The following is a 72,089-nucleotide window of genomic DNA, read 5'->3' as shown; positions in this document are numbered from 1 at the left end:
TGTGTGTGTGTGTGTGTGTGTGTGTGTGTGTGTGTGTGTGTGTGTGTGTGTGTGTGTGTGTGTGTGTGTGTGTGTGTGTGTGTGTGTGTGTGTGTGTGTGTGTGTGTGTGTGTGTGTGTGTAGTGAACTCAGGGCCACAGTGAGAATCAGGGCACCAGATAGCAGAACTCAGGGCACCAGATAAAGCAGAACTCAGGGCACCAGGCAGAATTCAGACCAGATAAAGCAGAACTCAGGGCACCAGATATAGCAGAACTCAGGGCACCAGATAAAGCAGAACTCAGGGCACCAGATATAGCAGAATTCAGGGCACCAGATATAGCAGAACTCAGGGCACCAGATATAGCAGAACTCAGGGCACCAGATAAAGCAGAACTCAGGGCACCAGATATAGCAGAATTCAGGGCACCAGATATAGCAGAATTCAGGGCACCAGATATAGCAGAACTCATATTAAAGTTTGTGTAGGCAGTTCTCGGTTCTAGAACCAGGCAACATTGGAATTGTTCTCTCTCAATGAGACAAACAAGAGTACACGCGTGGCCAAAAGTTTTGAGAATGACACAAACATTAATTTTCACCAAGTCTGCTGCCTCAGTTTGTATGATGGAAATTTGCATTTTCTCCAGAATGTTATGAAGAGTGATCAGATGAATTGCAATTAATTGCAAAGTCCCTCTTTGCCATGCAAATGAACTGAATCCCCCAAAAAACATTTCCACTGCATTTCAGCCCTGCCACAAAAGGACCAGCTGACATCATGTCAGTGATTCTCTCGTTAACACAGTGTGAGTGTTGATGAGGACAAGGCTGGAGATCACTCCACTCTGTCATGCTGATTGAGTTCGAATAACAGACTGGAAGCTTCAAAAGGAGGGTGGTGCTTGGAATCATTGTTCTTCCTCTGTCAACCGTGGTTACCTGCAAGAAAAGCCATCATCATTGCTTTGCACAAAAAGGGCTTCACAGGCAAGGATATTGCTGCCAGTAAGATTGCACATAAATAAACCATTTATCGGAACATCAATAACTTTAAGGAGATCGGTTCATTTGTTGTGAAGAAGGCTTCAGGGCACCCTTGAAAGTCCAGCAAGCGCCAGGACGTCTCCTAAAGTTGATTCAGCTGCGGGATCAGGGCACCACCATTACAGAGCTTGCATCTGCACACACAGTGAGGCGAAGACTTTTGGAAGATGACCTGGTGTCAAGATGGGCAGCAAAGAAGCTACTTCTCTCCTGGAAAAACATAAGGGACAGACTGATATTCTGCAAAAGGTACAGGGATTGGACTGCTGAGGACTGGGGTAAAGTAATTTTCTCTGACGAATCCCCTTTCTGATTGTTTGGGGCATCCGGAAAAAAAGCTTTTCCGGAGAAGGCAAGGTGAGCGCTACCATCAGTCCTGTGTCATGCCAACAGTAAAGCATCCTGAGACCATTCATGTGTGGGGTTGCTTCTCAGCCAAGGGAGTGAGCTCACTCACAATTTTGCCTAAGAACACAGCCATGAATAAAGAATGGTACCAACACATCCTCCGAGAGCAACTTTTTCCAACAATCCAGGAACAGTATGGTGAGGAACAATGCCTTTTCCAGCATGATGGAGCACCTTGCCATGAGGCTAAAGTGATAACTAAGTGGCTCTGGGAACAAAACATCGATATTTTGGGTCCATGGCCAGGAAACTCCCCAGACCTTGATCCCATTGAGAACTTGTGGTTAATCCTCAAGTGGCGGGTGGACAAACAAAAACCCACAAATTCTGACAAACTCCAAGCATTGGTTATGCAAGAATGGGCTGCCATCAGTCAGGATGTGGCCCAGAAGTTAATTGACAGCATGCCAGGGCGGATTGCAGAGGTCTTGAAAAAGAACGGTCAACACTGAAAATATTGACTCTTTGCATCAACTTCATGTAATTGTCAATAAAAGCCTTTGACACTTATGAAATGCTTGTAATTATACTTCAGTATTCCAGAGTAACATCTGACAAAAATATCTAAAGACACTGAGGCAGCAGACTTTGTGAAAATTTATATTTGTGTCATTCTCAAAACTTTTGGCCACGACTCTATAACCACAGAAATATAATTGCATAATAGAGACAAAAAAAGACCAAATGCTCTGTTGAAAACTGTAGTTTTGTAACTGATCAAATAGAGTTATCATTGAAAACTCAATTAGGCAAACAACATAACATTACAAGTTGTTAGGCTTGAGTCATGGAAATGGGTTCAGTGGGGAGTAGAGGACTGGACAGCGTTCCTTCTCTCCCACAGGAAAAACAGACATTCCCTCGGAAGGGAGAGGACCGGACGCTATATTGTCATCCACCAACACTCCTCTTCTCATGACCCAGGATCTCTGGATCTTGTTGGATTTGGAAGGTCTAGGCTCGGGAGTGTGACCCTTCAGTGCAAATAGGCGAGTTTTAAACAAAACAAGAACTGGGAGGTGGGAGAGTTGAGCTGAGCAACGGCCCCATTTATATATTATTAACCAATAAATCTTAGATAATAATCCCATTATTAGTAACTCTTGTGGTATATTTACATACGTTCATTGTATTACCGTTAACTTGCTGCTTAAACACTGTTAGTGGAAACTAGTTAGTCCTCACATTGACCCAGGAGTTACACAGACTCATATGGAGGAGCTCCGAGATCCAGTTGGTTGGACACGTGCTGCTAACTCTGTTGGAAAACACACACGTACTGTATGTACAGGACACAAAGAGTGTGTAGTACTTAGTACATGATATAATACAGTGTGTGGTTATTAGTACAGACATAATACAGTGTGTAGTTATTAGTACATGACATAATACAGTGTGTAGTTATTAGTACAGGACATAATACAGTGTGTAATTATTAGTACAGGACACAATACAGTGTGTAGTTATTAGTATATGACATAATACAGTGTGTAGTTATTAGTATATGACATAATACAGTGTGTAGTTATTAGTACAGGACATAATACAGTGTGTAGTTATTAGTATATGACACAATACAGTGTGTAGTTATTAGTACAGGACATAATACAGTGTGTAGTTATTAGTACAGGACACAATACAGTGTGTAGTTATTAGTATATGACATAATACAGTGTGTAGTTATTAGTACAGGACACAATACAGTGTGTAGTTATTAGTAAATTACATAATACAGTGTGTAGTTATTAGTACAGGACACAATACAGTGTGTAGTTATTAGTACAGGACATAATACAGTGTGTAGTTATTAGTACAGGACATAATACAGTGTGTAGTTATTAGTATATGACATAATACAGTGTGTAGTTATTAGTACAGGACACAATACAGTGTGTAGTTATTAGTACATGACATAATACAGTGTGTAGTTATTAGTACAGGACACAATACAGTGTGTAGTTATTAGTATATGACATAATACAGTGTGTAGTTATTAGTACAGGACACAATACAGTGTGTAGTTATTAGTACATGACATAATACAGTGTGTAGTTATTAGTACAGGACACAATACAGTGTGTAGTTATTAGTACAGGACATAATACAGTGTGTAGTTATTAGTACAGGACACAATACAGTGTGTAGTTATTAGTACATGACATAATATAGTGTGTAGTTATTAGTACAGGACACAATACTGTGTGTAGTTATTAGTATATGACATAATACAGTGTGTAGTTATTAGTACAGGACACAATACAGTGTGTAGTTATTAGTATATGACATAATACAGTGTGTAGTTATTAGTACAGGACATAATACAGTGTGTAGTTATTAGTATATGACATAATACAGTGTGTAGTTATTAGTACAGGACACAATACAGTGTGTAGTTATTAGTAAATTACATAATACAGTGTGTAGTTATTAGTACAGGACACAATACAGTGTGTAGTTATTAGTACAGGACATAATACAGTGTGTAGTTATTAGTACAGGACATAATACAGTGTGTAGTTATTAGTATATGACATAATACAGTGTGTAGTTATTAGTACAGGACACAATACAGTGTGTAGTTATTAGTATATGACATAATACAGTGTGTAGTTATTAGTACAGGACACAATACAGTGTGTAGTTATTAGTACATGACATAATACAGTGTGTAGTTATTAGTACAGGACACAATACAGTGTGTAGTTATTAGTACAGGACATAATACAGTGTGTAGTTATTAGTACAGGACACAATACAGTGTGTAGTTATTAGTACATGACATAATACAGTGTGTACTTATTAGTACATGACACAATACAGTGTGTAGTTATTAGTACAGGACATAATACAGTGTGTAGTTATTAGTATATGACATAATACAGTGTGTAGTTATTAGTATATGACATAATACAGTGTGTAATTATTAGTACAGGACACAATACAGTGTGTAGTACATAGTATATGACATAATACAGTGTGTAGTTATTAGTACAGGACACAATACAGTGTGTAGTTATTAGTACATGACATAATACAGTGTGTAGTTATTAGTACATGACACAATACAGTGTGTAGTTATTAGTACAGGACATAATACAGTGTGTAGTTATTAGTACAGGACATAATACAGTGTGTAGTTATTAGTACAGGACACAATACAGTGTGTAGTTATTAGTACATGACATAATACAGTGTGTAGTTATTAGTACATGACACAATACAGTGTGTAGTTATTAGTACAGGACATAATACAGTGTGTAGTTATTAGTATATGACATAATACAGTGTGTAGTTATTAGTACAGGACATAATACAGTGTGTAGTTATTAGTACATGACATAATACAGTGTGTAATTATTAGTACATGACATAATACAGTGTGTAATTATTAGTACAGGACACAATACAGTGTGTAGTACATAGTATATGACATAATACAGTGTGTAGTTATTAGTACAGGACATAATACAGTGTGTAGTTATTAGTACAGGACATAATACAGTGTGTAGTTATTAGTACATGACACAATACAGTGTGTAGTTATTAGTACAGGACACAATACAGTGTGTAGTTATTAGTACATGACATAATACAGTGTGTAGTTATTAGTACAGGACACAATACAGTGTGTAGTTATTAGTATATGACATAATACAGTGTGTAGTTATTAGTACATGACATAATACAGTGTGTAGTTATTAGTACAGGACACAATACAGTGTGTAGTAAATAGTATATGACATAATACAGTGTGTAGTTATTAGTACAGGACATAATACAGTGTGTAGTTATTAGTACAGGACATAATACAGTGTGTAGTTATTAGTACATGACACAATACAGTGTGTAGTTATTAGTACAGGACATAATACAGTGTGTAGTTATTAGTACAGGACACAATACAGTGTGTAGTTATTAGTACATGACATAATACAGTGTGTAGTTATTAGTACAGGACACAATACAGTGTGTAGTTATTAGTACAGGACATAATACAGTGTGTAGTTATTAGTACAGGACATAATACAGTGTGTAGTTATTAGTAAATTACATAATACAGTGTGTAGTACTTAGTATATGACATAATACAGTGTGTAGTACTAGGTGCCTTTGTTATACATTTGAACATCATCAAGCACAGTGTTTTGATTCCCATGTGTAAGAATGAAAGGAAAACATGGCAATAGAATCTCCATTCCATTCTGTTGACCATGTACACTACACAGCACCACCTACTTTCTTTACCCCCTTATTCTCCCCAATTTGGTGGTATCCAATTGTTAGTAGTTACTGTCTTGCCTCATCGCTACAACTCCCATATGGGTTCAGGAGAGACAAAGGTCAAGAGTCATGCGTCCTCCGAAACACAACCCAACCAAGCCGCACTGCTTCTAAAACAGTGCGTATCCAACCCGGAAGCCAGCCGCACCAATGTGTCGGAGGAAACACAGCATGCACTGTGCCCTGCCCGCCACAGGAGTTGCTGGTGTGCAATGAGACAAGGATATCCCATACCGGCCAAACCCTCCCTAACCCGGACGGCGCTAGGCCAATTGTGCGTCGCCCCATGGACCTCCCAGTCGCGGCCGGCTGCGACAGAGCCTGGGCTCAAACCTAGAGTCTCTGGTGGCACAGCGAGCACTGCAATGCAGTGCCTTAGACCACTGCACCAACCGGGAGGCCTATACAGCTCTGTTCAAAAGTAGTGTACTGTTATGAGATCTGGATTTAAGATAATATATATATAGTGCAATATGCCAGTTACCAGAGGCCTTTATCCTACTCAATTTACAGTAAGGACAAAAGCATTTTAGCATGTGTGTGATCTCTGAAGAAATTAAACCCATAACCTTGGTGTTGCTAGATCCCATGCTTTAGCCCTAGATCAACACACTGTGATAACGGATGGCAGTGGGAGAAGGCTGGGAAGTAAAAGCTTGATTAGCATTCATACAATGTGCCTAAAAATACATCACTGAGACAGAGAGTACTACTGTCGGGTGGGGCTTGCATCGAGTTAAGTGAAAGATAATCCAATAGAATAGAGATGGATGAGTGGTCTGAAAAGCAGAACCCATACTGCAGCACAAAACCAAGAGGATGTACAATGCCTTCAGAAAGTATTCAAACCCCTTGACTCTTTCCCCATTTTGTTACAGTCTTCATCTAACAGGGTTTACATTGAGATGTTGTATCACAGGCCTACAACACAATACCCTATAATGTCAAAGTAGAAAAATGTTACATTTTATTTATTTCTTATAAAAAAATGAAAAGCTGAAATGTCAACCCCTTTGTTACGGTAAACCTAAATAAATTCAGGAGTAAAAATGTGCTTAACAAGTCACATAATAAGTTGCATGGATTCACTCTGTGTGAAATAGTGTTTAACATGATTTTTGAATGACTACCTCATCTCTGTACCCCACAAACATACAATTATCTGTAAGGGAATACCCCCTGTATTGGACAAAAATGAATGGCATGTCATTGGCATCGGACAAACCATATACACATTGGCCAATACCACCCAATTCGGCGTTGATTCATCCAAAGTGTATTGCAAATGCCATATGGTAATTGCCAGTTGTAACACTTTAAAAATTCAACAGGGGGCAAATGCGCTCCACCGGGGTTTTTCATATTGGATATGTAACCCAAATTAATGTCCAAAAGTAAAATTTTGAAAAAATGAACTTTTTTCAAAAACTTATCACCCCTTAAAAAAGTGCTTTCTGGACCGTTTTTCGAAATTCTTTCGATTTTTTTGTCAATTACACATGTGTAAGAACTGTATGAATATACTTTTGTCCAATTTTATTATCATAATTTTTTAAATTTTTTTATATGCGCATAAGGAATATGTTTTGTCCAATTCCAATATGATTTCATAGGAAGTCAAAGTCAAAAGTCAAAAATGTCAAAATTTTGTAAAAACTTCACACACCCATAAAAAGTGCTTTCTGGACCGTTTTTCGAAATTCTTTCGATTTTTTGTCAATTACACATGTGTAAGAACTGTATGAATATACTTTTGTCCAATTTTATTATCATAATTTTTTTTTTTTTTTTACATGCGCATAAGGAATATGTTTTGTCCAATTCCAATATGATTTCATAGGAAGTCAAAAGTCAAAAGTCAAAAATGTCAAAATTTTGTAAAAACTTCACACACCCTTAAAAAGTGCTTTCTGGACCGTTTTTTGAAATTCTTTCAATTTTTTGTCAATTACACATGTGTAAGAACTGTATGAATATACTTTTGTCCAATTTTATTATCATATTTTTTTATATATTTTTTTAATTGTGCATAAGGATTTTTTTGTGGGCCAAATGACGTAAGAAATTTGACATGCTCAAAAATCCTGCAGAAATGCAAAATTGACTGGCCTGATGAACTCGGGATGGCCGGGCAGTGATAGTTGTTCCTTTCCATCACTCGTTGTGTTGACTTCATCATGTCCATTTTGTGATGTTTTTCACTATATAATCATATTGCAAGTGCACGTGCATTTGCAATATGTTTCAATGTGCATTTACCATATGAAATTTGACCTTGCTCAAAAATGCAAAATTGACTGGTCTGATGAACACAGGATGGCCGAGCAGTGATAGTTGTACATTTCCATCACTCGTTGTGTTGATTTCATCATCTCCGTTAGGTGATGTTTTTACACTATAGAATCATATTGCAAATGCACGTGCATTGTTGTGCAACTGGTAACCCAAAAATAAAAATATGGTTGTAAATGCATTTACCGGTCATTCTGATATTAATGCTCGCTATGGGAACACAGGATGGCCGGGCAGTGATAGTTGTACATTTCCATCACTCGTTGTGTTGATTTCATCATGTCCATTAGGTGATGTTTTTTCACTATAGAATCATATTGCAAATGCACGTGCATTGTTGTGCAACTGGTAACCCAAAAATAAAAATATGGTTGTAAATGCATTTACCGGTCATTCTGATATTAATGCTCGCTATGGGAACACAGGATGGCCGGGCAGTGATAGTTGTACATTTCCATCACTCGTTGTGTTGATTTCATCATGTCCATTAGGTGATGTTTTTACACTATAGAATCATATTGCAAGTGCGCGCGCATTTGCAATATGTTTCAATGTGCATTTACCATATGAAATTTGACATGCTCAAAAATGCAAAATTGACTGGTCTGATGGACACAGGATGGCCGAGCAGTGATAGTTGTACATTTCCATCACTCGTTGTGTTGATTTCATCATGTCCATTAGGTGATGTTTTTTCACTATAGAATCATATTGCAAGTGCACGCGCATTTGCAATATGTTTCAATGTGCATTTACCATATGAAATTTGACATGCTCAAAAATGCAAAATTGACTGGTCTGATGAACACAGGATGGCTGAGCAGTGATAGTTGTACATTTCCATCACCTGTTGTGTTGATTTCATCATGTCCATTTGTTTATGTTTTCTCACTTTTGCAAAGTCACTGTGCATTTGCAATATGGTTCAATGGGCAGGTACCATCACGAATTTGTCATGCTATAAAAATCCTGCAGGAATGTGAAATTGACTGGTCTGATGAACACAGGATGGCCGAGCAGTGATAGTTGTACATTTCCATCACTTGTTGTGTTGATTTCATCATGTCCATTAGGTGATGTTTTTCACTATAGAATCATATTGCAAATGCACGTGCATTGTTGTGCAACTGGTAACCCAAAAATTAAAATATGGTTGTAAATGCATTTACCGGGACTCCTATTATCCATGCCCGCTATGGGAGTACCCTACTACGGCCCTCTATCTATGGGGGCAGTCCTGAGTGCTTTATGGACTGTTTAAAATATTCTGATGGATACGCATGTTGTGCAACTGGTGATTGAAAATAGGCACCTGGTAACCCAAAAATGAAAATATGGTTGTGAATGCATTTACCGGTCATTCTGATATTAATGCCCGCTATGGGAACACAGGATGGCCGAGCAGTGATAGTTGTACATTTCCATCACTCGTTGTGTTGATTTCATCATGTCCATTAGGTGATGTTTTTACACTATAGAATCATATTGCAAGTGCGCGCGCATTTGCAATATGTTTCAATGTGCATTTACCATATGAAATTTGAAATGCTCAAAAATGCAAAATTGACTGGTCTGATGGACACAGGATGGCCGAGCAGTGATAGTTGTACATTTCCATCACTCGTTGTGTTGATTTCATCATGTCCATTAGGTGATGTTTTTACACTATAGAATCATATTGCAAGTGCGCGCGCATTTGCAATATGTTTCAATGTGCATTTACCATATGAAATTTGAAATGCTCAAAAATGCAAAATTGACTGGTCTGATGGACACAGGATGGCCGAGCAGTGATAGTTGTACATTTCCATCACTCGTTGTGTTGATTTCATCATGTCCATTAGGTGATGTTTTTCACTATAGAATCATATTGCAAATGCACGTGCATTGTTGTGCAACTGGTAACCAAAAATAAAAATATGGTTGTAAATGCATTTGCCGGTCAATATTGAATGGTCTGATGGGAACACAGGATGGCCGGGCAGTGATAGTTGTACATTTCCATCACTCGTTGTGTTGATTTCATCATGTCCATTAGGTGATGTTTTTACACTATAGAATCATATTGCAAGTGCGCGCGCATTTGCAATATGTTTCAATGTGCATTTACCATATGAAATTTGACATGCTCAAAAATGCAAAATTGACTGGTCTGATGGACACAGGATGGCCGAGCAGTGATAGTTGTACATTTCCATCACTCGTTGTGTTGATTTCATCATGTCCATTAGGTGATGTTTTTCACTATAGAATCATATTGCAAGTGCGCGCGCATTTGCAATATGTTTCAATGTGCATTTACCATATGAAATTTGACATGCTCAAAAATGCAAAATTGACTGGTCTGATGAACACAGGATGGCTGAGCAGTGATAGTTGTACATTTCCATCACCTGTTGTGTTGATTTCATCATGTCCATTTGTTTATGTTTTTCACTTTTGAATCAAAGTCACTGTGCATTTGCAATATGGTTCAATGGGCAGGTACCATCATGAAATTTGTCATGCTATAAAAATCCTGCAGGAATGTGAAATTGACTGGTCTGATGAACACAGGATGGCCGAGCAGTGATAGTTGTACATTTCCATCACTTGTTGTGTTGATTTCATCATGTCCATTAGGTGATGTTTTTCACTATAGAATCATATTGCAAATGCACGTGCATTGTTGTGCAACTGGTAACCCAAAAATTAAAATATGGTTGTAAATGCATTTACCGGTCATTCTGATATTAATGCTCGCTATGGGAACACAGGATGGCCGGGCAGTGATAGTTGTACATTTCCATCACTCGTTGTGTTGATTTCATCATGTCCATTAGGTGATGTTTTTACACTATAGAATCATATTGCAAGTGCGCGCGCATTTGCAATATGTTTCAATGTGCATTTACCATATGAAATTTGACATGCTCAAAAATGCAAAATTGACTGGTCTGATGGACACAGGATGGCCGAGCAGTGATAGTTGTACATTTCCATCACTCGTTGTGTTGATTTCATCATGTCCATTAGGTGATGTTTTTTCACTATAGAATCATATTGCAAATGCACGTGCATTGTTGTGCAACTGGTATTTACCCAAAAATAAAAATATGAAATGCATTCAAAACCGGTCATGCTGATAAAATGACTGGTCTGATGGACACAGGATGGCCGAGCAGTGATAGTTGTACATTTCCATCACTCGTTGTGTTGATTTCATCATGTCCATTAGGTGATGTTTTTACACTATAGAATCATATTGCAAGTGCGCGCGCATTTGCAATATGTTTCAATGTGCATTTACCATATGAAATTTGACATGCTCAAAAATGCAAAATTGACTGGTCTGATGGACACAGGATGGCCGAGCAGTGATAGTTGTACATTTCCATCACTCGTTGTGTTGATTTCATCATGTCCATTAGGTGATGTTTTTACACTATAGAATCATATTGCAAGTGCGCGCGCATTTGCAATATGTTTCAATGTGCATTTACCATATGAAATTTGACATGCTCAAAAATGCAAAATTGACTGGTCTGATGGACACAGGATGGCCGAGCAGTGATAGTTGTACATTTCCATCACTCGTTGTGTTGATTTCATCATGTCCATTAGGTGATGTTTTTACACTATAGAATCATATTGCAAGTGCGCGCGCATTTGCAATATGTTTCAATGTGCATTTACCATATGAAATTTGACATGCTCAAAAATGCAAAATTGACTGGTCTGATGAACACAGGATGGCTGAGCAGTGATAGTTGTACATTTCCATCACTCGTTGTGTTGATTTCATCATGTCCATTTGTTTATGTTTTCTCACTTTTGCAAAGTCACTGTGCATTTGCAATATGGTTCAATGGGCAGGTACCATCACGAATTTGTCATGCTATAAAAATCCTGCAGGAATGTGAAATTGACTGGCCCGATGAACTCGGGATAGCTGGGCAGTGATTCTGGTTCATCTCCATGGCTCGTTAGGGTTGATTTCAGAATGTCACTTTTGGTGATGGTCCCTCTCCGTTTAAACATATTGCTAATGTACAAAAGTCAACTAGCAAGTCAGTGTCCATCAGTCAATTAGATGTCATTTTGACACCAAACTGATACCAATTGACACCAAACCCACTTTTTCCAACTCATTTAGAAGCCAACTATCATATATGTCAGAGCAGGCCCATAATTCACAGCGCCTTTAGTTTAAAACATAATAAAAACGTAAAACACATAGTTACGTTCTAGCTGCGGGTCCAGGTCAGACATTATGTGAAGGCCTATGTGAGGCGACCCCGAATCCCGAGTTTCGGCTCGATAGGTCCTTCGGTGCCCGAGTAAAACCCTAATTGGTGCTGAAAATCCACTTTTTCCATGCCTTGCTATGGGGTCCTTGAATGAGCTATCGGACCGAAACGTTGGGGTCCGTCTCTATGGGCCGAGCCGGTTCCAATGCACCTAGTCTTGTGTCTCTGAGACTTTTCTAAATGTCGCCATTTTCGTAATGGTCAAAATGAATTGAAATCATTGCAAATGTACGAGGCTATTTCTCGGTCCGAGAACCTTCTAGAGCCACCTAACTCACCACGCACTATCGACCCGAGGTCTAGAACAGGTTTCTAAAGTTTCGGAACTCTAGGTCTGACGGTTCTTTTTAGCTCGAACAAAGCTAACTATTGGAGGCACTGTCTGTCTCTACAACCCCCAATACGTCCCTCCTTCCAAGTTGTGTGTCTGTGTGATTTAGTTTTCCTTTGAAATTTTATGGGAAAAATGACTGATTTACAGTTCATGGGGGTTGCCTAATCACACATATGAAGTTTTGGACAGATCTGACTTTTTTAACCCCTCGAAACAGCCCCTGAGACACCAATTAAGGCACTTCCGGTTGGCACAGGAAGCTATAAGTCAACACATATCCTCACTGGGCTATGCTTTTACAGAATCCTGTGTTTTAAGTCCTTACGTTAAGAATTGACTGATTTACACAGGGTTGAATGCACTATGTCTATCAAACTGCAGGCAGGTAATGGAAAAACACTTTTAGGGTGATTTTAACCACTTCCGGTTGGTCCAGGAAGCCTAGAATCAACACAGGTAGACCTCATACTGGCCTGATGGACTGTTATCAAAGACAGGTTCATACGGCATTCATAACCCATATAGACTTCAGGTTGAATTTAGGGGTGCAGGCAATGTATTCCTATGGGGAGAGAAGTCAATGCAAACTATTTGAAGTAAACACCTTCTTTTAACTATTAAGGGTTAATGCCACACGGTCAACGTTAGGCTTGCACGGATCGGAAGGACCTTAGGAACGTACCTGAGGTCGAATTGTGCTTCTCACCCTAACGGTTCTCTCACTGTCACCCAAAAGCAAATGACGTTGTGGGGCAGGCTTCATTTTGGGCCTACTTTTCTAATGGTCGCTGCGCTCAGACCGAGCGAGCTACGGTCAAGCGGGATATCTCGTTGAACTCGGCACGGCCTAGAGATTATGTTTATGCCATTGCCTGCTCTCTGTGTCTTTGAGAACCGCACTTTTTCACTCCAGCCTTGCTGTGTGTGCGTGTGAGAGCTTTTCTTTGACATCTGTTGGGAGAAATGACTGATTTACAGTTCATGAGGGTTACCTAGTCACACATATGAAGTTTTGAAAAGATCTGACCTTTTTAACCCTTGGAAACTGCCACTGTGACATCATTAAAGGCACTTCCGGTTGGCACAGGAAGCTATAAGTAAACCCATGTCTTGATTGACATAGAAACTTACAGAATCCTGAGTTTTAAGTCCTTACGTTAAGAATTGACTGATTTACACAGGGTTGAATGCACTATGTCTATCAAACTGCAGGCAGGTAATGGAAAAACAATTTTAGGGTGATTTTAACCACTTCCGGTTGGTCCAGGAAGCCTAGAATCAACACAGGTAGACCTCATACTGGCCTGATGGACTGTTACCAAAGACAGGTTCATACGGCATTCATAACCCATATAGACTTCAGGTTGAATTTAGGGGTGCAGGCAATGTATTCCTATGGGGAGAGAAGTCAATGCAAACTATTTGAAGTAAACACCTTCTTTTAACTATTAAGGGTTAATGCCACACGGTCAAGGTTAGGCTTGCACGGATCGGAAGGACCTTAGGAACGTACCTGAGGTCGAATTGTGCTTCTCACCCTAACGGTTCTCTCACTGTCACCCAAAAGCAAATGACATTGAGGGCCAGGCTTCCTTTTGCGCCTTCTTTTTTTCAAGGTCGCTGCACTCAGAGCGAGCTACGGTCAAGCGGGGCGTCTCGTTGAACTCTGCACAGCCTGGAGACTATGGTGATGCCATTTTTTGTGTTGATTTCAGAATGCCATTTTGGTGATGGTCCCTCTCCGTTTAAACATATTGCTAATGTACAAAAGTCAACTAGCAAGTCAGTGTCCACCAGTCAATTAGATGTCATTCTGACACCAAACTGATACCAATTGACACCAAACCCACTTTTTCCAACTCATTTAGAAGCCAACTATCACATATGTCAGAGCAGGCCCATAATTCACAGCGCCATTAGTTTAAAACATAATAAAAACGTAAAACACATAGTTACGTTCTAGCTGCGGGTCCAGGTCAGACATTATGTGAAGGCCTATGTGAGGCGACCCCGAATCCCGAGTTTCGGCTCGATAGGTCCTTCGGTGCCCGAGTAAAACCCTAATTGGTGCTGAAAATCCACTTTTTCCATGCCTTGCTATGGGGTCCTTGAATGAGCTATCGGACCGAAACGTTGGGGTCCGTCTCTATGGGCCGAGCCGGTTCCAATGCACCTAGTCTTGTGTCTCTGAGACTTTTCTAAATGTCGCCATTTTCGTAATGGTCAAAATGAATTGAAATCATTGCAAATGTACGAGGCTATTTCTCGGTCCGAGAACCTTCTAGAGCCACCTAACTCACCACGCACTATCGACCCGAGGTCTAGAACAGGTTTCTAAAGTTTCGGAACTCTAGGTCTGACGGTTCTTTTAGCTCGAACAAAGCTAACTATTGGAGGCACTGTCTGTCTCTACAAACCCCAATACGTCCCTCCTTCCAAGTTGTGTGTCTGTGTGATTTAGTTTTCCTTTGAAATTTTATGGGAAAAATGACTGATTTACAGTTCATGGGGGTTGCCTAATCACACATATGAAGTTTTGGACAGATCTGACTTTTTTAACCCCTCGAAACAGCCCCTGAGACACCAATTAAGGCACTTCCGGTTGTCACAGGAAGCTATAAGTCAACACATATCCTCACTGGGCTATGCTTTTACAGAATCCTGAGTTTTAAGTCCTTACGTTAAGAATTGACTGATTTACACAGGGTTGAATGCACTATGTCTATCAAACTGCAGGCAGGTAATGGAAAAACACTTTTAGGGTGATTTTAACCACTTCCGGTTGGTCCAGGAAGCTTAGAATCAACACAGGTAGACCTCATACTGGCCTGATGGACTGTTACCAAAGACAGGTTCATACGGCATTCATAACCCATATAGACTTCAGGTTGAATTTAGGGGTAAAGGCAATGTATTCCTATGGGGAGAGAAATCAATGCAAACTTTTTGAAGTAAACACCATCTTTTAACTATTAAGGGTTAATGCCACACTGTCAACGTTAGGCTTGCACGGATCGGAAGGACCTTAGGAACATACCTGAGGTCGAATTGTGCTTCTCACCCTAACGGTTCTCTCACTGTCACCCAAAAGCAAATGACGTTGTGGGGCAGGCTTCATTTTGGGCCTACTTTTCTAATGGTCGCTGCGCTCAGACCGAGCGAGCTACGGTCAAGCGGGATATCTCGTTGAACTCGGCACGGCCTAGACATTATGTTTATGCCATTGCCTGCTCTCTGTGTCTTTAAGAACCACACTTTTTCACTCCATCCTTGCTGTGTGTGCGTGTGAGAGCTTTTCTTTGACATCTGCTGGGAGAAATGACTGATTTACAGTTCATGAGGGTTACCTAGTCACACATATGAAGTTTTGAAAAGATCTGACCTTTTTAACCCATGGAAACTGCCACTGTGACACCATTAAAGGCACTTCCGGTTGGCACAGGAAGCTATAAATAAACTCATATCATGATTGGGGTATGCCTTTACAGAATCCTGAGTTTTAAGTCTTTACGTTAAGAACTGAGTTATTTACGGAGGGTTTAGTGAGTGTGTGTTATTTCAGAAAATCATAGAAAATCACAGAAATCTCGCAGAGCTCCGCAGCACACTTTAAAAAGATTCGTAAGAACAACCTGCAACTGGATCTGTAACCGTTGAAAAAAAAAACACCTATCCGTGAACATCACCAAGGTGTCGTTGTACGATTTCTCTTAAATGACGATAGATAAATGGCTGGTTCTTTTTTTATTGACACCGGAGGCTCCTTGACTTTGACGTGAAGTGGAAAAATAATTTCTCTATTTTCATTTTGGACCTTTAATCCCAGATAAATGGCCATAACTCAAAAACCGTTGAGGCCTAGACGCCATCTTGTTCGGGGCCAACTGCCCATTATGCCGCCCCTACGCTCACCGAGTTTCGGCTTCTAAATATTTTCAGTTTTCGAGATAAGGCCCCGTCGTGAATCGTGATGTTTTGTAGCAATAGCCATATGATTGCTTATGCCCTCTTGTGGGAATTTCCGGGACATGGGAAAAATGACATAAATCTTATTATTTTTGTAAACGGAAACCGAATGTCCGACAACGTTCATTTGATGACTTCCTGGTAGGTCCGGCCCTGCCGCTCGGCCCGACGCCGTCCGCGAATTTTACAAACGATTTCGGACGTCTAGTAAGGGACCGTACATTTGCAATATGGACTTTCTCACTAACCATACAGGTACTGCCGAATTCTTCCCTTAAGGTAGTGTATCAATATACCCAGTCATACAAAGATACAGGTGTCTTTCCTTACTCAGTTGCCGGGAGGAAGGAAACCGCTCAGGGATTTCACCATGAGGTCAACGGTGACTTTAAAACAGTTACTGAGTTTAATGACTGATAGGAGAAAATTGAGGATAGATCAACAACATTGCAGTAACAACATTGTAGTAACTCCACAATGCTAACCTAATTGACAGAGTGAAAAGAAGGAAGCCTATAAAGAATAAAAATATTCCAAAATGTGCATCCTGTTTGCAACAAACAAGTTATAAGCATGGTTGGTTCCTGTATTATTTTACCTTTATTTAACTAGGCAAGTCAGTTAAGATCCAATTCTTAAATTCTGGGTTAACTGCCTGTTCAGGGGCAGAACAACAGATTTGTACCTTGTCAGCTCAGGGATTTGAACTTGAAACCTTCCGGTTACTAGTCCAATGCTCTAACCACTACGCTACCCTAACTGATACCACTCCAGGCTTCTTACCTTGAAGCTGAGATATTGTGTCACTCGTAATTCCCAGAGCAATGTTCTGCCAAATTGCTTATGAGTGATTGTGTGAACCCAACCAAGACAGGTTATTACAAAAGTAGCATTGTGATAAACATACGATCACATACACAAAAATAACATTTCTATCACAATTTCTAAAAACACACACGACCGAGTTCCAAACGGCCTCTGGAAGCAACGTCAGCACAAGAACTGTGTTTCCATGGCCGAGCAGCCGCACACAAGCCTAAGATCACCATGTGCAATGCCAAGCGTTGGCTGGAGTGGTGTAAAGCTCGCCGCCATTGGACTCTGGAGCAGAGGAAATGCGTTCTCTGTAGTGATGAATCACGCTTCGCCATCTGGCAGTAAAACGGACGAAGGCCCTAAAATTGTCAAAGACTCCAGCCACCCTAGTCATAGACTCTCTCTGCTACTGCATGGCAAGCGGTACCGGAGCACCAAGTCTAGGTCCAAGAGGCTTCTAAACAGCTTCTACCCCCAAGACATAAGACTCCTGAACATCTAATCAAATGGCTACCCAATTAGCATTTTTTTAACGTGTAAAATAGTGTAATGTGACGTGTATCTTTTGACACGCAAAGACCCAAACGGTGTTCAATGTGCCTCACCCTAATCATTTGGTCTATTTTCACCTCTTAATGTCGCCTACTGTTTTAACTTGGTGGTGCACATGTAGCCTATAATCTGTTCAGAGAAATGTAATCATTGAATACTGTAAGAGCTGTCATTGTCTGTGTATATGCCCCCTTAATTTATCCTACGGTTCTGACTTGGTGTACAGGGAGAACACTGTAAGAACGGCCCACGTTCTGAATTCTGTCGCTGTACATTTCAAAAGTGCTGAACAAATAGTTATATTGACTACGTCCGTCGTCGCTCGCTCATTAATGTCTTAAAATTACGGATTGCCTCTTGTTCGCTTATCATCACCTTAATCCATACTCAATTTGTACTCAATTGTCAGTAGATACCACATTTGTTTAAGCAAGTCTGCTATATCAGCTATGTTTTTTTAAAGGCAGTAAATTATGCTCAGTGAACTGTTTCGCTGCCAGGCAAGGCTCCGCTGAAAGCCAGGTGTAACAGTGGGGGCTGCTGTTGGAACTCTGCTGTTGGGACAGCTTTATGTAGGCCCTAACAGTTTGTGGGCACCTTTTGTCACCCTTATAGTGCAATTAATGTATTGTTTAGTGTTGTCTTGTGTAGTGGCTTTGCTGGCATGCATCCCACTTTCTTACTTTTTGCTCCAAGATGTACAAAATCGTCACTGATAATTATACATTTCTGTGTAGTACAGATCAGGGACCCGTGATGTAATTTCATTACCGTAATCCCTTACCGGGTGTAAATCCACTTCCTGCAGTTAAATAACCAAAAGAGATGTTTTTGACCTCAATGTGTCATGTCATAGCTGAAACCCCATTCTTTCAGCAGATTCATTTCATCTTAATTCAGAGCAGATATTTAACAGAGTTTTTGGAAAACGTGTTTTCATAAAAACCTGAGGGAGATGTTACCGTAATTCCGTTACCAAAGTTTGCATCTGCACAGTTCTTCCACTAAATTAGTTTGGTAACTTTTTCAGTGGAAATGGTTAAAAGTAGTCCTTGTGCATAGAGTTGTATGGTTTGTTAAACATTGAAATAAAATAAATTTGTAACGCTCGTCGTTGGAATGAGGTGAGGACCAATGCGCAGCGTGGTAAGTGTCCATATTTTTCTCAATCAGAGACAACGAACGACACCTGCCTCTGATTGAGAATCATACCATGCCAAACACAAAACCACAACTTAGAAAAAGAACAGACTACCCACCCAACTCACGCTCTGACCATAGTAAAACAAAACTTAACAAAATAACTAAGTTCAGAACGTGACAGTACCCCCTCCCCTCCAGTACCCCCCTCCCCTCCCCCAAAGGTGCGGCCGCAAAACGTGAACCTATAAGGGAGGGTCTGGGTGGGCGTCTGTCCGCGGTGGCAGATCTGGCGTGGGACGTGGACCTCACTCCATCATAGTCTCTTAAGTAGCGCATTGGGAGCGGCGACCCTCGCCGCCGACCTCCGGACTGGGGACCCTGCAGTGGGCCCTAAATGGACAGGAGATTCCGGCAGCACCGGACAGGAGGGAGACTCCGGCAGCGCCGGCATGATTGGCGATTCCGGCAGCGCCTGACAGAAGGGCGGCCCGGCAGCTCAGGACAGACGGGCGGCTCCGGCAGCTCAGGACAGACGGGCGGCCCGGAAGCTCAGGACAGACGGGCGGCTCCGGAAGCTCAGGACAGACGGGCGGCTCCGGAAGCTCAGGACAGACGGGCGGCTCCGGAAGCTCAGGACAGACGGGCGGCCCGGAAGCTCAGGACAGACGGGCGGCTCCGGAAGCTCAGGACAGACGGGCGGCTCCGGAAGCTCAGGACAGACGGGCGGCTCCGGGAAGCTCAGGACAGACGGGCGGATCCGGAAGCTCAGGACAGACGGGCGGATCCGGAAGCTCAGGACAGACGGGCGGATCCGGAAGCTCAGGACAGACGGGCGGATCCGGAAGCTCAGGACACACGGGCGGCTCCGGAAGCTCAGGACACACGGGCGGCTCCGGAAGCTCAGGACACACGGGCGGCCCGGGAAGCTCAGGACAGACGGGCGGCTCCGGAAGCTCAGGACAGACGGGCGGCTCCGGAAGCTCAGGACAGACGGGCGGCTCCGGAAGCTCAGGACAGACGGGCGGCTCCGGAAGCTCAGGACAGACGGGCGGCCCGGAAGCTCAGGACAGACGGGCGGCTCCGGGAAGCTCAGGACAGACGGGCGGCTCCGGAAGCTCAGGACAGACGGGCGGCCCGGAAGCTCAGGACAGACGGGCGGCTCCGGAAGCTCAGGACAGACGGGCGGCTCTGGCAGCTCAGGACAGACGGGAGACTCTGGCTCTAGGTGATTCTGTAACACTCGTCGTTGGAATGAGGTGAGGACCAATGCGCAGCGTCGTAAGTGTCCATATTGTTTTAATAAGAATACTGAACACTGAACAAAAACAATTAAACGACAAAACGAACAGTCCTGAACAGTAAAGCAAAACACAGAACAGAAAATAATCACCCACAAAACACAGGTGGGAAAAGGCTACCTAAGTATGATTCTCAATCAGAGACAACGAACGACACCGCCTCTGAGAACCATACATTACATTTACATTTAAGTCATTTAGCAGACGCTCTTATCCAGAGCGACTTACAAATTGGTGCATACACCTTATGACAACCAGTGGAACAGCCACTTGCATCTAAATCTTGTTGGGGGAGAAGGGGGGTGAGAAGGATTACTTACCCTTACTTACCCTATCCTAGGTATTCCTTGAAGAGGTGGGGTTTCAGGTGTCTCCGGAAGGTGGTGATTGACTCCGCTGTCCTGGCGTCGTGAGGGAGTTTGTTCCACCATTGGGGGCCAGAGCAGCGAACAGTTTTGACTGGGCTGAGCGGGAACTGTACTTCCTCAGTGGTAGGGAGGCGAGCAGGCCAGAGGTGGATGAACGCAGTGCCCTTGTTTGGGTGTAGGGCCTGATCAGAGCCTGGAGGTACTGAGGTGCCGTTCCCCTCACAGCTCCGTAGGCGAGCACCATGGTCTTGTAGCGGATGCGAGCTTCAACTGGAAGCCAGTGGAGAGAGCGGAGGAGCGGGGTGACGTGAGAGAACTTGGGAAGGTTGAACACCAGACGGGCTGCGGCGTTCTGGATGAGTTGTAGGGGTTTAATGGCACAGGCAGGGAGCCCAGCCAACAGCGAGTTGCAGTAATCAAGACGGGAGATGACAAGTGCCTGGATTAGGACCTGCGCCGCTTCCTGTGTGAGGCAGGGTCGTACTCTGCGGATGTTGTAGAGCATGAACCTACAGGAACGGGACACCGCCTTGATGTTAGTTGAGAACGTCAGGGTGTTGTCCAGGATCACGCCAAGGTTCTTAGCGCTCTGGGAGGAGGACACAATGGAGTTGTCAACCGTGATGGCGAGATCGTGGAACGGGCAGTCCTTCCCCGGGAGGAAGAGGAGCTCCGTCTTGCTGAGGTTCAGCTTGAGGTGGTGATCCGTCATCCACACTGATATGTCTGCCAGACATGCAGAGATGCGATTCGCCACCTGGTCATCAGAAGGGGGAAAGGAGAAGATTAATTGTGTGTCGTCTGCATAGCAATGATAGGAGAGACCATGTGAGGTTATGACAGAGCCAAGTGACTTGGTGTATAGCGAGAATAAGAGAGGGCCTAGAACAGAGCCCTGGGGGACACCAGTGGTGAGAGCGCGTGGTGAGGAGACAGATTCTCGCCACGCCACCTGGTAGGAGCGACCTGTCAGGTAGGACGCAATCCAAGCATGGGCCGCGCCGGAGATGCCCAACTCGGAGAGGGTGGAGAGGAGGATCTGATGGTTCACAGTATCGAAGGCAGCCGATAGGTCTAGAAGGATGAGAGCAGAGGAGAGAGAGTTAGCTTTAGCAGTGCGGAGCGCCTCCGTGATACAGAGAAGAGCAGTCTCAGTTGAATGACTAGTCTTGAAACCTGACTGATTTGGATCAAGAAGGTCATTCTGAGAGAGATAGCGGTAGAGCTGGCCAAGGACGGCACGCTCAAGAGTTTTGGAGAGAAAAGAGAGAAGGGATACTGGTCTGTAGTTGTTGACATCGGAGGGATCGAGTGTAGGTTTTTTCAGAAGGGGTGCAACTCTCGCTCTCTTGAAGACGGGAGGGACGTAGCCAGTGGTCAGGGATGAGTTGATGAGCGAGGTGAGGTAAGGGAGAAGGTCTCCGGAAATGGTCTGGAGAAGAGAGGAGGGGATAGGGTCAAGCGGGCAGGTTGTTGGGCGGCCGGCCGTCACAAGACGCGAGATTTCATCTGGAGAGAGAGGGAGAAAGAGGTCAGAGCATAGGGTAGGGCAGTGTGAGCAGAACCAGCGGTGTCGTTTGACTTAGCAAATACCATACCATACCATGCCAAACACAAAACCACAACATAGACTACCCACCCAACTCACGCCCTGACCATAATAAAACAAAGACATAACAAAATAACTAAGGTCAGAACGTGACAGTTTGTTTGGTATACATTTTAAATGGAATAAACTGAGTCAAAGAGTAATATCTTTACCTTGGAATTGTCCATATCAGTAACACTGTAAACGTCAATAAATGAATCACAGGCCTAATGGGAGAATACTAATTGCACAGGGATATTCCATTTAGGCTGCTCCAATCCCCATCATTACAGATTAAATGGTGACTCACATCCATAGATAGACAGATGCTGGACCGACAGGCAGGGTGTTCCTGGCCCATCGTTGTCTAACAGACTGAATTAGTTTTTTTTCATTAAGAAATTAAAATGAATTAAATTGCAACATAGACCCAACCAGGCAGCCATTGAGTTGAGATAAAGAGACTCCCACTCTCAATGGAGGCCAAGGGGGGGCATATTATGAGTCCCAATTATTAACTAATTGGTTGAACATCTTGGTGCGATTTAAGAAGGATTGGCTTTCTCAAGAAGTATTCCAGTGTGCTGCAGATAATTTCCTGTTAAACCGACTTGGTATACCTGACTTAAAACACTGGACCTTCAGCTTTTACCATTAAAATAATAGAAACAGTCTAGCCTGCAAGTGTCACGGCTGTTGAAAGGAGCGGACCAAGGAGCGGACCAAGGAGCGGACCAAGGAGCGGACCAAGGAGCGGCGTGGTGCGCGTACATGTTCTTTAATAAAGAAAAGACACCGAACAAAACAAAACAAAACCTATATGGCTAAGTGCCATAAAGAAATTTCCCACAAACACAGGTGGGAAAAAGGGTACCTGAGTATGGTTCCCAATCAGAGACAACGTTAGACAGCTGTCCCTGATTGAGAACCATACCGGCCAAAACATAGAAAATCATAGAAACACAAAACATAGAATTCCCACCCCAACTCACGCCCTGACCAAACCAAAATAGAGACATAAAAAGATCTAAGGTCAGGGCGTGACCGATTGACAACTGTCATATAGCTTACAATGGGCCCACGGCTCTAGAAACAATTTGACTTAAATGACTTTAAGTCATCTGCTAAATGACTTAAATGTAAATGTAAAAAAAAAAAAATTCAAGGTGGCAGGTGAATCAGGTAAACTCTATGAAAGACAATCTATCAGTAAATCAATCAACTGAGAACTGTGTGTGTTGTCCATTCAAAACAGGAGACAAACGTTTCCTATAGGGATAATACTCTTTATTATCTTAAAATGAATGGACAGCATGTTTTATCCGAGGACAGCATGTACAATCCGAGGAGAGCGTGTACAATCCGAGGACAGCATGTACAATCCGAGGACAGCATGTACAATCAGAGGAGAGCGTGTACAATCCAAGGACAGCGTGTACAATCCGAGGACAGCTTGTACAATCCGAGGACAGCATGTACAATCAGAGGAGAGCGTGTACAATCCAAGGACAGCGTGTACAATCTGAGGACAGCATGTACAATCAGAGGAGAGCATGTACAATCAGAGGACAGCATGTACAATCAGAGGAGAGCGTGTACAATCCAAGGACAGCGTGTACAATCCGAGGACAGCTTGTACAATCAGAGGACAGCTTGTACAATCAGAGGAGAGCGTGTACATTCCCAGGGAGAGCATGTACAATCAGAGGAGAGCATGTACAATCAGAGGAGAGCATGTACAATCAGAGGACAGCATGTACAATCAGAGGACAACATGTGTAATAAGAGGACAGCATGTGTAATCTCAAGGTTAGCCCTTTGGCCGGTAAACATCTTTACCATGGAGGCTCGTTTGTACAGTAGGGTCAAGACTCCTCAATCTGTAGGAAAGTGCGGTTGACATTTAAAGGCAATGTTTGCTGTGCAACATTTGTTACATAGACGTTTAGACAGCATTGACTGTACACGCTGAACATGTCGGCTCAATCGGAAATCCCCTCGACATTTAAACCAGCACTACAACGCAGATCTTCTGCGCTACGGAATGAAATCGAGCCCTTAAGGCCGTTTCATGAAAACAACTGATATAACTAATTAAAATATCAATACTAATATATTGATCGAATAGTAAATAACATTCTAGAATGGAATAGAATACTTAATATAATATTAAAATAGCTTTTCTAGTCATCAGAACATGATTATGACAAGCTTTCTCAACACTCTTATCCTAACAATCATGCAATTAACTCAATGGCCAGATTGACTAAAGCTTTGGCACAACAACACACAGCAGAAATTACATTTTATCTTTTGAAAATGTGAATGAAACCACAGGATGTAGTTTGGCCAACGAATAAGGAGAGAGTGATTACATACTCATCATTAGTGGAATGATTTACTGGAGGTTACTTTCAGCTTCTGAAATCAGCAATCAATTAATTCATCAAATATACAGTACATTAAGCAGCATTACAGTTTTTTTGTTCAATCGCTAACAAGCGTCGGTCAATACTGATGCCACTTTTTCAAAACTCTTCACACAGCATTACCAACATGCGTCTTGGCCAAACAGTTCATCTCACCTCCAAAACTCCCTCAAACCAACAAAACACTTAATACATGTCTCAAAATAAGCTTGTTGGACCAGAACACTGGCAACAATTCTCACTCAGAAAGCATAACATTGTCATTCATAACACACTGACCTCAAAAACACTAACAACGGGGAGCATTACATAAATGATTAACTTTTCTCTTTGAAGTTTGAATGATTTTATTTATTTATTTCATTATAGAATAATAATAACACCTTTTCACTTTATTGACTGTACTAAAGTATATGTAACAAGAATTAATCAGACATGCAGCAATTTGCTTCAATAGCCTTTAGTTTTTCTAGATCTTTGCATAAAGTAATTTACTTGCGAAAAATTGAAAGTTGAAACAAAAAACAAATTCATGAAATCCAGGGCTGCAATAATTATAAAAATAAAAAACAACATGTAGTATACTGATCAGAATACACTTAGCCCTAAACTCCTGGGGAGGATAAAAGGCCCTAAAGAACTACCTACAATACCAACCTCACTAACTAGCTAACTAGCTAACTGATAAACAAAACCTTTTTTCATACGGAGCTGAACTAAGCCGAGTCAAGGCCAGCTGTATTGGGCTGGCCTGGTGACGCATTCACCAAAAGAGGTATGGTTAAGTGGCTGGCTGGTGTTGGAGCGAACCATTGAGAGGCTGAAGTAGCAAGCACATGCACATTAAGAGATGATATCCAGGCCATATGACACCCAGACCATACTCTATTTTTGTAGGAATACATTAACCAAGACCATACGTGCATTCATGACAGCTGAACATGCTGTGGTCAGCAGGATGCAGGAAGAAAGATGTAGGCAAGATAACTGATGACTAACATGTAAAACATGGGCATGCAGTACATACATTATCTTTAGAACATGGAAAGAGTTCTGCCATCGTTGTTACCAAAACCGGATACTAAGGGGGAGTGGCTCTATTTACATATGTGATGTACCCCAGTACTATGTATGTATAAAAGTGAAGCCAGTGTTGAGAAGCGGCGTCTTTCCCGCGGACCAGCACGGCTTTAGTAACTTGCATTAAAGTCTACATTGAATTCAACAGTTTCTTCTGACAGTATTATATTTCTATAGACAGTATTATATTTCTGTAACAATTATCTACGACACTGGCTGACTAGCTGACTGGCATGACTGGTTACATGATGGAGCAGCAGCAGGTAGCAGGGTAGTCAGGAACTTTGACCTGGTGTTCGTTCCCATAGATATAGTAAACGTGGATGCCTCCCTTCCACTTGTAGGTCACCTTGGTGATGGGAATCAACTCGATGGTTTGTTGCTGAAACAACAACAGAAGAGTGAGACCATTTATCTTATTAGTTGATTGACAGGTGATCATCAATAAGCAGTACGGAGCTCAAAGGGGCGGTTTCCTGGTTTCCTGTGCACAGATTAAGCCTAATCCGGGACTAAAATGCATTTTAAAATGGAGATTAATGCATTTTAAATGGAGATTAATGCATTTTAAATGGAGATTCTGCATCGAGTTTACTTTTCTTAATCAGTGTCCGGAAAACCACCCCCAAAAGGGTTTAAAGTTGAGAAACATGGCTAACAGATGTTGTCATATCCTGTGTACAAATATCATAACTTCTGCTTGTAAAGTTGCCTGTATTGTACCTGTCACTGTAACACAGTGGTCCTCAAACCTCTCCTCGGTCGTAGTCCTGAACTAACTCACTTGATTCAACTAGTCAAGGGCTTGATAAATAGTTTACAACTTGAATTAGGTGCGCTACTTTTGGAATAGTTCAAATACATGGAACGGCTGTGGGTTTGAGAACCGCTGGTATAACAAATATTGTACCTGTTGAAGGATGCGGGAGTTCTGGGAGTATTTCGCCTGGTGTTCTCTAACCAAACGTTCTGAAGCCTGGGATAAAGACTGATCTGGGAAGCCATACACTGGATACAGCTGATGAACAGAGGAATGTGATGATGTCACACACAACATTTCAGTAATGTGTCAGAAACTATAAAACTATTTTTTTAACCAATAGAAAAAAAATACAAAAATGTCACGTGTTACTTATAGTTTACAAGGGGAACCTAACAAGGGTACTGTAGTAAAACATTTTGGAATGAAAAGCGTTTACTCTAAACGCTCTGACACATGACGTAAAAGCTGTTGAGAAGTTGTAGTTAAGCAGCGGAGCAGAGAGACATGTCAAGGTTTTTAAATGCTTTACAGGAAGGACTGACCTTGTAAAGCAGGGTCAAAACATGTCCGATAAGAAACATTTTTTTTGCAATAAAAACAAACGTTTGGTTGCAAAGCCTTTTTGCTACGGTGATCACTAATGAATACACCCCGGTCTGTTTTGTTCCTTCCTTACCATGTACTGGGCGTTTTTGAAGAGTGTCTTTCCAGTCACATCGCTCAGATTGTCAACCTCCAGCCCACTGTTCTGCTCCACAACATAGTCTTCAACATTATTCTTCCTGAAATAACAACATAGTCCTCCACATTATCCTTCCTGAAATAATAACATAGTCCTCCAGATTATCCTTCCTGAAATAATAACATAGTCGTCAACATTATCCTTCCTGGAATAATAACATAGTCCTCAACATTATCCTTCCTGAAATAATAACAGTCATCAACATTATCCTTCCTGAAATAATAAAAATGGTTGTACATCATTTGTATACCAAATTTTATGACCATTTCTGGTTTCTGAACCATTATCTCTTAATAAGAAGATATGATTTACAGAAACATGTGTACCTCATAACAACTCACCATTCGACTTAAATAAAAAACATGAATTGTGAACACATTAGGAAATGTGCATATTGCGTTGCAGTCTCTAAATGTAATGTCTTTGAATATAACTGTACAAAAAATATCTTAAGTGTAAATGTTTACTATAAATCTCTTGATAAGTAAACAAATGTTACCATTTTTTTTTATTTTACAAAAAAATACATTAAGTGTACCATTAAAAAAATATATCTTCATAAGTTTAACATTTTACTAAAAATCTCAACATAAGTCTTCAATTTTATAAAAAATATCTTACTAAGTTTCCAATTTTATTAACATGTCACAGTTGACAATTTCATAAAAACATTTCTTTAAAAATGTACACTTTTATTATAAATCTCTTAATGAGTTTATAATTTTATTTTAAAAATCCCAAGGACTCACCACTCGACTTTGAGGTTGATGTAGGTCAACAGTTGTTGCTTGCCCTTGCAGGTCTCACATTCTTTAGTCCCATTACCATGACATTTAGAGCAGCTAGAGACACAAACAACATCAAGTCAATAAGACAAGTCTGTATGGATGTCTGTACTGTACACCTTAAAGAGGCAGATTAGATTGTCTTTGATTTGAAGAGTGTATTTTTTTCATTGTATTATTATTTCAAAATGAATGACTTACTTCTCCCTTCCTCTTTGATTGCATTGATTGCAGGGACTATCTCCTCCCTCTCTGCCAGATCCATTGCAGACCCAACAAACTTTCTAAATGAAGAATCAATGGATAATTGTAAAGAGGTGTGTGTGTGTGTGTGTGTGTGTGTGTGTGTTCTTACCGTTCCAGATCCATTGCACTCATGGCAGGGCATCTTTCCAGAGGCACTACAAGTGTGGCAGGGCTGCACAAACAGAGACAGCGTCATCAAACCAAACCTCACTGATACATCTTACCTTCTCTTGTAGCTTACTTGTCCTAAAAATAAAGTATAATTAATCTGTCCTTTCCTGGCCAACTATAGTCAAACCTGGAATACAGCTACAATAGAAATAATAATTTGTGATTCAAACAGACAAACAAACACCTTGTTAGATGAAGTGTAAGGGACTTTTATGTTCTCCTCGTGATTTTGAAACAGGGAGGGACCGGTCACTGGGATTTCCCACGGCCGTGGGGCAGTCTGCGTGTAGAAGTCTGCTGGTTCACCTGTCAGGTACAGGAAACACAAGTTACGGTGAGATCCAAAAGGACTGATGAGATCCTGAATGGATCCATACGATCTGAATGGATCCATAAGGACTGATGAGAACCTGAATGGATCCATAAGGACTGATGAGATCCTGAATGGATCCATAAGGACTGATGAGATCCTGAATGGATCCATAAGGACTGATGAGATCCTGAATGGATCCATAAGATCCTGAATGGATCCATAAGGACTGATGAGAACCTGAATGGATCCATAAGGACTGATGAGGTCCTCAATGGATCCATAAGGACTGATGAGGTCCTCAATGGATCCATAAGGACTGATGAGGTCCTCAATGGATCCATAAGGACTGATGAGGTCCTCAATGGATCCATAAGGACTGATGAGGTCCTCAATGGATCCATAAGGACTGATGAGGTCCTCAATGGATCCATAAGGACTGATGAGGTCCTCAATGGATCCATAAGGACTGATGAGGTCCTCAATGGATCCATAAGGACTGATGAGGTCCTCAATGGATCCATAAGGACTGATGAGGTCCTCAATGGATCCATAAGGACTGATGAGGTCCTCAATGGATCCATAAGGACTGATGAGGTCCTCAATGGATCCATAAGGACTGATGAGGTCCTCAATGGATCCATAAGGACTGATGAGGTCCTCAATGGATCCATAAGGACTGATGAGGTCCTCAATGGATCCATAAGGACTGATGAGATCCTCAATGGATCCATAAGGACTGATGAGATCCTCAATGGATCCATAAGGACTGATGAGATCCTGAATGGGAAATAATATAAGTGCAGATGGTAATGACTATAAGCAGAACTGGGTTCAAATAATATTGGTTTTCTTTCAAATAGTTTTCCCTGCACTTGACTGAGCTTGCCTGGCTCAACGGTATCAATGGCATAGTCCCAGAAGTGCAAACCCCGCCCATCTGACACTCTGGCAACTCAATCAAACGCTCAAAGTATCTGAAAGAACCAAGGTCTGAGGATGAACCAAGAACTCGTAGGGAGCATAATGGATAGTGTAGTTTACCTTCATAAGGCTTGGTGGCCCACTCTGTAGATCGAGACTCTGTGAATGTCTCCAAACGGTACTGTGGACAGTAAAAACACAATAAGCACGTAAGGTCAGTGGTTGTGAGGCATCAGTTTATTTTCCCGATCATTGTAGGGGTTTTATTAGTGAAGAGAGCAAAACAGTAGCTTCATCTGACATATTGTCCTCTTTAAAAATGAAAAAGAAACAACACATTGTTTTAATGTACTTAATTCTACAAAAATATTAAGTCATTATAATAATACATGTATTGTACATCATTCATGTTCAGATGTTTTTTTTTTAAAGAGAGAAGGGGAGCGGAGAAAAGATGGACGGTCTGTTACCCGATAGGTGTTGAACGCCTGCATGTTAGTGATGACTCCATCCTTGGCAGGGGCGTTGTTATAGCAGCATTTACCAGACGCGTACATTATAAAACGCTCCCGCGCCACATCTTCAGTGATGGAGGGGATGCTAGACAATATGAGAGAAGATGAGTCTCATCAAGATGACACCACAGAACAGGTTTGGCTGGTAAATGCATTGACACGCTTAGTCAATGCAAGACAACACCTAATGTTGTAGTACCCCAAGTTACTGGTTAAGAATGCTATCCGATTTTCTATTGAAAATCAATCCACCACCACTTGGTGTCTGGAAAGCCCTTAATGTTGGAAAGCCCTTAATGGTGCCCTGTCCTCTACAGATTTAATCAATGAACAAAGAAATGGTCGTCCAGACTAGTAGGCCATGATGACAAAGCAAAACACTCAACATTGTCTAAGAGAATGATCTTGGGTCAATTTTAGCATTTCCCCCACTAATATTCAAGGTTAGGATTAGAGAGGGGAAGCTGATTCTAGATCTGTACCTATGGGAAACTTCACTCCTGGGCCTGCGAGAATTTTGTTCCAAAATCGCAAAGCATCTAGGGGCAACGTCACCCTGTGACGTGGTGCAAGAAATCCAAATATGAGACTCACACAGGAATCAAACATGTATGAACTCACTGTGCCTTATTGTAAGATGCTTTGGATAAAAGCATCTGCTAAAGAGCATACAATACATTACCTCCACATTCAACAAGGAACACATTAATCCATTACTCTGTGTGTGTGGTGTGTGTGTGTGGAGGGGGGCATCAATCTAAACCTAATGTCCATGTCATAATGTAATGTTAGTGGTGGGTCCATACTTCCAGTCTTGTGGTACGGGTGCAGGCTCTGGATCCCGATTCGGGTGTAAGGGCATCGGTGGGGGGAGATATCCACCTATTGAGACACAAAGGCATTAGGTAGTTCACACATACTTTAATCAATGATTAAATATGAAAATGTAGCACACCAACACTGTATATCACCTGATCTCAGGGATCCTACTTGATGACTTCATAGGTTTTTTTTACATTTTGCTCATCTCTAAAACAGTCAATAGTCATAACATTATAATACGAGACTGACTTCACTCAAAAATTCATAATAACACCCCAAATGTTTTCAAGAATCTTAGACATTATAAAATGTCCATGATAATATGATGATGATATTGAGTATCTTTAGAGGGTTCTGATGATAACACCTACCTCCTCCGCCAGCTAAAGTGTCCTCGTACCCTGGTACATTGCCAAACATGCTAGCTGGGGGAACCATGGGGCCTGGGGCGGGCACCGGGGGGGCATAGAGCGCTGAAAGATGGATAAAAACCAACTAAGTCTGTTTTTCTTCTGTTTTGGTAAACATTCCTTCGTTCACAACAGTCCATGCATTTATCAGGAGTGAGAAGTCAATAGTACTTGATTGAAAGAAGCTTTAGTTTTAGTTAAGGAGACAAATGTAAAAAGACACATACTGTAACAAAGCACATCAACTGTAATCAACTGTCATCCTGGGACAAAAGTCCCACCAATCCAATGCATTATCAGAAGTTGTCTGTACTTCATTAACTGTAAATATAGTGGAAAGTAGGGCTGTCCCCGACAAAAAAAATACATCTTGGTTGACCGAAAGTCGCCTGTTCTTTCGACCAAGTGATTGGTCAATTTCTTAAATGTGAATTTTTCCTTAAATGTGAATTTTTCCATATATTAGACACCCTCTATGCGTTTTCATAAAATGAACTATACGCATTGAGCTTACGGTTTGATGAAATAAGACAAATGCCTCAAGAGGGCGCCAGAGATCTAGATAACCAGAAGAAGAAGAAAAAACTCAACTTGGTCCAATTATTCTCCTCCCGCTCCTGCAGATTCTGCCCTTACTCTCCTGAAGTTGTCGGTAATCGGCTACACGAGGAGTTGGCAACCTTTCTCATGTGGAATGCCTCATGTGGAATGCTACCGATCTACGTGCCAGTTACAGTTTTCATATGCAAATTTATGTGAAACACGGAGCAGTACTCTGCATGCCTCTGGAGGCTCTGCAATTGCATCACAAGCTCCATATGGAGCCTCTGACAACATTTTCGGATCAAGCATAAATTGGCTTTTAGTATAGGCTGCAATGGATTAGTTCACTGAGATGGGCACATATATACAGCTCTAGAAAAAATGAAGAGACTACTGCAAAATGACCAGTTTCTCTGGTTTTATTTTCTGTACATGCTTCCTTATTATTTTCCCTCTGTCAATTAAGTTAGTATTGTGGAGTTACTACCATTTTTGATGGGAGACTCAGGAGTGTAAATGCTTATTTTAGGCTGGATCATGTTGTATGTTTTAATTCTGTAATGTATTGATCGTTGCTGCCTTCTTGACCAGGTCTCCCTTGAAAAAGAGACTCTTGGTCTCAATAGGCTTTTCCTGGTTAAATAAAAATAATAATAATAATAATATATGCCATTTAGCAGACGCTTTTATCCAAAGCGACTTACAGTCATGTGTGCATACATTCCACGTATGGGTGGTCCCGGGAATCGAACCCACTACCCTGGCGTTACAAGCGCCATGCTCTACCAACTGAGCTACAGAAGGACCACTAAAAGAATGATGAAATCCCTGAGCGGTTTCCTTCTTCTCCGGCAACTGAGTTAGGAAGGACGCCTGTATCTTTGTAATGATTAGGTGTATTGATACACCATCCAAAGTGTAATTAATAACTTGACCACGCTAACAGAGAGATTCAACTTCTGCTTACCAACAGGTGCCCTTCTTTGAGAGGCATTTGAAAACCTCCCTGATCTTTGTGGTTGAAATTTCCTGCTCTAATGAGTGACCTTACAGATAATTGTATGTGTGGGGTACAGAGATGAGGAGGTCATTCAAAAATCACACACTATTATTGCACACAGAGAGAGTCCATTCAACTTATTGGATGACTTCTTAAGCACATTTTTACTCCTGAACTTATTCAGGTTTGCCGTAACAAAGGGGTTGAAAACTTATTCACTCAAGACGTTGCATCTTTTAATTTTGTATTCATTTGTAAAAATGTCGAAAAACATAATTCCACGTTGGCATTATGGGGTATTGTGTGTACGCGAGTGACAGAAAAGATCTCTATTTAATCAACTTTAAATTCAGGATGTAACACAACCAAATGTGGAAAAACTGAAGGGGTGTGAATACTTTCTGAAGGCAATACTGCATGGTATAGATATGCATAGATGCTCTGAGTGACCGTAATAAAAACAGCTCGCTGGATCGTGATCCGTAGGGCCGCAGCTTCCATGTGCAGCTGTCACAGTCATGGAATTTGATATTTTTCAACTGCCAGTGACATGATACTGTAGAGTGGAAGGGGCCGGGGTGCGTGTGGAAACCTGTTTATACGGTCTATGGTGGAAACGAATAACAGTAGGGAGAAAACTTGTTGAAGTTTTAATTTGACTCATATTGTCCCCAATGATGAAATCCCTTCCCTTTCTCTAACTTCAGAACTTTGGTCTATAGTGTTAAGTCACATGAGATATCTCACACAGCACAGGCCCGATCTTAACGAAACTTGCCATAGAAATATGTTATTTGCAAAATTGCACTGGTTGGCCCAAGGCGAGAGCTACAGTCATTACCTGACATTTGTGAGTCACCCCAGATAGGAAGAGGTGAAGCCAGGGATAACCAGGCCCAAAGTCTGTCTACTCCAGTAAGTGGAGATATTTCTTTGGCACATGAGTAACGTTACAGGGAGTGGATTAGCTAAAGAGACTGACGACAGGGCTCGACATTTAGGGCCTTCTGCTGGCCCGACAACAACTGCCGAGCTCACCAGCCCAGTTAATCAAGCTTTCATATGGACTGTATTTTTTTCCATATCAGACTACATAGCGATGTAGTTATTAGCAAAGAAATCATACACTATGCTGCTTTCTTGTTAAGCCATGAACATTATTTACACGAATCACTTGTTGGTTAAATTTAAAAAATGAATATTGTAATAATTATATTCTGTAGTCTAGGCCTATATCATTGTTTAAAAAACAGATAGATTACAGAAGCTGTTCATGAGCTACGTCATTCAATTAATTACCTGTTGAATTACAACAGTCAGGTGACAAGAGCGTGAAACGTGTCACACAGCTGATTACTGTGCAGAAAGAAATGTGCTGTAATTAAGCCCAGTCACTGCGCAACATTCCTAAATGCAATCTTGGGAAAATACAACAGTTGTGATGGTAATACTTGAAAAGTGTATGATCCCAGTTTTTCCATGATGTATGATTTATTTTCAGTGGTGGAAAAAGTACTCAATTTTCATACTTGAGTAAAAGTGTAGATCCCTTAATAGAAATTCACTCAAGTAAAAGTCACCCAGTAAAATACTACTTGAGTAACAATCTAAAAGTATTAGCTTCTAAATATACTTAAGTATCAAATGTAGATGTAATTGCTAAAATATTCTTATGTACCAAAAGTAAAAGTATAAATCATTTCAAATTCCTTGTATTAAGCAAAGCAGTCGGCACCATTTTCTTTTTAGTCTTTTAGTTTTTAAAATGTATGGATAGCCAGGGGCACATTCCAACACTCAGACATCATTTACAAACGATACATTTGTGTTTAGTAAGTCTACCAGATCAGAGGCAGTGGGAATGACCAGTGATGTTCTCTTGATAAGTGCGTGAATTGGACCATTTTCCAGTCCTGCTAAACATTCAAAATGTATGGAGTACTTTGGGGTGTCAGGGAAAATGTAAGAAAATAATGTACTTTTTACTCCATACATTTTCCATGACACCCAAAGGTTTTGACAGGAAAATGGTCCAATTCACACAGTTATCAAGATAACATCCTGGGTCATCCCTACTGCTTATGATCTGGCGGACTCATCGAACACAATGCTTCATTTCTAAATGATGTCTGAGTGTGGGTGTGCCTCTGGCTATGCGTCAATCAAACAAAACAAGAAAAAAATGAGGAATTTTAAATTATTTTTACTTTTGACATTTTCCAGTAAGGTATCTGTACTTTTACTTAAGTATGAGAATTGAGTACTTTTTACACCACTGCCAAATACCGCACCCCTCGTGCTTATTGCTTAAATATATCACGGCTTTCAGTATTCAGGACTCGAACCACCCAGTTTATAAATCAGTAAAAGTGTCAATAAAATAAAATTAAAATAATAAATGATAAGCAGTAATGGGCAGTCATTAACATCATATAACTTGTATTAATTGATTTACTCTGTGTTACAGCACTCAACTCACATAATGCAAGCCTACTTCTACTGGGGGGGCGGAAACCATGATACATATATAAACGGAAACAGCCTCAAATAGCACTAGTCTCTCCGCACTATGGAGTAGTCAACAACAAAAAAGACCGATTTCGCTCTTCCAAGCCTTTGAAATATGACACTTCCTCTAACTCCGGAATGTTGGTCTGCAGTGTGTGCTTTAGTAATAGACAATCCGCCCGCACCCTACTCATCCAAAGCATTTTTTGTTGTTGTTATAAATACTACATTTTAGACATATACATTTTAAACACTTACCTTGGCCCTCATGAGGATTGAGCATCTTAAGAAATGAAATGAACGAGATGATAGTGGAGCCGCTACAATTCTATCGCCAGAATGTCGACCCTCCCTTTAATACCGCCTACACCAGAGCTCTTAAAGCTTTTCCCCAACACGCTGAAGTGGTGCCAAACGTCATGTCCCATACCGATGTAGGGTAGGCGGGTCATAGCATTGGCAACGTTCCAAATGTTATTTTGGACTGTAATGACTGTTGAAATGGATAACCTACTCATGTTATAGTAGGTGTTGAAACGGAAAGGCTACTGTTGAATAGAATAAACCTACCAAAGAATATATTGAAATTTAAAGCAATATTTTCTTCCAAGAAAAATAAAGCTGTGCTAATCACAACGGATCAGCAGGACAAGTTGAGACAAGATACAATGTCAGACCTGGCCTACGGCACATATTTTAAAAGGTCACACAATTGTATAGAATGGTTTATTTGGTTGACTCATAGGAGCTCTTAAAGGTGCAGAAAAATGTATTTGAACCAATAATGTCAGACCTGGCCAACCGGAACATATTTTAAAAGGTCACATGACTGTATTATTGTCGTTTTAAATTATCACGGCACACATTTGGTTCAGTGTTGCCAACTTAGCGACTTTGTCTCCATATTTAGCAAATATTCAGACCCCTCTAGCACATATTTTCAAAAAAGCTACTTTTTCTGGTGTTATTGGAGACTTTTGGAGACTCTGACGTGAAAGCACGTATCGTTCTTACTCTTCTCAACGAGCAGCGGGTGCTGGCGTGGGTCTGGCGTGGGTCCCACCACCGACCCAAAGCACTCACAAGTGGCCCAGTCCTCGCGCAGCAGTCCCTCCCAGCTGCAGTCAGAGCAGGAGATGTTCACCCCTCTGGGTCCAGACTGCAAATGAATCCCGCATGGCTTATATAAAAATACAAAAATAAAATATGGCCAGACTAGTTACCATCATTTTCTCACGTTGCCATTGACAGCTTTTTCTATTGTCTCTATTTGGTCCATGTAGATTGTATACAAAAAAATGTAAAAAATATTATGGTTAAAAATGTTCATGTTTTACTGTGACTTGTTGTAGGCTCCCAAATGGACCATAAGGTTAAAAACCAAACCAAATTAAGAAAACTAAGCTAAAAAAACGTTTTTAAAAAAATACATAAGTAACTCCGCCAGAGTGTCTATTTTGGGTCACTTTTGCCGGTCCCAAGCCCGGTTAAAGGAGAAGGGTTGGAATTGTGACATTAAAAAAAACAAGAATCGACAGAAGAAAGTTAATTCGTAGTTCTAAACATATTTAGGGTGTTTTTTACTCACTTAGTCTCTCCCACGATGTTATTCCCCTCTCCTACAGCATCCAACACAATTACATGCACATGGCTGATTATGCTAATTAGGCGATGACGTCATTTAGCGACTTCTAGCAACATTTAGGACAGCCAATAGCTACTTTCCTTACTGAGGAGTTGGCAACACTGATTTGGTTAACTCATAAGACCTTCGCCTCTCCCGAGTCCGTACGGGAGTTGTAGCGATGGGACAAGACTTTCTACCTATTTGATATCACAATGTTTGGGAGAAAAAGCAGGAAAAAAATAACAAATACAAAATAAAAATACATTCTGCAGTTCCCATGGTTACATCCTTTGGAATACAACAGGTTTTTTTTCAAGAGCACTACGTAAGCCACGCCCCAGTGGACGCTGGGACACATTTTAATATGAAAACCCAATTTACAATGGGTCCTGAAATGAACACGAGTGGAGACAGAGAGCTGGTTTCAAGCACAGGGCGCAGCAGGTGTTTATTTTAAAGGACCACATGAGGAGGCAGGTAGCTGGGTCCAGGGGCAGGCAGGTCATACACAGGGGGTCTAAAATGGCAACAGTACAGGCAGGGAAAAGGCTAGCATGCTCCATTCAAAAAATGTAGAACTAGGAATAGATATAGCCCTTGGTTAACTCCAGACCTGTCTGCCCTTGACCAGCACAAAAACATTCTGTGGCGTTCTGCATTAGCATCGAATAGCCCCCGTGATATGCAACTTTTTAGGGAAGTTAACAACCAATATACACAGGCAGTTAGGAAAGCTAAGGCTAGCTTTTTCAAACATAAATGTGCATCCTGTAGAACAAACTCAAAAAGGTTCTGGGATACTGTAAAGTCTATGGAGAATAAGTGCACCTCCTCCCAGCTGCCCACTGCACTGAGGCTAGGAAACACTGTCACTACTATGATAAATCTACAATAATTGAGAATTTCACCGTACCTTCTCCGCTATGCAATCTGTTTTCAGAACTGGTCGTGGGTGCACCTCAGCCACGCTCAAGGTCTTAAACGATATCATAACCGCCATCGATAAGAGATATTACTGTGCAGCCATATTCATCGACCTGGCTAAGGCTTGTTACTCTGTCAATCACAACATTCTTATTGGCAGACTCAACAGCCTTGGTTTCTCAGATGATTGCCTCGCTTGGTTCACCAACTACTTCTCCGATAGAGTTCAGTATGTCAAATCGGAGGGCCTGTTGTCCGGACCTCTGGCAGTCTCTATGGGGGTGCCACAGGGTTCAATTCTCAGGCCGACTCTTCTCTGTATACCTCAATGATGTCGCTCTCGCTGCTGGTGATTCTTTGATCCACCTCTACGCAGACAACACCATTCTGTATACCTCTTGCTCTTCGTTGGACACTGTGTAAACGAACCTCCAGGCAAGCTTCAATGCCATTCAATTCTCCTTCTGTGGCCTCCAACTGCTCATAAATGCAAGTAAAACTAAATGCATGCATCTTCAACCGATCGCTGGCCGCACCTGGCCGCCCGTCCAGCATCACTACTCTGGACGGTTCAAACTTAGAATATGTGGACAACTACAAATACCTAGGTGTTTGGTTAGACTGTAAACTCTCCTTCCTGACCCACATAAAACATCTCCAATCCAAAATTAAATCTAGAATCGGCTTCCTATTTCGCAACAAAGCATCCTTCACTCATGCTGCCAACATACCCTCGTAAAACTGACCATCCTACCGATCCTTGACTTTGGCGATGTCATTTACAAAATAGCCTCCAACACTCTACTCAACAAATCTATCCCAGTGCCATCCGTTTTGTCACCAAAGCCCCATTCACTACCCACCACTGCGACCTGTACACTCTCGTTAGTTGGCATTCGCTTCCTATTCGTCACCAAACCCACTGGCTCTAGGTCATCTACAAGTCTCTGCTATGTAAAGCCCCGCCTGATCTCAGCTCACTGGTCACCATAGCAGCACCCACCTGTAGCACGCGCTCCAGCAGGTATATCTCACTGGTCACCCCCAAAGCCAATTCTCCCTTTGGCTGCCTCTCCTTCCAGTTTTCTGCTGCCAATGACTGGAACAAAGTGCAAAAATCTCTGAAGCTGGACACTCTTACCTCCCTCACTAGATTTAAGCACTAGCTGTTAGAGCAGCTCACAGATCACTGCACCTGTACATAGCTCATCTGTAAATAGGCCATCCAATCTTCCTCATCCCCATACCATATTTCGTTTTTTATCTTTCTCCTTTGCACCCCGGTATCTCAACTTGCACATTCATCTTCTGCACATCCTACCATTCCAGTGTTTAATTGCTATATTGTAATTAATACTATGGTCTTAACCACATTGTGTACTATGGTCTTAACCACGTGGTGTACTATAGTCTTAACCACATGGTGTACTATGGTCTTAACCACATGGTGTACTATGGTCTTAACCACGTGGTGTACTATGGTCTTAACCACGTGGTGTACTATGGTCTTAACCACGTGGTGTACTGTGGTCTTAACCACGTGGTGTACTGTGGTCTTAACCACGTGGTGTACTGTGGTCTTAAACACGTGGTGTACTGTGGTCTTAACCACGTGGTGTACTGTGGTCTTAACCACGTGGTGTACTGTGGTCTTAACCACGTGGTGTACTATGGTCTTAACCACGTGGTGTACTGTGGTCTTAACCACGTGGTGTACTGTGGTCTTAACCACGTGGTGTACTATGGTCTTAACCACGTGGTGTACTGTGGTCTTAACCACGTGGTGTACTGTGGTCTTAACCACGTGTTGTACTGTGGTCTTTGCCATGCTCTTACTAACCTTCACCTTTTCTCTGACCTTCCGATGGGCCTGGGGCTCTTGGACTGCAATTTTAGGATACACTGGCCTGACACCTGGGTGTGCCTGGACCAATCCCACCTGGCCACCCTCTACCTGCGAACTGCCTGTTAATTTAACGTCTACAATTAACCTATACAGCTCTGGATCCATTGTCTTGACAACTTGTGTCAATTATAATTAAAGATAGTCAGTCTCTCGGTCTCTGGATCATTTCTCCTTAATGTATTTTTCATGTCTGCCAGGCCCATATTTTTAAAGAAACACCAAAAGCTGATCGTATTTCAACCACATAAAATATGCATCGAAGCCGAACTGTAACGGTCTTCTTCCTCCTCTGACGAGGAGTAGTAGGAAGGATGGGAGGACCAATGCGCAGCGTGGTAAGTGTTCATGATTCTTTTAATAGAACACAGAAAAATACTAAATAACACCATGAACTAACAAAAACCGAAACAGTTCCGTGTGGAACACACAGACACAGAAAATAATCACCCACAAATCAAGGGTGAAAACCAGCTGCCGAAGTATGGTTCTCAATCAGGGGCAACGATTGACAGCTGCCTCTGATTGAGAACGTACCAGGCCAAACACAGAAATACCAACTCATAGAAAAACAAACATAGACAACCCACCCAACTCACGCCCTGACCATACTAAAACAAAGACATAACAAAAGGTCAGAACGTGACACGAACTGAAAAAAAATGGGTTGGTCCAGCCATGTTTTCACTCCAACCCTGTTCCTGGACAGCTACCGTCCAGCAAGTTTTCACTCCAACCCTGTTCCTGGACAGCTACCGTCCAGCAAGTTTTCACTCCAACCCTGTTCCTGGACAGCTACCGTCCAGCCATGTTTTCACTCCAACCCTGTTCCTGGACAGCTACCGTCCAGCAAGTTTTCACTCCAACCCTGTTCCTGGACAGCTACCGTCCAACATGTTTTCACTCCAACCCTGTTCCTGGACAGCTACCGTCCAACATGTTTTCACTCCAACCCTGTTCCTGGACAGCTACCGTCCAGCATGTTTTCACTCCAACCCTGTTCCTGGACAGCTACCGTCCAGCATGTTTTCACTCCAACCCTGTTCCTGGACAGCTACCGTCCAGCCATGTTTTCACTCCAACCCTGTTCCTGGACAGCTACCGTCCAACATGTTTTTACTCCAACCCTGTTCCTGGACAGCTACCGTCCAACATGTTTTCACTCCAACCCTATTCCTGGACAGCTACCGTCCAGCAAGTTTTCACTCCAACCCTGTTCCTGGACAGCTACCGTCCAGCATGTTTTCACTCCAACCCTGTTCCTGGACAGCTACCGTCCAGCATGTTTTCACTCCAACCCTGTTCCTGGACAGCTACCGTCCAGCATGTTTTCACTCCAACCCTGTTCCTGGACAGCTACCGTCCAGCATGTTTTCACTCCAACCCTGTTCCTGGACAGCTACCGTCCAGCATGTTTTCACTCCAACCCTGTTCCTGGACAGCTACCGTCCAGCATGTTTTCACTCCAACCCTGTTCCTGGACAGCTACCGTCCAGCATGTTTTCACTCCAACCCTAATCCAGCGCACCTGATTCTAATAGTTACCTGAATCAGGTTAAGCTAAATCAGGTTAGGTACCACTAGGGTTGGAGTGAATACCTACAGGAGGGTAGCTCTCCAGTAACAGGGTTGGAGCGAATACCTACAGGAGGGTAGCTCTCCAGTAACAGGGTTGGAGTGAAAACCTACAGGAGGGTAGCTCTCCAGTAACAGGGATGGAGTGAAAACCTACAGGAGGGTAGCTCTCCAGTAACAGGGATGGAGTGAAAACCTACAGGAGGGTAGCTCTCCAGTAACAGGGTTGGAGTGAAAACTTACAGGAGGGTAGCTCTCCAGTAACAGGGATGGAGAGCCCTGCCCTATAGGTTGTGTAACTCCATATGATTAAGCCTATGTCAACACAGATCGGAATGTTTGATATTCTTCTACTGAATACATTTGATAGTAGTTAATCGCCAAAGCTAATCACTGAATTTCCTACTAAAAGGACTCGGTCAGCTTGACAAACCTCTGTCATATAAACACTCACCAGGGGTTGTCATGGTGAAACACTGAGCAGTTGGGAAAAGTGCAGAAACCAATTGCTATAGTTATTGTGTGAATACATTTGTTGTAAAAAGGATTGTGCTCCAACACTATCACAAATATGACTTTTTGATTTCATTGAAGTAAACCTCAAAGTGATCTTCTCTTTATGAATAAGATACATGCTGTTGTCTTTACAAATAAGATACATGCTGTTGTCTTTATGAAAAGGATACATGCATTTTGATTGTGCTGCAACACAGAAATATGACTTGATTTCATTCAAATAAACCTCAACGTAAAGCAATATTCTCTTTTATTTTGTATTGTCTTTATATGCATTAAAATGGAAAATGCAATGTCCTCCAAATGCAAGACGTCCTCCAGCGATTTCTGAACTTTTACTTTTGAAAAGCGATAAACATTTAAAAACATTTTTTTATTAACCTTTATTTAACTAGGCAAGTCAGTTAAGAACTAATTCTTATTTACAACGACGGACTACCAAAAGGCAAAAGGCCTCCTGTGGGGACGGGGGCTGGGATAAACTTTTATTTTATTTTAAATAGAACAAAACACATTACGACAAGAGAGACACCGCAACATATAGAGAGACCTAAAGACATCAACGTTGCATGACAACACAGAACGGTGGCAACACAAATCCCTGACTCCTAGTACTTATCGGCTTCCAAAGTCAGCCATGCTATTGTAACCAGTCAAATTTTGAGTGATTAAAATACATTTTTGTAAGCCTGATTTTTGTCTGATTCTTTTCTACGTTTTATATGTTCTCCTGGAGTTGTTCTTTTCTTGTCCATCGCTCTGATTCTATTTCATCCTTTCACTTTTATTACCCAGAATTCCGTTCCAATCTCCTCCCCTTCTCCCTGGCCTCAACTACCTGTAGGCAGCATTCAGCCCAAACGGTAAGTAAGAATGTCCATCTGTCATCATCTTTATAAATGTATGACTCTAGTCCATAAAAAAAAAACGGCATTCATTACATATTCAATCAAACTTTATACACATTTCGTTATTGTTGCTGAACTTTGTAGATATGTGTCACTTTTGTTTCATGAAAAACGGGCACTGAAATGTCGAATCAAAAGATGGTTGCCTAACCTAGTGTTATTTCAATCTGCTCGCTAACAGCTGAGGAGATCCGTCCAGTTATGGACACGGAATATAATGCTCGTGTATGCCCACTGATCTAACGATAGGGAAAAGCTGGAGAACGGGTCGGTTCACAGTTTTCGCGACAAGATATCTAGTAGTGAACTGTAGTGGAGTGACGTGGCGACACATCACGTTGATACGTTGTATCACAGTAGCAGCGTCCAATACATTACTTCTGACACATTGTGACAAGTCGTACAGTACCGAACGTTAAACATCAAATGAACACATCTTCAAAAAAAAGATGCAGGCACATCAAGCAAGCTGTGCGAAATAGAGCTGCTAAGTTAGTTCGCGTAGCAAACGAAGCTACTGTCGCGTTCTACACACGTGTAAAATCATCTCAATGCAGTGTGTTGGCTAGGCTAGCAAGCTAGCGACACTAAACGAATATAAACGCAATATGTAAAATGTTGGTCCCATGTTTAATGAGCTGCGATAAAAGATACCTACAAAAAGTTTTATATTGCTCAATTTGTGTACACAGTTGTTTATCCAGTGTTAGTGAGCATTTCTCCTTTGCCAAGATAATTCATCCAATTGACAGGTGTGGCATTACAAGAAGCTGATTAAACAGCATGATCAATACACAGGTGTGCCTTGTGCTGGGAATATGCATGATGCATTTATATTTTTGTTCAGTACATATTATTTAGCTGGATGACTTTGCGTCCAAGAGAATAGCCCACTAAACTCAAATCCGCTGTGTACTTCACATCAACGGAGTTGTGCACTGACTAGTGTGAGTGGACAATAGATCCGATGTCTCAATTATAATTTTTTTAACTACAGATTTCAGCACCCAGAGAATAGCAACAGGACCATTTTTAATAAACAAAATTTTTATGTCGGAGCTCTAGTCCACCCACTTTAGATGCCCACAGTAAACTCCATTAAGGTGAAAAGGTGTAGTTGCGTTTAGTTGGCTATCAAGGCGCCAATCATTCAGTCGTTTCATATAACCAGTAGCTAAACCAACACACATGACACGTTTTTGGGGCTCCCGAGTGGCGCGGCGGTCTAAGGCACTGCAGCTCAGTGTTAGAGGTGTCACTACAGACCCAGGTTCAATTTCAAGGCTGTATCAGAACTGGCCGTGATTGGGAGTCCCATAGGGCGGGGCACAATTGGCCAGCGTCATCCGGGTTTTGCCGGGGTAGGCCATCATTGTAAATAAGAATTTGTTTTTAACTGTTAAGTCGGTTAAGAACAAATTCTTTATTACCCACCTCATCCCCATATTTGTTTTTCTGCTCTTTAGCACACCAGTATCTCTACTTGCACATCCTTATCTGCACATATCACTCCAGTGTTAATGCTAAATTGTAATTACTTTGCTACTACGGCCTATTTATTGCCTTACCTCCTTCATTTGCACACACTATACAGATTTTCTATTGTGTTATTGTCTGTATGTTTGTTTATGTGTAACTGTGTTGATTCTGTCACACTGCTTTGCTTTATCTTGGCCAGGTTGCAGTTGTAAATGAGAACTTGTTCTCAACTGGCCTACCTGGTTAAATAAAGGTGTTCTCAACTGGCCTACCTGGTTAAATAAAGGTGTTCTCAACTGGCCTACCTGGTTAAATAAAGGTGTTCTCAACTGGCCTACCTGGTTAAATAAAGGTGAAATAAAAAAAGTTTAATTAAAATAAAAAGTATAATGTGTGAGTGGTAACTGGTCTCAAACAAGTTAGGTAGCTAACAACTCCCGGGCTCTACAGTGCTATCATTTTGGTCGCATATGCTCCTAAATATTTTGCTGTGCTACCTATAATTTTTATTTGTGAGCACCAGTGCCCCTAGGAAGAAAAATCACCCATACACCATTTAGTAGCTCAGAAAGAAAATGGGTTATTCAGGGGATGAGCTCCTTAACCCTGTATTTTGTAATTGCTGGACATTCTTATCATTAATACTTAGAATATTTTTAATTGCACTCCGAAATTAAATCTAAAATGTCAGTATAGAGCCCCGAACAAGGTGGCTAAAGCCAGCTAATAAAGGGCTGTAAATCCACTGGGAAAGAAGATGAGACTGCTTGTTTCTCCAGACTACTGCTAACAGACTCCTGTTTTCTGTACCTCCAGGCAACATGGCAGCTCTCAGGCCTCTGAAAAGGCCTAAGATCGTCAAGAAGAGGGTGAAGAAGTTCATCAGACATCAGTCGGACCGCTATGTGAAAGTCAAGGTACGGTTCAGACCACAATTACCTGAGTTTGAGCAACGGTATTTCAACCCTTTTGTTACATAGATGTGCTGAACCAGATTCACTTTTTATTAGGATGCACGGAAAACTAGTGTCTGCTAAATGACTTAAATGTAAATGTAAATGGACAAGTTCAGGTACTCCCTTCATCACGGGGCGGCAGGGTAGCCTAGTGGTAGCCTAGTGGTTAGAGCGTTGGACCGGAAGGTTGGAAGTTCAAACCCCCGAGCTGACGAGGTACAAATCTGTCATTCTGCCCCTGAACAGGCAGTTAACCCGCTGTTCCTAGGCCGTCATTGAAAATAAGAATTTGTTCTTAACTGACTTGCCAAGTTAAATAAAGGTAAAAAAACATAACATAACAAAACATCTGATGACGACTCCATTCAGTTTCCACTAGCTGATCTTTTGACCAATCGGAGCACCTCTTTTTTTTGCCAAGAATGGTGCTGTCTGTGTGAACGCAGCCTTTAGTTAAACGTTAATAGCTGGTTCCTGTATTTACAGGATACGGCCTTAATCCTTATCCATCTTCTCCTTTTGTAGCAAAACTGGCGTAAACCCAGAGGAATCGACAACAGGGTGCGGCGGCGCTTCAAGGGCCAGATGCTGATGCCCAACATCGGCTACGGCAGCAACAAGAAGACCAAACACATGCTGCCCTCCGGCTTCAGGAAATTCCTGGTGCACAACATCAAGGAGCTGGAGGTCCTCATGATGAGCAACAAGTAAGATCCCAACCACAGGTGTCTATTTTAGTGACATTTTAGGTTCTGAACAAACAGAGTTTAAAAACTCAGATGACTAGGGATAAAAATAAAAGCTGAAACCAAGTTTCCCCCCCACCCCACTGGGTCATACGGTTGCAAAGACGACATACATGACATCACACAAGTACGTCTTTATACCTTCTGACCAGGAGGAGTCACCTCCTCGCATGTCTAAGATAACCTTCTCTGGTGTTAGACAGAAACACAGTAGGTTCTTCTTACTGGTATTGTCACGGTCCTGCCTGTCTCTAGGAACCTCATGGGCCTGGAAGCAAGGATGTATGTGTGAGATGTTCTTCGATGTCCCCCCCCCCCTCCTTTCCAGCAGTATCTTCTCTATATTTTGACCTTGTCTGGAGTTGAGTTCCACATCCCTCATGGTCCTGGCCTGCCTCATCAAGAACTGAAACTAGACTCTTGCCCTTTGTTCCTAAGGAGAGAGGAATTCACATTCTACAATAATATATTTGAACAGAATATGAACATTCTGTACTTTTTTTCTCAATCGTTCATTTTACATAACACTTCCCACACACCAAGTTCCTCTTGACCCTTCCTTGACCCCTAATATATACATTCCTTATGCATATAAAGTAATCAGTATGGTAACACGAATAAGTATATTTAAAGATAGAATCCAACTGATGAAATGTTGTTTTGCAGATAGAAATGTAATGAATAGACCTAATATGATTCCCTATTCTTCATGAGACAGAAATACCAAGAGTAGAACATACTATCTGAACGCTCTGTAACGTAGAACAGGCCACTGATGGCTGTATTTGGCCTGGTGATGGGTTCATATGGCGTAAACTTGAGGAATGTTCAATTAGATGCCTGCTATGTACGGAACAAACGTGTCTCCTACATGTAGAATAAGGAGGAGTCATGTTGGCTTTAGTCGTGACTTATTGGTAATGTTTCACAACGTTTTCCTATTGAACACAGCCCAGATGTCAGGCTCATGATACAGCATATGGTGCAATGTTATGTTTGTTTTGGTTGACTTGAGTCAATATTTCATGTGAATGACATCTTTTTTTTGGACTTTCCCTGTTTTTCCCCGTCCATTTACACTTTCATTTGGATTGTATGTGTTCATTCACGTGCAATATTTCATATGGCAGGGCTCTAAAAGTGTGATAACAGATTTAGCTAAAATGTTATCTTAGTTTGTTTGTTTGCATTGTGTGCCAAGGAGAAAATTCTCCCAGATAATAATTGTAATGGTCAAGCTTCGCTGTAGCAGTGTTTCAGAGTTCCCTAGAGGAAAAAAGCGAGTGCAGATTCGTTAGCATCATGGTAGCACCATTACTGCAGCAAAAAGAGCTTGCTTCTAGCCCAAAAGATCAGACCCATATTACTGACCTATATTACCGGTGCAACATTTTTATCTTCCTGTAGCGAATCGCTGGGAGAGCATTTTGCATTCATAAACCATATGCAACATGGTTGTAAAATGACTCTCAGTGTTAACCATTTGGCTACACTTTGTTCAGTCATCATACATCATTGGCTAGCTAGCTAACAACCTGGTAACTGTACCAGAATAGCCAAACATTTGGGGCCACAGAAAAGGGATAGCTTCTTCAGGACACCAATGACATCTCTTTTGCATGTCATCATCACATACCTGATATTTTTAAAGAGACAGTGTACCATTTTATTTCAATGTAACGCATCCCAGAAGAAAACTAGTGCTTTTACACAATGTCGATACCTTTTGTTCCACATGACTTTGTAATTTCAATGACTGGTATTCGTATTAACATTTGAGCTTTTATAATAAACTAAATGTTAGTTTCTAGGACACAACAAGAGTTCATAGGCTGTGTCTCAATAATAAAAAAATGTCATGCGACGCACCTGACTTTAATCTGGATCCTTGTTTGCCCTATCCTGGTGGAACCAGCCTGATGTCTCAATAGATCCTTGTTTGTCCTATCCTGGTGGAACCAGCCTGATGTCTCAATAGATCCTTGTTTGTCCTATCCTGGTGGAACCAGCCTGATGTCTCAATAGATCCTTGTTTGTCCTATCCTGGTGGAACCAGCCTGATGTCTCAATAGATCCTTGTTTGCCCTATCCTGGTGGAACCAGCCTGATGTCTCAATAGATCCTTGTTTGTCCTATCCTGGTGGAACCAGCCTGATGTCTCAATAGATCCTTGTTTGTCCTATCCTGGTGGAACCAGCCTGATGTCTCAATAGATCCTTGTTTGTCCTATCCTGGTGGAACCAGCCTGATGTCTCAATAGATCCTTGTTTGCCCTATCCTGTGGAACCAGCCTTGTCTCAATAGATCCTTGTTTGTCCTATCCTGGTGGAACCAGCCTGATGTCTCAATAGATCCTTGTTTGTCCTATCCTGGTGGAACCAGCCTGATGTCGCAATAGATCCTTGTTTGTGTGTCCTAACCTGGTGGAACCAGCCTGATGTCTCAATAGATCCTTGTTTGTCCTATCCTGGTGGAACCAGCCTGATGTCTCAATAGATCCTTGTTTGTCCTATCCTGGTGGAACCAGCCTGATGTCTCAATAGATCCTTGTTTGTCCTATCCTGGTGGAACCAGCCTGATGTCGCAATAGATCCTTGTTTGTGTGTCCTAACCTGGTGGAACCAGCCTGATGTCTCAATAGATCCTTGTTTGTCCTATCCTGGTGGAACCAGCCTGATGTCTCAATAGATCCTTGTTTGTCCTATCCTGGTGGAACCAGCCTGATGTCTCAATAGATCCTTGTTTGTCCTATCCTGGTGGAACCAGCCTGATGTCTCAATAGATCCTTGTTTGTCCTATCCTGGTGGAACCAGCCTGATGTCTCAATAGATCCTTGTTTGTCCTATCCTGGTGGAACCAGCCTGATGTCGCAATAGATCCTTGTTTGTGTGTCCTAACCTGGTGGAACCAGCCTGATGTCTCAATAGATCCTTGTTTGTGTGTCCTAACCTGGTGGAACCAGCCTGATGTCTCAATAGATCCTTGTTTGTCCTATCCTGGTGGAACCAGCCTGATGTCTCAATAGATCCTTGTTTGTCCTATCCTGGTGGAACCAGCCTGATGTCTCAATAGATCCTTGTTTGTCCTATCCTGGTGGAACCAGCCTGATGTCTCAATAGATCCTTGTTTGTCCTATCCTGGTGGAACCAGCCTGATGTCTCAATAGCTCATATCCTGAATCAAAATGTGAACGTAGCGATCTGTGTGCTTGACCAGGCTATGTGGGTAAAGCGGCGTCCTGCGTAAAGCGGTGTTCTGCGTGGGTATATAATCCCCTGGAGATATAGTAGCGTCTGACTCCTCCTCTGGGTGGTCTGCCTCTGGGTCATCTGACTCCGCCTCTGCCCCTCTGTCATCATGGCCTGCTGGGTCGTCCGTACTCATGCCAAGGGTTTGAACAAGGAGGGAGAGCAAGGCAGAGGAAGTACCCATTCTATCCCTAGCTCTCCCTGTAGCCAGGAGGTGGAAGTTAACCTGCCATGTTCCATACAGTCTGAAAAGCAGACTGGAACTAGCTTGACTGAACTCTGCTCTTTATGTATTCTAAGGCTTTACTTGGTGTGGAATAATGGCATGTTCCACAATAGATTTTTCATTGATGCATGGCTCTTCAAATTGATTTGTTTGAACGGGTTGGGGTCAATTCCATTTAATGAACTGAAAATGGAGGAAGAGTAAGCGAGAGGGTTCACTGACGTCAAAATCTGTCCATGATAAGCAGACCGCCTTGCCTTCCCGCCTTCGGGACAACGACTCCCATGGTTAGGGAGGAGACGAGACCATCTTATCATTTATATACAGTATCTTTGTTAAAAAGCATTGAAACATTCTAATTTCTGTATACTTCCTGAATTAAAATGTAATTGACCCTAACCCTGATGATAGTCGTTTCCCCTCTTATGTCTGTTACTATAACCTTTCCCTTGTTCCCCACAGGACCCATGCTGCAGAGATAGCCCACAATGTGTCGTCAAAGAACAGGAAGTTGATCGTGGAGAGGGCTGCTCAGCTTGCTATTAAGATCACCAACCCCAACGCCAGGCTACGCAGCGAGGAACACGAGTGACCCAGACCCACCTGTTATCTGTTTATTGTTTGTTCAATAAATGATCTATACGTGTGAAGAGTATTTACCATCTTGTTTGCCCGTTCATCAATGCTTTAGGGTATTGATGAAAGTCTTACATTTCACACACTAGATGGTGCACAGTTAACAAATTAACTAAACATTTGTTTATTTGCAATGTATTTGTTGGGAATACTGTATCAACATCGCAGCTCTACAAAATGGCGCTGAATACCATCGGCTTTGAAAAGTCATTTTTAACAAAGTATTACCTGAATGTCAAGAAGGCACGTTTTCAACTCAACGGTGATTTCAAGGTAACAAGTTGCACTAAATATATTTTTCAAAGACCTTTTAATATCATATATATATGTCAAAGGCATGTTTCCAACTATCAACTTTCAAGGCAGAATAGGAATACTTTCTGAGGCAGTGAGTATGGCCTATGACAGCCATGCAAAGGCATCTATCCAAAACTACAACTACCTGGTCAGAGTAGTAGGACTGTCTGTTTTATTTAACCAGGAAAAGTCCATGGCTGTAAGGGTCTGTAGCCTTCCTCAATCTGTGAAAGGGGCATGGCGGGGAGCTTTCAGGAGGTCGTTGTTCCCAGCCTTGGTGACCACCAGTGCTTGGAAGCACTCGGATGACAGAGCGAGACCCTCATTGGAGCAACTGGGGAATGAACCAGATGAAACACCAGGTAGGACAGTGTTCCCGATCTTGGGACAGGGAGGAGGGACACACCTTAGCCATACAGGTGAGGAGTATCACTGCCGCCTGGGATATGTGCTTATTGCTCTCGATCAAAGCAAGGTAGCTCGTTGAGCACGGCCTCGATCATGGGTGGCTTCAGGCTGTTGCTCGTCATGGTCATGTTGAGACCGGTTAGCTTGAAGGCTCGTTGGTTCATCGTGAGGAAGGAGGCCAGGATGGGGATGCCCTCGTGATTAAAGGTCGGAAGTCAATCCTAAGGGGCAATGCAGCGATGAGAGTCGGGATCTTCACCGCTGTCAACCTGGGAAGAGTAGAGAAGATACTACTATGGTGCCCTTGAGCAAGGCACTAACCCCCCAAAATAGCTCTCCATCCAGGGAAGCGGCACAGTATTGGAGGGATGGAGCAGTTTAGGGGTCAAGGTACATCAGCAGAAGATGTTACCTTGGATACTGATGGTCCGCCTCTCTACCCTGCCTACCTGGTGATCTTGTTCTTCAGCCTCTCCAGGAAAATCTAGGTGGTATCCTAGGTGACACGTGACCCATACAAGAAATGGCCCTCCACTTCATGGTCTTTGACTGCAGCCTCTTCAGGGTGCCAGCGAACAAGTCCTTCACGTAGGGCTTGTTGTCAAATGAAGAAGCAGGTAGTTTGTCTAGAATAGAAGATAATTGATGTTTTATTGTCCATTTGGCTATAACAGAAATCGGGACAAACACTTTGAGAGGGTCAGACACGGCGCAGCATGCATGGATGGAGAGCTATTTTGGGGGTTAAGTGCCTTGCTCAAGGGCACCATGGTAGGGTCAGTAATGATCTGACACCAGCAGCTATCCAGTTGCCAATTCAGTCTCCACTTTCTCATCACCTGAGAGGTGATCTTTTCCTGGTCCTCCTCTCTAACCTCTGGGCTTCTTACCACCTAATGGGTGTCTGATCTTATCCATCTGCTGAGTGACCAGGAGGGTCTCGGAGGAGATCTTATAGAAGGGGTTCTCCACACGCTGCACCGCCGTGGGCAGAATAACCTTCATGTGAGGCTGGAAGACGTAAGGAGGGTGGATGCACATTAGGACATAGATGGAATTGATCTTCATGTTGGACGAGGTAGACTTCTCTGAGTAAATGATAAAGCGAGTTGGTAGCTCAGTTGGTAGAGCATGGCGCTTGTAACGCCAGGGTAGTGGGTTCGATTCCCGGGACCACCCATAGGTAGAATGTATGCACACATGACTGTAAGTCGCTTTGGATAAAAGCGTCTGCTAAATGGCATATTATATTATTATTTATGAATGTCAAGTTGACTTCTTGGCAGTGTACCAATAGACATTGCAACACTATTTCCTTTTTAAGTTACTGTGGGTAACTATCTAGGGACAGGAAGTAGTCCTGATTTAAGTACAGAGAAGAAATTAACAATTGTTGTAGCCTATCACTACAGTAGGCCCAGAGTTTGTCTAGGAAAAACCGCTGGCCCAAGAAATAAACAATTTTACCTTTAAGTTGGCAAGTTAGTTAAAAATTAAGAACAAATTCTTATTTACAATGACGACCTAGGAACAGTGGGTTAACTGCCTTGTTCAGGGGCAGAAAGACAGCTTTTTACCTTGTCATTCAATCTAGCAACCTTTTGGTTCCTGGCCCAACACTCTAACCACTAGGCTACCTGCCAGAATGCAGTAAATTAATATCTAAGTGAAGTTACACGATGTGAGACTGGTATGTTGTATGCAGTACGTTGGCCAGCCCTGTCTAGACTCCATGCTCTTCTCTTTCAGCTGCTTGTGGAGAGCCTTCACTACTGTGGGGACCTGGGGAAAAAACTAACAAATATTTTGAAAATCCCACCACTGAGGGAAAGTTCAGATAAAACTTACAAGGCTGTTGTCTTTGATTAGGACTCACTTTAAAATGCATTTTTATCTCAATGAGACTAGCCTGGATGAAAAATGGTTTAACAGCAGCAAAAACAACAAGCTACCTGTTTCTTAAGCAGAGTGATAGCTGTTTCTTCTTAAGCAGAGTGATAGCTGGTTCTTCTTAAGCAGTGTGATAGCTGTTTCTTAAGGAGAGTGATAGCTGGGTCTTCTTAAGCAGAGTGATAGCTGGGTCTTCTTAAGCAGAGTGATAGCTGGGTCTTCTTAAGCAGAGTGATAGCTGGGTCTTCTTAAGCAGAGTGATAGCTGGTTCTTCTTAAGCAGAGGGATAGCTGGTTCTTCTTAAGCAGAGTGATAGCTGGTTCTTCTTAAGCAGAGTGATAGCTGGTTCTTCTTAAGCAGAGTGATAGCTGGGTCTTCTTAAGCAGAGTGATAGCTGGGTCTTCTTAAGCAGAGTGATAGCTGGTTCTTCTTAAGCAGAGTGATAGCTGGGTCTTCTTTGCCTCCGGGTTCTGCTGCGATGAGTCCCTCAGAGGGCCTGGTCTGTTTAAGGAAAGCGACAAAGGCGATGAATATATCCGTCTTGACGTTCTCCTCCCTCCCTTTAAACCAAGGCAGCAAGGCTGGAGCCACTGAACCATACAGCTCCACTCTCCGCTCCTTCCAGCTCATATTTTCACTGTCCTCGTCACCTGACTACAGGGGGCAGGGCAGCGTGTGAAAAGCAAAAATCTTTGGAAAGCACATTCAAACTCCTTCAAAATGATGGCAGCTTAGTTTCATATTTTTAAACGTTGCACATTATAACAGTGTACATGAACAATATTTAAACAAATAAACAGTGTAAACAACTGTTTTATGAAGTTGTTGCTGCAATCACTGAGAAGAAATGTGGCTTTGCTGCTGTATATCTATGGAAATAAGGACATTCACAACAACACCTTGGTTCCTTAAACTCTCCGGCCTGTGAATCCATGGACTGTAGTTATGGCTCTGTAGTTCTAGGTCTGTAGTTATGGCTATGTAGTTATAGGTCTGTAGTTCTAGGTCTGTAGTTATGGCTATGTAGTTATAGGTCTGTAGTTATGGCTATGTAGTTATAGGTCTGTAGTTATGGCTATGTAGTTATAGGTCTGTAGTTATGGCTATGTAGTTATAGGTCTGTAGTTATAGGTCTGTAGTTATGGCTATGTAGTTATTGGTCTGTAGTTATTGCTATGTAGTTATAGGTCTGTAGTTATGGCTATGTAGTTATAGGTCTGTAGTTATGGCTATGTAGTTATAGGTCTGTAGTTATGGCTATGTAGTTATAGGTCTGTAGTTATAGGTCTGTAGTTATGGCTATGTAGTTATAGGTCTGTAGTTATGGCTATGTAGTTATAGGTCTGTAGTTATGGCTATGTAGTTATGGCTCTGTAGTTATAGGTCTGTAGTTATGAATGTAGTTATGTCTGTAGTTGTGACTGTAGTTATGACTGTAGTTATAGGTCTGTAGTTATGGCTCTGTAGTTATAGGTCTGTAGTTGTGACTGTAGTTATAGGTCTGTAGTTATGGCTCTGTAGTTACGGCTCTGTAGTTCAATTGTGTCTAATCTCAGCAACCCAGAACCAAGTGAGTGCGGGCCTCTGGGCAACAAGTAATGGTTGAAATCTTAAGACAGAGAGTGATCGAAAGAGATATCGAGAGAGACAGACACACAAGAGAGCTAGAGAGAGAGACAGAGAGACTTTCACTAGAGAGTTTTACCTGCTGTGAAAAGCGTCAAAGGCCTGGAAGCACTAGTCCCTGAGTTCATCCTCCTCCACACTGCAGCACCATGGAGGATGATATTCTCTAGGTGTTCACCTGGAACAAGAAACATCCAACAATTAACCCAGAGCCACCTTCATACACTAAACAGAAACGCAACATGCAACAATTTCTGAGATTTCCTCATATGAGGAAAGCAGTCAATGGAAATGAATCCAGTAGGTCCGAATCTATGGATTTCACATGACTGGGAACACACATATGTATATGTTGGTCACAGATTCCTCACAATGGGCATCAGGATCTTGTCAGAGTATTTCTGTGTATTCAAATTGCATTTTTTTTTCATTGTCCATAGCCTTATACCTGCCCATACCATAACCCCACCGGCACCATGGGGCACTCTGTTCACAATGTTGACATCAGCAAACCGCTCACCCACACGGTACCTTAAACGTGGTCTGCGGTTATGAGGCTGGTTGGACGTACTGCCAAATTCTTTGAAACGACGTTGGTTGAGAAATTAACATGAAATTATTTGGCAGCATCTCTGATGGACATTCCTGCAGTCAGCATGCCAATTGAACACTCCCTCAAAACTTGAGACATCTGTGGCATTGTGTTGTGTGGCAAAGCTATTTTAGTGGCATTTTATTGTCCCCAGCACAAGGTGCACCTTTGTAATGATCACACTGATAATCAGCTTTTTGATATGCTACACCTGTCAGGTGGATTGATTATTTTAGCAAAGGAGAATTGCTCACTAATAGGGATGTAAACACGTTTATGCACAACATTTGAGATAAATAAGCTTTTTGTGCATATGGAACATTTTGGGGAAATTTTATTTCAGCTCATGAAACATGGGACCAACACTTTTTTGTTCAGTGTAATATTCTCTATATATGGCTATGGATTGACTGATACAATTCTGCCCTCTGCTGGTGCAATTCCATTCAACAGTTTGGGAGATTCATTTTTTTTAACAAATACTTTCAAAATTGTACTTAACCTTTATTTAACTAGGCAAGTCAGTTAAGAACAAATTCTTATTTACAATGATGGCCTACACCAACCAAAGCCTAACGACGCAGTTGAGATACAGCCTGGAACTAAACCAGGGTCTGTAATGACGCCTTTAGCACTGAGATGCAGTGTTTTAGAACGCTGCGCCACTCGGGAGCCCCCCGAGTAAAGGGAGGATGAGAGGAGAGTTGAGAACTTGGACGTAGCCTAATACAAAAAATACAAAAAGGAAAAACGTTGAATCGACAAACACCTCCCCACCTAGCTAAAGTTAAGATAGATAAACACCTCCCCACCTAGCTAAAGTTAAGATAGATAAACACCTCCCCACCTAGCTAAATGTAAGATAGATAAACACCTCCCCACCTAGCTAAAGTTAAGATAGATAAACACCTCCCCACCTAGCTAAAGTTAAGATAGATAAACACCTCCTCACCTAGCTAAAGGTAAGATAGATAAACACCTCCCCACCTAGCTAAAGTTAAGATAGATAAACACCTCCCCACCTAGCTAAAGTTAAGATAGATAAACACCTCCCCACCTAGCTAAAGGTAAGATAGATAAACACCTCCCCACCTAGCTAAAGTTAAGATAGATAAACACCTCCCCACCTAGCTAAAGGTAAGATAGATAAACACCTCCCCACCTAGCTAAAGGTAAGATAGATAAACACCTCCCCACCTAGCTAAAGTTAAGATAGATAAACACCTCCCCACCTAGCTAAAGGTAAGATAGATAAACACCTCCCCACCTAGCTAAAGGTAAGATAGATAAACACCTCCCCACCTAGCTAAAGTTAAGATAGATAAACACCTCCCCACCTAGCTAAAGTTAAGATAGATAAACACCTCCCCACCTAGCTAAAGGTAAGATAGATAAACACCTCCCCACCTAGCTAAAGTTAAGATAGATAAACACCTCCCCACCTAGCTAAAGTTAAGATAGATAAACACCTCCCCACCTAGCTAAAGCTAAGATAGATAAACACCTCCCCACCTAGCTAAAGCTAAGATAGATAAACACCTCCCTACCTAGCTAAAGCTAAGATAGATAAACACCTCCCCACCTAGCTAAAGTTAAGATAGATAAACACCTCCCCACCTAGCTAAAGCTAAGATAGATAAACACCTCCCCACCTAGCTAAAGCTAAGATAGATAAACACCTCCCCACCTAGCTAAAGTTAAGATAGATAAACACCTCCCCACCTAGCTAAAGTTAAGATAGATAAACACCTCCTCACCTAGCTAAAGGTAAGATAGATAAACACCTCCCCACCTAGCTAAAGTTAAGATAGATAAACACCTCCCCACCTAGCTAAAGTTAAGATAGATAAACACCTCCCCACCTAGCTAAAGGTAAGATAGATAAACACCTCCCCACCTAGCTAAAGTTAAGATAGATAAACACCTCCCCACCTAGCTAAAGGTAAGATAGATAAACACCTCCCCACCTAGCTAAAGGTAAGATAGATAAACACCTCCCCACCTAGCTAAAGTTAAGATAGATAAACACCTCCCCACCTAGCTAAAGGTAAGATAGATAAACACCTCCCCACCTAGCTAAAGGTAAGATAGATAAACACCTCCCCACCTAGCTAAAGTTAAGATAGATAAACACCTCCCCACCTAGCTAAAGTTAAGATAGATAAACACCTCCCCACCTAGCTAAAGGTAAGATAGATAAACACCTCCCCACCTAGCTAAAGTTAAGATAGATAAACACCTCCCCACCTAGCTAAAGTTAAGATAGATAAACACCTCCCCACCTAGCTAAAGCTAAGATAGATAAACACCTCCCCACCTAGCTAAAGCTAAGATAGATAAACACCTCCCTACCTAGCTAAAGCTAAGATAGATAAACACCTCCCCACCTAGCTAAAGCTAAGATAGATAAACACCTCCCCACCTAGCTAAAGCTAAGATAGATAAACACCTCCCCACCTAGCTAAAGCTAAGATAGATAAACACCTCCCCACCTAGCTAAAGTTAAGATAGATAAACACCTCCCCACCTAGCTAAAGTTAAGATAGATAAACACCTCCCCACCTAGCTAAAGTTAAGATAGATAAACACCTCCCCACCTAGCTAAAGTTAAGATAGATAAACACCTCCCCACCTAGCTAAAGTTAAGATAGATAAACACCTCCCCACCTAGCTAAAGTTAAGATAGATAAACACCTCCCCACCTAGCTAAAGTTAAGATAGATAAACACCTCCCCACCTAGCTAAAGCTAAGATAGATAAACACCTCCCCACCTAGCTAAAGTTAAGATAGATAAACACCTCCCCACCTAGCTAAAGTTAAGATAGATAAACACCTCCCCACCTAGCTAAAGTTAAGATAGATAAACACCTCCCCACCTAGCTAAAGTTAAGATAGATAAACACCTCCCCACCTAGCTAAAGTTAAGATAGATAAACACCTCCCCACCTAGCTAAAGCTAAGATAGATAAACACCTCCCCACCTAGCTAAAGTTAAGATAGATAAACACCTCCCCACCTAGCTAAAGTTAAGATAGATAAACACCTCCCCACCTAGCTAAAGTTAAGATAGATAAACACCTCCCCACCTAGCTAAAGTTAAGATAGATAAACACCTCCCCACCTAGCTAAAGCTAAGATAGATAAACACCTCCCCACCTAGCTAAAGTTAAGATAGATAAACACCTCCCCACCTAGCTAAAGTTAAGATAGATAAACACCTCCCCACCTAGCTAAAGTTAAGATAGATAAACACCTGCCCACCTAGCTAAAGCTAAGATAGATAAACACCTCCCCACCTAGCTAAAGCTAAGATAGATAAACACCTCCCCACCTAGCTAAAGGTAAGATAGATAAACACCTCCCCACCTAGCTAAAGCTAAGATAGATAAACACCTCCCCCCCACCTAGCTAAAGGTAAGATAGATAAACACCTCCCCACCTAGCTAAAGTTAAGATAGATAAATACCTCCCCACCTAGCTAAAGTTAAGATAGATAAATACCTCCCCACCTAGCTAAAGTTTAGATAAACACCTCCCCACCTAGCTAAAGTTAAGATAGATAAACACCTCCCCACCTAGCTAAAGCTAAGATAGATAAATACCTCCCCACCTAGCTAAAGTTAAGATAGATAAACACCTCCCCACCTAGCTAAAGTTAAGATAGATAAACACCTCCCCACCTAGCTAAAGCTAAGATAGATAAATACCTCCCCACCTAGCTAAAGCTAAGATAGATAAATACCTCCCCACCTAGCTAAAGTTAAGATAGATAAATACCTCCCCACCTAGCTAAAGCTAAGATAGATAAATACCTCCCCACCTAGCTAAAGTTAAGATAGATAAATACCTCCCCACCTAGCTAAAGTTAAGATAGATAAATACCTCCCCACCTAGCTAAAGTTAAGATAGATAAACACCTCCCCACCTAGCTAAAGCTAAGATAGATAAACACCTCACCACCTAGCTAAAGTTAAGATAGATAAACACCTCCCCACCTAGCTAAAGCTAAGATAGATAAACACCTCCCCACCTAGCTAAAGCTAAGATAGATAAACACCTCCCCACCTAGCTAAAGCTAAGATAGATAAATACCTCCCCACCTAGCTAAAGTTAAGATAGATAAACACCTCCCCACCTAGCTAAAGCTAAGATAGATAAACACCTCCCCACCTAGCTAAAGCTAAGATAGATAAACACCTCCCCACCTAGCTAAAGCTAAGATAGATAAACACCTCCCTACCTAGCTAAAGCTAAGATAGATAAACACCTCCCCACCTAGCTAAAGTTAAGATAGATAAACACCTCCCCACCTAGCTAAAGCTAAGATAGATAAACACCTCCCCACCTAGCTAAAGCTAAGATAGATAAACACCTCCCCACCTAGCTAAAGCTAAGATAGATAAACACCTCCCCACCTAGCTAAAGCTAAGATAGATAAACACCTCCCCACCTAGCTAAAGTTAAGATAGATAAACACCTCCCCACCTAGCTAAAGTTAAGATAGATAAACACCTCCCCACCTAGCTAAAGTTAAGATAGATAAACACCTCCCCACCTAGCTAAAGTTAAGATAGATAAACACCTCCCCACCTAGCTAAAGTTAAGATAGATAAACACCTCCCCACCTAGCTAAAGTTAAGATAGATAAACACCTCCCCACCTAGCTAAGATAGATAAACACCTCCCCACCTAGCTAAAGCTAAGATAGATAAACACCTCCCCACCTAGCTAAAGTTAAGATAGATAAACACCTCCCCACCTAGCTAAAGTTAAGATAGATAAACACCTCCCCACCTAGCTAAAGTTAAGATAGATAAACACCTCCCCACCTAGCTAAAGTTAAGATAGATAAACACCTCCCCACCTAGCTAAAGCTAAGATAGATAAACACCTCCCCACCTAGCTAAAGTTAAGATAGATAAACACCTCCCCACCTAGCTAAAGTTAAGATAGATAAACACCTCCCCACCTAGCTAAAGTTAAGATAGATAAACACCTCCCCACCTAGCTAAAGTTAAGATAGATAAACACCTCCCCACCTAGCTAAAGCTAAGATAGATAAACACCTCCCCACCTAGCTAAAGCTAAGATAGATAAACACCTCCCCACCTAGCTAAAGTTAAGATAGATAAACACCTCCCCACCTAGCTAAAGTTAAGATAGATAAACACCTGCCCACCTAGCTAAAGCTAAGATAGATAAACACCTCCCCACCTAGCTAAAGCTAAGATAGATAAACACCTCCCCACCTAGCTAAAGGTAAGATAGATAAACACCTCCCCACCTAGCTAAAGCTAAGATAGATAAACACCTCCCCACCTAGCTAAAGGTAAGATAGATAAACACCTCCCCACCTAGCTAAAGTTAAGATAGATAAATACCTCCCCACCTAGCTAAAGTTAAGATAGATAAATACCTCCCCACCTAGCTAAAGTTTAGATAAACACCTCCCCACCTAGCTAAAGTTAAGATAGATAAACACCTCCCCACCTAGCTAAAGCTAAGATAGATAAATACCTCCCCACCTAGCTAAAGTTAAGATAGATAAACACCTCCCCACCTAGCTAAAGTTAAGATAGATAAACACCTCCCCACCTAGCTAAAGCTAAGATAGATAAATACCTCCCCACCTAGCTAAAGCTAAGATAGATAAATACCTCCCCACCTAGCTAAAGTTAAGATAGATAAATACCTCCCCACCTAGCTAAAGCTAAGATAGATAAATACCTCCCCACCTAGCTAAAGTTAAGATAGATAAATACCTCCCCACCTAGCTAAAGTTAAGATAGATAAATACCTCCCCACCTAGCTAAAGTTAAGATAGATAAACACCTCCCCACCTAGCTAAAAAGCTAAGATAGATAAACACCTCCCCACCTAGCTAAAGTTAAGATAGATAAACACCTCCCCACCTAGCTAAAGCTAAGATAGATAAACACCTCCCCACCTAGCTAAAGCTAAGATAGATAAACACCTCCCCACCTAGCTAAAGCTAAGATAGATAAACACCTCCCCACCTAGCTAAAGCTAAGATAGATAAATACCTCCCCACCTAGCTAAAGTTAAGATAGATAAACACCTCCCCACCTAGCTAAAGCTAAGATAGATAAACACCTCCCCACCTAGCTAAAGCTAAGATAGATAAATACCTCCCCACCTAGCTAAAGTTAAGATAGATAAACACCTCCCCACCTAGCTAAAGTTAAGATAGATAAATACCTCCCCACCTAGCTAAAGTTAAGATAGATAAACACCTCCCCACCTAGCTAAAGCTAAGATAGATAAATACCTCCCCACCTAGCTAAAGTTAAGATAGATAAACACCTCCCCACCTAGCTAAAGCTAAGATAGATAAATACCTCTCCACCTAGCTAAAGTTAAAGATAGATAAACACCTCTCCACCTAGCTAAAGTTAAGATAGATAAATACCTCCCCACCTAGCTAAAGTTAAGATAGATAAATACCTCCCCACCTAGCTAAAGTTAAGATAGATAACCACCTCCCCACCTAGCTAAAGCTAAGATAGATAAACACCTCCCCACCTAGCTAAAGCTAAGATAGATAAACACCTCCCCACCTAGCTAAAGCTAAGATAGATAAACACCTCCCCACCTAGCTAAAGCTAAGATAGATAAATACCTCCCCACCTAGCTAAAGTTAAGATAGATAAACACCTCCCCACCTAGCTAAAGCTAAGATAGATAAACACCTCTGCACTGAGAAAATAGTAAAAATAAAGAAAAACCTAATGAGTAGGTGTGTCCAAACTGACTGCTTTTGACAGCTACTATATGTCCGCATCAGGCTTTGAAGCAACTATGAACTATCAGCAGTCAGTCTGGGTGGCCTAGTATTAGTATTGGGAGAATCATTGCCTAAGTCGGTGCCAATAAGAAAATACACATTTCGTGTGTGTGTGTGTGTGTGTGTGTGTGTGTGTGTGTGATGTGGTAATACTCTTACCACATAGCTCTTCAGCATGATATCCCAACTGAAATGAAATACGATTAAACTTCAAAGCAGTTTGTATAGCCAAGTATCAGTATTGGGAGAATCATTGCCTAACTGCAACAACTCACTGTGTCAAACTGAATAATCAACCCAACGCTCACTGTCCTATTAACAGTGATCATACTCATGTCTGCGACATCAAACATATTGCATGTCAGACCTTGTTAATGTATATGTCAGAGTCCATGCACAACATCTGTATTGCACCAGAGGTAGTTAGTTACTGTACATCATTTCCCTCTGTTCCCTGGGCAACAACAGAGAGATTGTGAATCTAAAACATTGACACTAACATATATTATAATATTATGCTATTACATTCTATTATTCTATGACATATTATTCTATTACATTCTAATAGTCTTTTATTACATGGCATTCTATAATTATATTGTTACATTACATTCTATAATTCTATTACATTCCTTTATTACATTATGCTATTACATTCTATTATTCTATGACATATTATTCTATTACATTCTAATAGTCTATTACATTCTAATAGTCTTTTATTACATGGCATTCTATAATTATATTATGACATTACATTCTATGATTCTATTACATTATATTATTATATTATGACATTACATTCCATGATTCTATTACATTATATTATTATATTATAACATTACATTCTATGATATTATATTATTCTATTACCATAATAGGTGAGAAAGGTTCTGGACTACTTTTAAAGCCACTGATAAATTATCATAAAAGTAGGCAAACATACTTAGTGGCCGACAAAGGAAAAAATGACAGTCATTGTTGATACATTATTACTGTTTCATTCCACACTCAAACTTGCATTGCAAAGCAGTCTGCTTTCTTATCGAAAATATTTGTCAGTGATGTCATTTTCTCCAATATATTGGAGATGTTTTATGAGATATTCAACACCTTGACTACCAGTTACAGTCAATTTAAATATGATAAAAGTTATGGATAAAAACTCAGAAATAGTGGAGCAGAAGTTTCAGCCGGAAAACATGGCAATATCTTTCAGGCAATTCAGTTCAGAAGAAATCCTTATTTACATTGACAGCCTATCCCGGTCAAACCTGGACCAACTGTGTGCCGTCCTATCTGTGTCCTAACTGTGTGCCTGGATTTGAACCAGGTACTGCAATGACGACTCTTGCACTGAAATGCAGTGTCACTGTGCCACCCGGGAGCCCCGAGTTGGAATATAATTTAGGCCAAGAACAAACTTGGAAACATGACACTTGCACGGTGCTTTATAAATAGGCACAATTGTGTTATGAGTAAAATGTATTTTTTGTCGTTTCTACTGCCACCAGGTGGAACTAATGCTCACCACATAGGAACTTATCTTTCACGGAAATATTTGTAAGCGAAATGCTTGTTTCAACCGGAACCTTGGTGCACGCACACGGAAGTTGTTTTTTTCAGTGGTTGTGAAGTTGTTGCCACGTCGTTCTTGATACATCGTAAAACCGAGATATATTGATAACAGCGTTACACGTCTGGCAGTGCAATTTCTCTGTTTTGTAACAAAGTCATTACGATAATCTTCAATCATGGTGAGTAACATAATTTCTGGTATTTCTGACTGCAGTTGTTAGCCGGTTAGCAAAGTAACTGTTAACGTTAGATAGCTAACGTGTCAAGTTGCTAAGCTGAATAAGTGTATTTTTATTAGGTTGTAGTTACTTATTGTTTACTACTAAATATACTGTTAAACAGAGTAATGTATGTTACAAGATCGTGTAATGCTGTTTTATGCATTAACGGTATCTCTGCGATTAGTTCAAGCGTCTATCTAGCCAGTTGTTAGCTAGTTTGTGTAACTAGCAAAATTAGATTTAGGTAACTAACGCAACGTTAGCTTTTTAGACTGGCGTTCTATCAAATAATCTCTCACTTCTTGTGTTTCATGAATTATAGGTTTCCGTCATCAACACGGTGGACACCTCCCACGAGGACATGATCGTAAGTAGTTTTCTTATGTGACAGTTACTAGCTAACGTTAGCTAGCTACTGCCATTTAGCTAGCTGACTTGAGTTTGAATGGATTGTTAATTCAATGTCCCGTAAATTCAACCAGCTGTAGCAAATTACTATATATCAACTGAATGTACTTTATTTATCCCTGATTTTAATCTAATTTTAGTAGCTAGCTAACTCACAATCCAAGGTAATAATTGCAACCTTTGACCTCTTATAACATGCTCTTGTGTTTTAAGCATGATGCCCAGATGGATTATTATGGCACCAGACTGGCCACCTGCTCTTCTGACAGGTCTGTCAAGATCTTCGATGTTAAAAACGGAGGACAAATCCTAGTGGCAGATCTGAGAGGGTAAGACGTGACTCTGCTTGATTAGAGCTTTAAAGGTCGACTCATCAGAAAGGAAATTGCTATGAGCAGCACCACAGATATTGCAATTATCGACATGCAACACTTATTTTCCAGCCCACACAGATTGAACTGCCATGTTCCTGTTTCATCTCCCCTCTCCATTACCTGTGAAGTGCTGTATCCAGACACTCTTTTTACTGTCTGCCTCGATCTCCTCTCTCTGCAGCCATGAGGGTCCTGTGTGGCAGGTGGCTTGGGCTCACCCCATGTACGGCAACATCCTGGCCTCCTGTTCCTATGACAGGAAGGTGATCATATGGAAGGAAGAGAACGGGACCTGGGATAAGATGTACGAGTACACTGGACACGACTCTTCAGGTAAATCACTCACAAATTCAATTAATATTTTACGTCATTTCGCAGATGTTCTTATCCAGAGCGACATACAGTACAGTGAGTTCATACCGTTTGATATATATGGTGTGAATATTTTCAATGATCTTATTGAAAATGTTCAAATGGAGTTCTTTAAACCTGGTGCTTGGGACCCACTCGGTATGCAACATGTTTAGTTTCACTTTCGATCAAAGCCCTATTCAGAACCAGGGATGAATAACACTGCAATTAAGCATTGTCAAAAGCTCTGTGTTTTTAGTGTATATTAATGAGTACTTCCTGGCTTCCTTGTGGCTTCAGTGAATTCAGTGTGCTGGGGTCCCTATGACTTTGGTCTGATCCTGGCCTGTGGCAGCTCAGATGGAGCCATCTCATTGGTCACCTGCTCTGGGGATCAACAGTGGGACATTAAGAAGATCAGCAATGCACACACAGTGAGTAATGAACTACTGTTTTCACTTTCATTTGTAAACCGACATTAAGTATTTTCTCTAGGGCTGGGTTAATATGAATAAACCTAGAGAGTGACATTAAATTGTCACTGTCTGTTGTGACAGTCCTTCCGTGGTAAGTTGTCATAGTCCTAATTGAGTTCATATGAATTCATGTCCTTGGTCTGTACATGTGACTGTGTTTTGTAACCTTCCCCTCTGTCCTGTTAGATTGGCTGTAACGCAGTGAGCTGGGCTCCATCTGTGGTGCCAGGTAGTCTGATAGACCAGCCCTCAGGTCAGAAACCCAACTTCATCAAGAGGTTTGTCTCGGGGGGCTGCGACAACCTGGTCAAACTCTGGAAGTAAGTAGCAGACGTTTGGAGGGTGTCTTATCTTCTGCATGGCCACTCTGCCATAAAGCTCAGATTGGTGAAGTGCTGTAGAGACTTCTCTCTTCTGGCAGGTCATTGGGTTCTTGGTCACGTCCTTATTGCCTGATTGTGCAGTTTGGTTGGACAGCCAGCTCTAGGCACAGTCTGGGTAGTTCTGTATTTTTCCCAATGATGGAGACCACTGCTCTTGGAAACTTTCTACACACACATTGTTTCATACCCTTCCCCAGATATGTTTTACCCTTCCTCAGATATATGCCTCATCACAATTCTGTCTCTGAGATCTATTGACAGTTCCTTGGACTTAATTGTTTAGTTTCTGCTCTGACATCCACTGTCAACTGTGGGACCTTCTATATAGATGTGTGTGTTTCTTTCTAAATTATGTCCATACAATTGAATTGGCCACAGGTGGAGCTCAATTTGAAATGTAGCAAAGGGGTGTGAATACTTGGTTACAGACAAAAGTTTGGACAGCGACTCATTCAAGGGTTTTTCTATATTATTTTACTCCTTTCTACAATGTAGAATAATGAAGACATCACAACTATGAAATAACACACATGGAATCATGTAGTAATCAAAAAAGTTATAAATCAGAATGTATTTTCGATTCTTCAAAGTAGCCATTTGCCTTGATGCCAGCTTTGCACACTCTTGGCATTCTCTTAACCAGCTTCACCTGGAATGCTTTTCCAACCGTCTTGAAGGAGTTCCCACGTATGCTGAACACTGGTTGGCTGCTTTTCCTTCACTCTGCAGTCAAACTCATCCCAAACCATCTCAATTGGGTTGAGGTCGGTGATTGTGGAGGCCAGGTCATCTGATGCAGCACTCCTCACTCTCCTTGGTAAAATAGCCCGTATACAGCCTGGAGGTGTGTTGGGTCATTGTCCTGTTGAAAAACAAATGATTGTCCCACTAAGCACAAACCAGATGGGATGGCGTATCACTACAGAATGCTGTGGTAGCTATGCTGGTTAAGTGTGCCTTGAATTCTAAATAAATCAGTGTCACAAGCAAAGCACCATCACACCACCTTCTCCATGCTTCATGGTTGGAACCACACATGCAGAGATCATCCGTTCACCTTCTCTGCTTCTCACAATGACACAGCGGTTGGAACCAAAAATCTCAAATTTGGACTCAAAGGACAGATTTCCACCAGGCTAATGTCCATTACTCGTTTTTCTTGGTCCAAGCCAGTCTCTTCTTCTTGTCCTTTGTTAGTGTTTTTTTTTATTCACACATTCTCCTCTGCTCAAATTAAATGAAATCAAATCAAATTTTATTTGTCACATACACATGGTTAGCAGATGTGAGTGTAGCGAAATGCTTGTGCTTCTAGTTCCGACAATGCAGTAATAACCAACAAGTAATCTAGCTAACAATTCCAAAACTATTACCTTATAGACACAAGTGTAAGGGGATAAAGAATATGTACATAAAGATATATGAATGAGTGATGGTACAGAGCGTCATAGGCAAGATACAGTAGATGGTATTGAGTGCAGTATATACATATGAGATGAGTATGTAAACAAAGTGGCATAGTTAAAGTGGCTAGTGATACATGTATTACATAAGGATGATATAGAGTACAGTATATACGTATGCATATGAGATGAATAATGTAGGGAACATTATATGAGGTAGCATTGTTTAAAGTGGCTAGTGATATATTCATTTCCCATCAATTCCCATTATTAAAGTGGCTGGAGTTGAGTCAGTGTGTTGGCAGCAGCCACTCGATGTTAGTGATGGCTGTTTATCAGTCTGATGGCCTTGAGATAGAAGCTGTTTTTCAGTCTCTTGGTCCCAGCTTTGATGCACCTGTACTGACCTCGCCTTCTGGATGATAGCGGAGTGAACAGGCAGTGGCTCGGGTGGTTGCTGTCCTTGATGATCTTTATGGCCTTCCTGTGACATCGGGTGGTGTAGGTGTCCTGGAGGGCAGGTAGTTTGCCCCCGGTGATGCGTTGTGCAGACCTCACTACCCTCTGGAGAGCCTTACGGTTGTGGGCGGAGCAGTTGCCGTACCAGGCAGTGATACAGCCCGACAGGATGCTCTCGATTGTGCATCTGTAGAAGTTTGTGTGCTTTTGGTGATAAGCCAAATTTCTTCAGCCTCCTGAGGTTGAAGAGGCGCTGCTGCGCCTTCTTCACGATGCTGTCTGTGTGGGTGGACCAATTCAGTTTGTCTGTGATGTGTACGCCGAGGAACTTAACTTACTACCCTCTGCACTACTGTTCCATCGATGTGGATAGGGAGGTGTTACCTCTGCTGTTTCCTGAAGTCCACAATCATCAGTGAACAGTTGATGTTGAGATGTGTCTGTTACTTGAACTCTGTGAAGCATTTATTTGGGCTGCAATCTCTGAGGCTGGTAACTGTAATGAACTTATCCTCTGCAGCAGAGGTAACTCTGGGTCTTCCTTTCCTGTGGCGGTCCTCACGGGAGCCAGTTTCACCATAGTGCTTTCAAAGTTCTTAATTTTCTGTATTGACTGACCTGCATGTCTTAAAGTAATGATGGACTGTCATTTCTCTTTGCTTATTTGAGCTGTTCTTGCCAGAATAATGACATGGTATTTATCAAATATCTTCTGTATTATTTTTTAATTTAACTAGGAAAGTCAGTTAAGAACAAATTATTATTTACAATGACGGCCTACCCCGGCCAAACCTGGACGAGGCTGAGCCAATTGTGCGCCACCCTAAGGGACACCCAATCACGGCCGGATGTGTTACAGCATGGATTCGGACCAGGGACTGTAGTGACACCTCTTGCACTGAGATGCAGTGCCTTAGACCGCTGCGCCACTCGGGAGCCCTACCTTCTATACCTCCCTACCTTGTCATAACATAACAGATTGACTCAAACGCAGTAAGAAGGAAAGAAAGTAAGCATATTCAGTGCATGTGACAATTTGATTTGAAAAAAATTCCACACCTTTTAATTTAAATGCATTCCAAGTGACTATCTCATGAAGCTGGTTGAGAGAATGCCAAGTGTGCAAAGCTATCATCAAGACAAAGGGTGGCTACTTTGAAGAATCTCAAATATAAAATATATTTTGATTTAACTTTTTTTTTTTAGGTACTACATGATTCCATGTGTTATTTCATAGTTTTGATGTCTTCACTAAACTATAATGTAGAAAATAGTTTTTTTTTAAATAAAGAGAAATCCTTGGATGAGTAGGTGTCCAAGCTTTGACTGGTACTATATGTAAATTAGATATTTCTATATTTAATTTTAAATAAATGTGCAAACATTTCTAAGAACATGTTTTCACTTTGTTGATTTTTTTCTCACACATAATAACAAGTCAAGGGGTACAGTGACTGCACTGTATAGTTCCATCATCACTCCAAATATTTACCATTTACTTACTTGCAGTAACATCTTTTCTCTTTATAATGACAACTTGATATAGTTATAACTGTGTGAACAACTTTTATGTAAGGTGTTACCAAATAGGTTCCTATGGCAAGTGAGGAGTTTGAATAAAATGGCTTCCAGACAGGTTTGTATGTCTTCTTTCTTAGAGAGGAGGATGGCCAATGGAAGGAGGACCAGAAGCTGGAGGCTCACAGTGATTGGGTCAGAGATGTAGGCTGGGCTCCCTCCATAGGACTACCCACCAGCACCATCGCCAGCTGCTCTCAGGTAACCTCCCGTTAGAGTAAAAAAAACATTGTATGGCTTTTACAGATGTAGGATCTTTATTTGCTTACCCTGTTGCAGGTTAACTTTCCTGGAATAAATGTGTAGTGTATTTGAGGTTTAAAATGTTTTTTTGACGTTTGTAATTTCCACTTTTACATTTCAGACTTAATTTTCCCTTTCTTAAAAAATGTATCTTCCCCGACAAATTGGTCTTGTGAATTTTAATCAACATAGTAATTCACATTTCCTGTTGCTGCAGGATTTTCTTCCCCCTACTTTAGCAAACTGTCTCAAATTAAGATATTTTTATTTGGATCCCAATTAGTTGTTGAACAAGCAGAAGTGCGGTCGTTCCACAAAAATGTTAAGTATAAATTATGCAACCATATTGAATTTTAAAAAGCCTGATAAATTAAATGAAGTGCACTTTAATATAGACCACACAGAATTCAATAAATCCCTTTTATTCATGTATGAATGAAGGCTTTTTAAAATGCTAAAATTCAGCATTTTGACATTTCCCTCCTTCAACACTCTGTCACTTCTAGGAAGATTTGAACACACTTTTATCTAAAAATGTCTCCCAAGTTTCACCATCATTGTAAAGGCCTAGTTATTTTTCTGCTTTGAATCGTTTCTGAAGATCACTATTTATATGAATGTGATTAGCAAATGCCTTTATGTTTGTCCCTCGTTTTAATTCCAAACTTATCTTCTTATGGGCAGGTGGGACAGTAGCGTCCGGTGAAATTGCAACAGCCGGAGAAATTCAACAACCGGTGAAATTGCAAAGCGCGAAATTCAAACTACAGTATTATAAATAATAAACGTTCATGAAGTCACAAGTATAATACATCAAAATAAAGCTTAACTTCTTAATCCAGCCGCTGTATTAGATTTCAAAAAGGCTTTACGGCGAAAGCATACCATGCGATTTATCAGAGAACAGCACCCCGCATACAAACGCATGAAAAACATATTTCAACCAGGCAGGTGTGACACGAAAGTCAGAAATAGCTCTATAAAAAATGCCTTACCTTTGATCATCTTCTGTTGGCACTCCAAAAGGTCCCAGTTACATCACAAATGGTCCTTTTGTTCGATATTGTCCTTCTTTATATCCATAAAAACTCAGTTTAGCTGGCGCGCTTCAGTCAATAATCCACCCAGTTTCCCTCCGTCAAAATGCATACAAAATTTGTCCGGGTTAGGGAGGGCTTGGCCGGTAGGGATATCCTTGTCTCATCGCGCACCAGCGACTCTTGTGGCGGGCCGAGCGCAGTGCACGCTAACCAAGGTTGCCAGGTGCATGGTGTTTCCTCCGACACATTGGTGCGGCTGGCTTCCGGGTTGGATGCGCGCTGTGTTAAGAAGCAGTGCGGCTTGGTTGGGTTGTGTATCGGAGGACGCATGACTTTCAACCTTTGTCTCTCCCGAGCCCGTAAGGGAGTTGTAGCGATGAGACAAAATAGTAGCTACTAAACAATTGGATACCACGAAATTGGGGAGAAAAGGGGATAAAAATTAAAACAAAAAAAACGTAGGTACCCTAATACGTTAATAAACGATAAAACTTAAGGCGGAGAATCATTATTGTCTTTGCCTGAGAAAAATACCAAAGAACGCGCTCTCTACCACGCGCCCGGAAACACTACAGCCAAAATGGGAGCCACCTAGAAAAACACATTTCTGGCTAATTTTTCCGAAAACCAGCCTGAAACTCTTTCTAAAGATGGTTGACATCAGTGGAAGCCTTAGGAACTGTAATCTGAGATGACTTGGCCTTGTAATAAAAGTGCTAGCCAATGAAAGTAGTGGTAGGCTGATTTTTTGGGGGGTGGGGGGGGTTGTCCTCTGGGTTTTGCCTGCCATATTAGTTCTGTTATACACACAGACATAATGTTAACAGTTTTATAAACTTTAAAGTGTTTCCTATCCAAATCTACCATTTTCATGCATATCCTAGCTTCTGGGCCTGAGTATCAGGCAGTTTACTATGGGCACGCTTTTCATCATGATGTCAAAATACTGTCCCCTACCCAAGAGTGGTTAAACAAACAGTTAACCCCTTTCAAATAATGGGCCATTCCACCAGATTAAATTATTAACAGCGTTGTTTGGGTCCTCTGAACAGCATGGTGGTCTATTTTATAATTGTTTCATCATCTTTGACTGTGGTAAAGCTCAACATGTCAACCCTGTTCGCTCAGTTAATGTTAGAAAATCAAATTCAATGTTTCAACTTTCATTTTGTGTGGAACATGTGTAATTTCTAATTTCATGAACACCGCGTGGAGAAGAGCATGGGACCACATGAGGAGTAATGGCTGATCTTCACAGATAAAGTTAGTTAGTTGGGCCTCTTAACAGGGTTGACAATAACAGGGTTGTAGTTTTAGGTTTGATATTACCTTTATTTGTACAAGGATACTTTATCAATGAGAAAATGTTAGCTTTATCTCAAACATGCTTTTATTTAAGTTGGTAGACCGTTGCAGTGCATTCAGAAAAGTATTCAGACCCCTTGACTTTTCCCCCGTTTTGTTAAGTTACAAGCTTATTCTAAAATTGATTCTCATCAATCCACAACCCCATAATGACAAAGCGAAAACAGGTTTTTAGAATTTTTTGCAAATGTATTCAAGATAAACAGAAATACCTTATTTACATAATTATTCAGACCCA

At 41.6% G+C, this 72,089-nt stretch overlaps 3 protein-coding genes across 13 annotated transcripts in view; 2 read left to right on the top strand and 1 right to left on the bottom strand.

Moving 5' to 3' along the window:
- Positions 1-24,745: 24,745 nt before the first annotated feature.
- On the bottom strand, positions 24,746-49,478 carry LOC118373781 (protein SSUH2 homolog). 11 transcript variants are annotated; one of them, XM_052474114.1, is made up of 15 exons: positions 49,193-49,478; positions 48,856-49,090; positions 48,664-48,804; positions 48,113-48,286; positions 31,520-31,621; positions 31,133-31,208; positions 30,282-30,411; positions 29,932-29,992; positions 28,762-28,883; positions 28,516-28,578; positions 28,362-28,444; positions 28,125-28,217; positions 27,310-27,415; positions 26,781-26,888; positions 24,746-26,252 (listed from the first exon to the last, which is right to left on the bottom strand). In XM_052474114.1, exons 5-15 carry the CDS (start codon positions 31,584-31,586, stop codon positions 26,112-26,114), a joined length of 1,050 nt encoding a protein of 349 aa, XP_052330074.1. In that variant the 5' UTR covers positions 31,587-31,621; positions 48,113-48,286; positions 48,664-48,804; positions 48,856-49,090; positions 49,193-49,478; the 3' UTR covers positions 24,746-26,111. The 11 variants fall into 11 exon arrangements, with proteins under 11 accessions (XP_052330074.1, XP_052330076.1, XP_052330077.1 ...); XM_052474116.1 differs by having other exon boundaries at positions 48,113-48,239; XM_052474117.1 differs by having other exon boundaries at positions 48,664-48,757.
- On the top strand, positions 42,864-50,367 carry rpl32 (ribosomal protein L32). Its single transcript, XM_035760016.2, has 4 exons — positions 42,864-43,017; positions 45,358-45,458; positions 46,023-46,204; positions 50,180-50,367. Exons 2-4 carry the CDS (start codon positions 45,363-45,365, stop codon positions 50,307-50,309), a joined length of 408 nt encoding a protein of 135 aa, XP_035615909.1. The 5' UTR covers positions 42,864-43,017; positions 45,358-45,362; the 3' UTR covers positions 50,310-50,367.
- Positions 50,368-63,560: 13,193 nt separating this feature from the next.
- Positions 63,561-72,089, top strand: part of sec13 (SEC13 homolog, nuclear pore and COPII coat complex component) — an 11,270-nt gene continuing 2,741 nt past the window's right edge. Inside the window, exons 1-7 of the mRNA XM_035760013.2 lie at positions 63,561-63,729; positions 64,094-64,138; positions 64,393-64,508; positions 64,735-64,886; positions 65,205-65,338; positions 65,567-65,700; positions 69,284-69,404. Of these exons, the coding sequence (XP_035615906.1) occupies positions 63,727-63,729; positions 64,094-64,138; positions 64,393-64,508; positions 64,735-64,886; positions 65,205-65,338; positions 65,567-65,700; positions 69,284-69,404 (705 nt within the window). The 5' untranslated portion in view covers positions 63,561-63,726. The remainder of the gene's footprint in view (positions 63,730-64,093; positions 64,139-64,392; positions 64,509-64,734; positions 64,887-65,204; positions 65,339-65,566; positions 65,701-69,283; positions 69,405-72,089) is intronic.

The sequence above is a fragment of the Oncorhynchus keta genome, chromosome 21 (genome assembly GCF_023373465.1).
Source record: "Oncorhynchus keta strain PuntledgeMale-10-30-2019 chromosome 21, Oket_V2, whole genome shotgun sequence".
Taxonomy (NCBI): Eukaryota; Metazoa; Chordata; class Actinopteri; order Salmoniformes; family Salmonidae; genus Oncorhynchus; species Oncorhynchus keta.
Note: the sequence above shows the minus strand (reverse complement) of the source record. Positions and strands in the feature narration are given on the sequence as shown.

What these genes read in the sequence shown, in the direction of transcription:
- rpl32 (XM_035760016.2), top strand. Translation starts at nt 45,363, where the DNA reads ATGGCAGCTCTCAGGCCTCTGAAAAGGCCTAAGATCGTCAAGAAGAGG. An exon ending in ACCGCTATGTGAAAGTCAAG is followed by an intron (nt 45,459 to 46,022) that starts GTACGGTTCAGA and finishes CTCCTTTTGTAG; the next exon opens with CAAAACTGGCGTAAACCCAG. An exon ending in GTCCTCATGATGAGCAACAA is followed by an intron (nt 46,205 to 50,179) that starts GTAAGATCCCAA and finishes TGTTCCCCACAG; the next exon opens with GACCCATGCTGCAGAGATAG.
- LOC118373781 (XM_052474113.1), bottom strand. Translation starts at nt 35,892, where the DNA reads ATGCTCAATCCTCATGAGGGCCAAG. An exon ending in CACTTTAGCTGGCGGAGGAG is followed by an intron (nt 31,209 to 31,519) that starts GTAGGTGTTATC and finishes GTGTCTCAATAG; the next exon opens with GTGGATATCTCCCCCCACCG. An exon ending in AATCAAAGAGGAAGGGAGAA is followed by an intron (nt 28,218 to 28,361) that starts GTAAGTCATTCA and finishes TTGTGTCTCTAG; the next exon opens with CTGCTCTAAATGTCATGGTA.